At 40.9% G+C, this 60,948-nt stretch overlaps 2 protein-coding genes and 1 long non-coding RNA gene across 6 annotated transcripts; 1 reads left to right on the top strand and 2 right to left on the bottom strand.

Annotated features, from left to right (window-relative positions):
• Positions 1-415: 415 nt before the first annotated feature.
• Positions 416-2,363, bottom strand: LOC308193518. The gene is made up of 2 exons (XR_013949700.1): positions 2,223-2,363; positions 416-588 (listed from the first exon to the last, which is right to left on the bottom strand). It is a non-coding gene; the product is annotated as an uncharacterized lncRNA (long non-coding RNA).
• A 963-nt stretch (positions 2,364-3,326) lies between these two features.
• Positions 3,327-26,575, top strand: TBCE (tubulin folding cofactor E). Of its 2 annotated transcripts, none has more exons than XM_080588331.1 (16): positions 3,327-3,636; positions 5,208-5,292; positions 13,943-14,128; positions 16,267-16,355; positions 17,073-17,172; positions 18,582-18,684; positions 19,597-19,673; positions 19,973-20,068; positions 21,443-21,507; positions 21,597-21,661; positions 22,131-22,283; positions 22,733-22,886; positions 23,404-23,472; positions 24,452-24,511; positions 25,870-25,961; positions 26,205-26,575. In XM_080588331.1, the coding sequence occupies exons 1-16, from the start codon at positions 3,342-3,344 to the stop codon at positions 26,295-26,297; spliced, it is 1,782 nt and encodes a 593-aa protein (XP_080444457.1). In that variant the 5' UTR covers positions 3,327-3,341; the 3' UTR covers positions 26,298-26,575. The 2 variants fall into 2 exon arrangements, with proteins under 2 accessions (XP_080444457.1, XP_080444458.1); XM_080588332.1 differs by having other exon boundaries at positions 13,943-14,132; positions 16,271-16,355.
• B3GALNT2 (beta-1,3-N-acetylgalactosaminyltransferase 2) lies at positions 25,066-57,174 on the bottom strand. 3 transcript variants are annotated; one of them, XM_080588334.1, is made up of 12 exons: positions 56,928-57,174; positions 46,445-46,592; positions 45,046-45,146; positions 43,731-43,924; positions 42,085-42,180; positions 36,366-36,476; positions 35,703-35,781; positions 34,294-34,474; positions 32,483-32,608; positions 28,547-28,706; positions 28,104-28,160; positions 25,066-27,732 (listed from the first exon to the last, which is right to left on the bottom strand). In XM_080588334.1, the coding sequence occupies exons 1-12, from the start codon at positions 57,028-57,030 to the stop codon at positions 27,598-27,600; spliced, it is 1,491 nt and encodes a 496-aa protein (XP_080444460.1). In that variant the 5' UTR covers positions 57,031-57,174; the 3' UTR covers positions 25,066-27,597. The 3 variants fall into 3 exon arrangements, with proteins under 3 accessions (XP_080444460.1, XP_080444459.1, XP_080444461.1); XM_080588333.1 differs by having other exon boundaries at positions 34,294-34,477; positions 56,928-57,172; XM_080588335.1 differs by having other exon boundaries at positions 34,294-34,477; positions 46,445-46,538; positions 56,928-57,172.
• Positions 57,175-60,948: the final 3,774 nt, after the last annotated feature.

Genomic DNA, 60,948 nt, shown 5'->3' with positions numbered 1-60,948 from the left:
ATCCGTGATTCATGAATCCACTTCCATTCAAGTGTATGACCTGCAAAGTTTATAGTTAGGCATTTGCTGAGCAATTTAGTTTACTACACCATAGAGAGCCATGGGAGATAACTCCCAAGAAAGCCTAACATGACACTTCCAGGGATAGTGCTACATGACCTGATATGAGTAACTCTGATATGAAGAGAAATCCTAGATAATTTTCTGCTCAAAAACAATCTGTGAAAATACTCTTTACTCCCTTGGAAATGTGAATTACATGACATGGTGCCAGTTAGCACATGTATCTTCTCTGGATCACAGTGGATTATTTTCACACTTCATAAAGTTTCAGTTGTTATTTCTGGACCATATGGTAAAAGTTGCTTAATGATTAAAGTAATAACTGAAGCCCATAAAAAAGGGGAGGAAGAAAAATGGTAAACTTTTTTTTTATGCTGTTTTGAAATGCATACAAAAGATGGCCTGTTGTCTTGCTGTAGTCTAGCATATGTTAGCCTGCAGTGAACTTCTGTTAACTGAGGGAGGCACGACAACTCTGCATCGACTTCAGTTATTAAGCACTCAGGTGCATGTGGCATCAAGGTCCTGTGAACAAATCAAAGGGAGAAAAATGAAAGTGCTTGCAAGAAAGAAAAATAGTTCTTTAAAAATAGAACTTCAGATAATTGTGAAGTTAATGCACAGAGACATAGAACTAAAGCCACGGAAACCCATAGGATTTAACTGAAGAACCTATTGCTACTTACGTTCTCTTTTTGTGGGTGGGATGGGACAGTGCTACACAGCCTGATGTGAAAACACAGTAAAAAAGTAAAACACGCTAAAAACCTTTTGAAGGAATTGTCATTGCTATTCCCAGAAATGTAAAAAGTGTGCTTTAAACCCATTTTCTTGCATTTCAAGTCAACCAAAATGAATGTTAAAGAAATTGTGAAGAAAGATCTTTTACTTAGGCATGTATAAAATGCGGAGCTTTTAAGTCTAGTAAACGGTGAAAATGTTGCATTGGTCTGGTTGTTTTATTTGCATTGTCCTGTTTCTGATCAAATAAAACCAAGTATGTTGGACGAACTGTACCTGTTTGTTGATTATAGTGCTGAAACAGAAGAAACAATAAGTAGAAAGAAATAGGGTAAACAGGAAGTTATGCTATTTTCAGCATCATCATAGAAATACTAAATACAGAAATTTAGCAATACACATGTAGGTTCTCAGACTGCCTGAATTGTCTATAAATATGCTGTTAGGGTCAAAAAGATGGTGAAAAATATTGTTTTAAACACTTTTCCTGACGTGCAGGAAAGAAGTGTAAGATCACTTACTCTTCCATTCTGGCCAATTAATATTCAGCATACTGAGTGCTGTTCCAAATAAATATGTAATTTAGGAAAACAGCCTGACAATAATTCGTAAGGATTAATAAAAATATTGCAACTGGCTTTGCAGTACTATTAATAATGAAGTTAAGGATGTTCCACATTGTTGGGACTGCTGTTGGAAACACAGTAGGGGAATGTTGAGAAAGAAATTTGCAGGAGGGGGAAGGAAATAGAGCAGAGGGCACATTCCCTTTACAAGAACATATACTGCTAGTACTGCAACTGCTGCATAGAGTAGCATCCAGCTACAAAACTGAGCAGGACAGTGCAATGTATTGCTCTGTAGGCGTGTGAAAGAAAGTAGTTTTTACTAAACATTTTGACTTTTTTATTTAGTTGTTTTAAAGGTCAAAACTCTTGATGTAAGTGAAAACCCAAAGAAGCCATAAAAGCCAAAAGAAAAGTGATTGGTTACAATTACAGGTCTGGCCACCCCGATTCCTTTCTGACAGAAAATGCCTTTTCTTTGGTGATTCAGACAAGCATATCTGATAAAGAAACAAAACAAAAGTAACTCTATTTCACACTAATAACCAGGACGGAGCTCAACTCCTCACACTAATATACACTTTCAGGTTTGCACTCAGGAGCAGCGAATGAGTCAGAAATGGAGAGCAAGAGGACTTAGTGCTACTGCTTTTGCTGTCATCCTGGTACCACGGTCTGTGTGTGGGTAGCTTCGGCACCGCTGAAAACTGGATGGCCTTGCTCCGAGGGTGCCCTCTGTGGGAGATGACGGGGCACAGGAACCAGGTGAGAGGGCAACACCACCAAAGGTGTGGAAGATGGACTTAGACTCCCCCCCCAGAGATATTAGGTGGCCTAGGAAAACTCACCTACCTCTGGCAAAGAAGGCTTTTAGGTGAAGGCACAAAGATCTTCACTGGCAGGCCCCTGTGGGGAGCAGCTGCTTTCTGCCACACAGTTCAGTGCGGCTGCAATACACCGCTGTTATCAAATGCCTGTAATCAACATCGCAGAACCAGGCTTGCCGTGTGCGGAACTGCTTCATGCCAGGTCACGAAGGCCAAGCCCCCGTGCCAAGAGGTCTGCGCCAGGAGGGCCCAGCGCTGTCTCCCTGCAGAGCACCCCAGCCGGGCAGCCTGTCACAGATTCACAGATTTCTCTAGGTTGGAAGAGACCTCAAGATCATCGAGTCCAACCTCCGACCTAACACTAAGTACTCCACTAAACCATATCCCTAAGCTCTACATCTAAACGTCTTTTAAAGACCTCCAGGGATGGTGACTCCACCACCTCCCTGGGCAGCCCGTTCCAATGCTTAATAACCCTTTCGGTAAAGAAGTTCTTCCTAACATCCAACCTAAAACTCCCCTGTCGCAACTTTAGCCCATTCCCCCTCGTCCTGTCACTAGGCACGTGGGAGAACAGACCAACCCCCACCTCTCTACAGCCTCCTTTAAGGTAACTGTAGAGAGCGATGAGGTCGCCCCTGAGCCTCCTCTTCTCCAGGCTGAACAAGCCCAGCTCCCTCAGCCGCTCCTCGTAAGACTTGTTCTGTCAGACAGACAGAACAGACAGACAGAACAGACTCTTCTGTCAGACAGACTCTGTCCTGTCCTGTCCTGTCCTGTCCTCCTTCCTTTCCTCCTTCCCTTCCTCCTGTCCTGTCCTCCTCCCTCCTCTGTGCTCCGCCTGCCTCGCCCTTGTGCTGAGCAATGCCTGTCACTTCCTCCTTCCAGCCCCCGCTTTGCTCCGAAAGCCACCCGCTCAATGTCAATGGTGGGTGCCTGTCGGCCTGTGCTGCCTGGCACTGCTTTTTTGCCCTTTTCTTTTGCATTTTTTTTTTTTTTTTGCATTGCTTTCCTTGCAAACGAACTCCACGCGGAAAACCTCGCCTTGCCGAACTACACTACCCATAACGCCACACGGCGCCGGCGCCTCGCCCCTTTCACCCGCGAAGGCGACTCGGGCAGGGCCGGAGCCGGGTGCGGGCCAATGGCGGCCGCGACGGGGCGGGGCGGGGCGGGGCGGGGCGGGCGCTGCCAGTCTGCGCAGCGCGGAAGGCGCCGGGGCCCGCAGGCGCTGCGTGCGCTGCTCCTACTGCTGCTGCTGCTGCTGCCGGCGCTGCGTGCCCTGCCGGCGCTGCGTGCGCTGCCGGCGCTGCGTGCGCTGCCCCTGCCGCTGCCCGCCATGAGCGGCCGCCTGCCCGCCGAGGCGCTGGGGCGCAGGGTGCTGTGCGGCACGGAGCGGGCGACCGTGCGGTACGTCGGCGGCCTGCCTGCCGCGGCGGGTAGGTGGGCGGCTCCGGGGCGCTCCTCGGTGGCTGTTAACCAACCCCTAGCCCTCGGAAGTCTGTGGTTGTCGGTTTAGAAGTCCGAGTTGCCGCGAGGGTGGGGCGGCTGCTGGCGCCTGGGGGAGGATAGAGGAGGCAGGAGAGGTGGCCGGGGACCTGTAGGCTCATCAGCCTCACCTGAGAGCCCGCAAAGGTCATGGAGCTCGTGCCCCGGGGATACATTTCCAGGTGTGTGAGGGGCAAAATGGTAGCTGGGGGTGCTTGTCAGAAGGGACAGGTCCTTCTTGGCCAACCCGGATACCCTTGTGATGATAGGACAGGGAGTGTGGACAAACCAAATGGGGGATATGGTATCCCTTGATTTTAATACGGCTTTTTATGCTTTCTCTAATAAAAAATTAATTTGGAAGCTAGGTAAATACAAGGCAGATGGAAGGACTGTTAAGTGGGTTGAAAGTCCGCAGGTCTGTCAAGCAGAAGTGTGGTAGTCAATGACATGACATCTGGCTGATATCTGGTAACATACAGGTAACCCAGAAGTAAAGTCTGGGGTCTGTATTGTTCAACATCATTGTCAGTGTCATGGGTAATGAACGGAGATCACCCTCAACTGACTGGTGTAACAAAAACCAACCCACTTAACAGCCCTTCTTGTTACAGCCTTGTATTTATCTAGCTTCCAAGTTAAAACCCAAACCACCCTTAACTGGCTGATGTAACAAAAAGCAGAACTGCAATCCAGAGCAAGCTTTACGAACTTTAGGAGTGGGCCTAAGAAATTCAAGGGGTATGAATTTTTGCATGTAGTGTGAAATAAACCCATGTATTGCACTAATAACCTACAGGATGTGTTGTAAAGCACTTGGGAGGTAAGATGGCTGCTGTGATGGATATGAACCAACAGTGAGCTCTTGTCACAAGCGAGATGTGCATTGGACTGGGTTACCTTGGAATGCTGAACATGGCCAACAAACTAAGGGAAGCTGTTGTCTCCCCTCTGAGGACAAAGGTTTTAGATAAGGTTGCACTTGGAATAATGTGTCTGGTTCAGGTCATCCCAGTTCAAGAGGGATGCGGATAAACTGGAGAGAATCCAGTGGAGGGCTGCCAGGGGGGTCAAGGACATGGGCAACGTGTCTTGTGAAGAGAGGTTGAGGGAGCTGGGCTTGGTTAGCGTGGTAAAGAAGGGAAGTTAGGTGGCATCAAATAGTTGTCTATGGGCGTTTGAAAAATGGTTGCAAAGATGATAGAGCCAAATTCTTTTATAACAAGGAGCAACAGCCACAAACTGTGTCTTGAAAGGTTCAGATTGGACAGCAGGAAAATCTTTTTCCCTACAAAAATAACATGGCTGGAATAGGCTGCCCAGAGAGGTTGGAATCTCTTTTCTTGGAGATTTTCAAGAGCTGGCTCGGTAGAGACTTAACTGTCTAACCTGATCTAGGGCTGGTCATAATCTCCTGCTTTGAGAGGGAAGGTTAGGCTAGATGAACTTCAGAGGTTTGTTCCATAATGTTTCTATGGCTATAATGCCTTACATTTGAAAATGTATCTACCGTATTTTTCAGGAATTTGGCTTGGAGTGGAATGGGATGATCCTCAGAGAGGAAAACATGATGGTACCTACGAAGGAACACAGTATTTTAAATGCAGGTGAGTTGATTCCCATTGTTAACATGTCCCGCATATTAGCAATATGGTTATGCCCTTTGTCAATTTCTCAGGCAAATCCTGTTGTTATCAATTGGCTGATATTTAAAAAATAAATTAATTTGAATGCTGTGACCACCTGTGCCAGCTCTTGCATTGTTATTGATCCAGTTGTAGGGATTAGACTATGGTAAACAGTCGGAAAATACAAGTTGTGGTTTCAGAGGTGGGTAATGAAATGTGATTTTTTGGATGTTGTTAGTCTTACCTTAGTAGGCCTTTATCTTCTACTTCAGTAAGAAAGCCAGTATGTCCTGCTTACCTTTCTTATGTAAGTGAAGTATTGGTCTGTATTAACTGTCTCAGATATAGTTTTGTTTTGGATTTAAGATAACTTGCACACGTATTGTTAAGAGAAAATACTGAGTAACTGATAATGATTGGATGATACTTGTACCACTCAGTTACTGTTAAGTAAGTTCACTTGTGTTTAATGCATGCAAAACACAGTGTAGCTGTGTGGACTTCTATTTTTATTTAATTAGTATATGCATACATTAAATATAATATTGAAGACTCAAGCACTTAACATGTTTGAAATTGGGGAATGCAGGACTCCAGGGCAAACAGCTGCAAGCTGTTGATTGCCCTGTCAGGGGACACTGCAGCTGCTGAAAGTTTGGGTTAAAGAAAATACCTGGGTGAATTCATAGAAGAGAAGTCCATCAATGACTCTCAAATACTCACTGGACTGCTAGCTCAGTAAGTTCCAGAGCAGACAGTTGGTGAAGGATAAGAGAATACTCTGAGGCTGTATCATTAAAATACTTGCCTTGCTTTCACATTTTTCCCAACCACTTTCTATTGGCTGCTTTTGGAGAAAGGGTGCGGCATTACGTGGATGTTTGTTCTGACCAATGGATCAGAGCCGATCTTATATTAATGAGACAAAATGGAGACAAGATTTATACGTCTTTTTTGTCTTCCTCTTATGTTCCCAGGCTGGTAGTAACTGTAAAAGGTCAGTTTGATTACTATTTGTTACAAACTTTGTGAGTGCTCATTCAGGTAAAATAAATCTAATATGAATCAAATTCTGTGACAGTGAACACTTACATTTTCAAAAGCCTTCAATTCATTCTGAAGGAAAATGACAAAAGAAGGTAAGTTGTCTGTGGTCTTGCTTTAGGATGTGTGTTTGCTTTGGTTTGTTGGAAAATGTAAGACTTCTCTGAAATTAATTCCTTGTGTTAATTATATTGAGAAAATTAAAGTCATTGATGAGAAGATAAGCAAATTGTCTTTTCTCCAACTTGCATGTGAATGAAACTCATAAGACTAGCTGAATGAAGTCAGTCCAAAGATTTGTCTGACAATGGCTAATAGCAGATGACTGCAAGAGCGTGAAAGAACAAGAAAAGTATGTAGCAACAGTCTTGCTAGCTTAAGCTAGACATGGTTCAAAGACTTTTCTGAGCTTGAGGTAGTTGTATATCTATTTTGCTCTCAGTGGATGATTCAACGGAAAGAACTCTTTTATGTGAATTTCCTCCAAAAGAATAATTAAAAACATGTAGTCGTGCTGCATGTGTTTGCTAACTCTAGAGCATGTGTTTTCAGCTTGTGGAAACTGTAATTGTTTCCATTTTTATGAGCAGATGAGTCTTGGCACCTTCTCCAAACTGAATTATAGCTCTATGATATGGAAGGGACTGAGAACTGTACTGTTGCTGTATGTCACATAGAAGAAAAAGAACTGAGATCAAAATTATTATTTCTATATTGTGGAAAAAAGTCTTCTATTGGCTGAAATATCTCCAGGGGGACAAATGGAATACACTGAGGTAGCAGAAGAGGCTTCTGTACTTGTGTCAAGACCTGATAGTAGTTCCAGGCCTGTTAGAGAATATACTCTGCTATCAGTTCACATGAAAGTTGTTCTCAAGCCAGCAAGCAGAGCTGTTTGGTCTCAGACTAAATCAACAGAATTTACCTATTAAATAATTCAAAACTAAGAAGTAGCTATTTTGAAATCCTTTCTGGGAATACTCTCTGCCACCCTTAGCCAAACAGGGAAGAGGTAGATTGTGTTCAGTAGTGCAAATCAGAATTCTTAGTCTGTGTCTTCTTAACTTCCACATTTGTGCATGGTGGGAGCCCTGGAGACCTCATTATGAGAAAATGAGATGATAACATAAAATATGGTCTTTGGAAAAAAACGAAGAAATATGAGAACTGATTCACTAGGTACAAGGAAAAAAAAAAAGACAAATAAGGTGAGGCTTAAGGAGGATAAGGATATTTTTGATGGAAGAGAAGAAATTCAACATTCCTGGATTTTTCCTAGCTAAAGAATAGAAAACTATGGTCTTTAGACAACAGTGTCTTCTGAATTTGTTAGCAGAAGTTCCTTTTTAAATGCCTTGAATTCAATTGAAGCAGTTTCCAGGGTAAAGGTGGTTATTTTCTGCAGTACGGGAAATAATAGAAGTAATCATTAGTATGCTCCCAGGAAACATGAGCTCAGAGAATGCACTCAATTTGTGTTGTAAAAAATCTGCTTTCTGAATGAAACTGCACATATCCATAACAACTTTAAATGTAGTGATATTTGAATATGTTGTTCATACAATAGCTGTTCTTTGTATTCTGCTTTCTGGAGTATGTCTGAAGATTAAGAGAACAGACATAACTTTCTGTATAAATGAATGCCTTATTTTGTCAAGAAGATGGTTTAAAAAAAAAAAAAACAAAACAAAACACCAAAACCTCCAAGTATCAACTCTATTTTTTTATCAAACAATAGTAGTAAATTTTTACATTGTTTCTTTTATAATGAGTATATATACATATATAAGAATAAATAAAACTTCTATGTTTTTTATATATATATATATACATATATAATCAAACCTTATCAGTAGTATCCTTTGCTTAGAAGCCTGCTTCTCTAACTCCTTGAATTCTGATAAGCAAAAGCAGCTGATGGAGTACCTTAAACTGTAAACAAATGCAATGAAAAGACAAGTTTTTATTTTTAATTCTTCCTAAGGTAATTTTGAAAGGGGTGCTTTTTAAAAAAAATAAATCTTTCACAGTGATGTTTCAAGATGACATCACAAGAAGAAAACAAAACTGAATATGAAATTTTCCTTACCGAAGGATCTTCTTAGTAGACCTCATTTGGATAAATCAGTGGGTCTGCAGACAGCTATATGTAGCCTTTGGAGTATGTTTTGTGGAAACACCATCTAAACCCATATGTTTCTTGGCAATATGTATGTCTGAATCATATATTATGTGATATGGATTCAACTTCATAAGAATCTGAGAACCAAAGAACAACACAGCAGTGCTTCAAAAGTATGCAGACATCATGAGCATGTTCATCAAATCTGGAGTAGCTGGAAATGACAGTGCATACTCTAGTGGCATTTTTTTGATTCTTCTTCCTGATAATAAAGTCTTGTTTCCTAATAACTGAGGAAGCTATTATTTTACCTGTCAGCTGCACTAGTGTATCATGTAATAAAGTAAGCTGTGTTCTACAGCGCCTCGAGGGAAATGAGAGGTGAATAATCGAGCCTTAAAGCAGTGTTAAAATGTACACACAGTGATGAACTGCTTTCAAAATGAAGTTCTGGTCGCACACCCCCTTTCCCACAGTGACACGCATGTCCTGCCCTGGCAGGTGTGGGTTACAGGGGCAGGCACCTGCCCTGGGCCGGCGAGTCCCCTAGGTGCGCGCACCTCCTCAGGGGGACGCGGGCACTCCAGCTTTCATGTCCCTGCATTGCTTCCTGCAGTCTGCTGGTGCGTCTGCAGGTAGGAGGCACCCCCAGGTTCCCACCTCCATGTTGAGAGGTCGGGCGTACAGTTTGCTCCCCACCACGTCCATTCTCTCGCTGGGCACAGGCTCACCTCAGCACCTGACCGCGGGCAGCTCTGTCTGGCCTGGGGAGGCCTGGGGAGAGGTCGGGCTGCTGGCAGGGTGACTTGGCAGCTTCAGACTGGGTCTTGACTGCTGGTCTCATACCCTCTTCCCTCTCCCCCCAGGTACAGATGTTTAGTTTTTTTTTATGCTTCCTTTCAAGCCAAGTCTTCTCCCCCCCCCCCAGAAAAAGTCTCTGTGTAATTCCCTGGTTACTGCTTAATCTGGCAGAAAGGTCATCTTCCTCCTTAACCGTACGGGGTTTTTGGACAGACATCCTCTCAGACAGTTTCAGGTATCCCATTCACACACAGTGTTTACACGTGCATGGCTGTTTTAGCAGCTGGTTTTTATCCACACCATTTTGCTGGGGAGATGTTTGGATTCCCCTGTGCTAGCTGACATACTTCTCTGCTTACCACATGAGCTGGGAGTGGCGTCCTGTTTTACCACACAGAGTTGATTCACAATTGGAAGGGATGTGTTCTTTCCTGCTAAAGAATAGCTTTGTTCTTTACAGAGGAATCCTGATTTTATTTGATTTGATTAAGAGCAGTGTGCTGTGCCGAGTGGGCATCCGCGCTGGGCCGGCATCAATATGGTGGCCTGTACCAAAAACAAACCCACAACCTTGGCGTTATCAGCTGATGCTATTGCTAGAAGTATTGACCCCATGAAATTGTCACCTCTTTCCCCAGGGTTGCCTTTCAGAGGAGGACAGAGAAAAGGAGGAAAGTGCAGTAACTGTAAAACTTGCTTCTGTGATGCGTTCAGCCAGGCAGAATTGCAACTGCTTCTCAGCTCTTCAGGACTTGTTTTTTTCCCTTTGCTTTATTTTCTTCTGGTGGGAATTTTGACTGTATATTTTTGTAGTCCTGAAATGCCAAGCTAGCCTTGCAGAGGCATTACATGTTTTCAGTTTCTTCTTCAATGAATTTTATCAGTTTTGAGGGGCATGTTTTTAAATTTACAGACAGCACTTGTGACCATCAGCTGTTACTGTTTGCATGGCATTTATGTTCCTGCCTAAAAAAAAAAAAGATCTGTTTATATTAAATTAGACTCTCTCTCCTTCAGGAATGACAGATTCACCTCCAGGAATATCTGCTTAGAACACAAACAAATTCTTCAAATACAGGGAGATGTCAATCTCATTTTAGTGTCTATGAAGAAAAAGCAACTTAATAAGGGGAGCGTGCATTCCCAAGATTCCTTTTAGCCTCCAGAGATCTCAGATAGGAAATTTGGATTGTTTCACTGTGTGGTGCTCTACCCAGCTGAGATTTCTGCTCTCTGCTGGCAATGGAAGGGTGTTGAAACAAAACTGCTGGCCCTAACCATTATTCAAATGTGTCATGTGCACCAGCAGAGCCTTCAGATGAGCATCTGGAGCTGCAGATGTCGTGGTTTTATTTTTTTTCTTTCCTTGTTTTGTGGAAGCTGAGACAGCTTTCATGTCTGTGTGACTGAGGTAAACTTATGAGAACTTCAGTTACTTGCTGATGTTTGCAAAGCTTCAGCTGTACAGTCAGGAACTTGATACACCATAGCAGATTAGTCCTGGGTGTCGCTTACAAACCTTGTTTGATGTCACAGCTATCACAGTCTCTATTCAAAAACAAATTGGAAGGGCTTTCTTTACCAAAGTGTGTAGATTCTTCTGAAGTCTGATCTATTGAGGACCTTCCCCTTAAAGGAAAAGACCTCTTTAGAGTTCATCCAGACAAGATAGGCACGGATTCAAACAGCTCTAATTGGTGACACCCTCTGATCCGTGCGGTGTGTGTGCCTCCAGCCATGGTTATAATTGCCTTGAGGTAGTTGTTGCGAAACAGCCAGTCCTGAGCAAAGAAACCCTTCCATCTACCTTTACCATCCAGGCAGATAAAGCTGAGAGCTCTCCTTGGCTGAGAGGCATGCTCAAACGTGTACCTGTTGGCAGAGCACAGCTTACGTACAGCTGTGTTGTATGTCGGGCACTGAGAGGTGCACGTGTGTGACATCCACTGGCATGTGAAGAGCCATCATGTACCTGTGATGGTAGGCAGTACTGCTACTTTGTTCTTCATCATCAAATAAGAATGATGCCAGATATTTATTCTTTTTCCCCCCAGGGAAATGGTTAAACAGCGGAAACTGATAGCTTACCTGAATTTTAATGAGTATCCTTCAAGGGCCCTGAGCATGCTAGCAGATGGGCTGTATTGCTTCAGGCTACTGAGTTGGGAATAGAAAGTGCCCTACAAACTGTCTTCTGAGATTGGGGTCAACCTTCCTATTTTAAAAGTCAGTAAGAAGTGTCACTCACTCGCCAGAGCCAGGTGGTTGCCAGAGCCCCACTTGGGCATATTCCAGATTTTCTGTTTAAGGAGCTGGGGTGTGTCCACGCCACTTCATTTCTGTGCGGTGCATTGTCCTGGTTCTTGGACCTTTTGCACACATCAGGGCAAAATCCCTGTTCTCTGACTTCCAAACACTCGGCTTAGGTCAGGTTGATGATTAGTACTCACATCCTACCATCTAATGGTGTGCACACTGGGTGACTTCTTGGGTTAGGAATTACCTGCTTGTTTCTCACTTGTGGAGACTGACGGCTGATAGGTGTGCTTCTTCACGAGTCCAGGTGCTGTACGTCGGTTGTGGGACACATACATGTGGCTTGTACAGCTCGTACTCCCTAGCGTGAAACTTAATACAGGCAGTGTGTTTTAGGGAAAACAACTTAAAGGTAAGTGACCTCTCTCCTTGAACATGTAGTCATTTTGCCTGAAAATAGGTTCTTATTGCAGCATCTCCTTTTCTGTCCTTCTCTGTGACAGTTCTTTAAAAAGTAGATCAAATTAGTAAAATAGAACTGAAAAAGAAACTTAGTCTGTGGAATGGATTTGAGTATATATTTGAGTGCAGAGGAATAGAGATGACAAAATGGGAAGAGTCGAGGTGATAGGAAAAGGGATAGCAGATTTTGAAATAAACATACAGCAGGATCTAGGGTAAACTACAGGTAAACAGAACAAGAAACGTTATTTATGGAGACCCTAGTGGAATCTTGCAGCATCTGCCATCTACAAAGCTGTTTAACTTAAGTAAATGCAAGTGTAGGAGTGATGTACGTCACGTGTAAGTGATGTTATAATTAAGGAGTGGAAATGTGATCTTTTGTTTAAAGAAGTATTGTTAAGAACAAGTCACATAATTTTTACATTAGAGGAAATTTGACATTTGAACTAAGCAAATGTTTGCAAACTATGAAGAACTTCAAAGAAATGGAAGGAAAGGCTTAAGAGAAGTTTACTAGATCAAAAATGTCGGTAATTGAAAATGCCTGTTGAATATGAATATACACACTGGCTTTACATTCTCTGGGTAAAAATGCCTTTCTGCATGTTTTGTAACCATTGTACTCTAAATTTAGTTGCCACAAAACTAGACTGAAAATTGTTTTTAAGTAAATAATATGTTGGTTCTATCTGGTTCTTTAATTATGATATGAGAGTACTTAAATAAATACTAGAAATGTTAATGAATAAAACTGGCACAGACAATTTCCAGTACTGATCTTTTAATGAAAATGTGAATATGTGGTGCCAAAGCTATTCCATCTACTTGCAATAGGTCCATAGGATTCATGGCCTCTAGTTACTGTTTTTCTGAGAGAATTTTGGACTCTGTAGAGTTGATGATGTATATTATGGTTTGCTAATGAGCCACTTGACGTTTACATGCTGTTTTGAAAAGAGGAGTTTTATTTACGTAAGTGGTTTCATCCTCCTGAGTACTTTCCAACCAAAGTCAGTGCTCTTCTCAGCTGGAAGGCAGGCAGGTAATCATAACTACCAATTTTCTTCCTGCTGTTTTCTGGCTGATCCCCCTATCAGATGCTCCATCTGTTCTGTGATACCATTCCCACAACTTGTCTTTGCCAGTTCATCCTACTGTTTCCTTTCTAGTTTTGATAGAAATTGTCAAAGCAATTGCATGGCAAGAAATTGCCATGTGTTTTTGAGCTCAAGGGAAAACTAAGAAACTTCACAGAACTCTGTAGAATGTGCATTAGCCAGGTAATTTTGTTGAATATTCATTTTCAAAATTCTACCAAGTTAGTATTAGATTTTTTTTTTTTTTTTTAAGTTTGAGTTAGTATAACAAGAGGTACAATTTGCATCTGATGTCATTTGACAAAGCTGCATTCTCTTAGAATTATGAGTGAATTATTCAAGTGAAATATAGTGAGGGAATGCTGACTATTCTGATTCCTCTCTTCTTCCTACTATTCTGAGTATTCCTCAGCCTTAAGCTGAGCTAAGGCTCCAGACAAGTTTGTCATATGATTTAGGTATGTTTGTGTTTGTCCATAGGTAGAAACTTATTTTCTGGGAAAACTTAGTTCACAGTGAGTTTGGAAACAATGGAACGGTTATTCCTGATAATGGCACTGACATGGTAATCTCGATGTGTAAGCACGTTTGGAGATGTGGTACTTCAGTTCTCATAGCATCTCACAGCGCCAACTCGCTGGGTCAAACGCTGTCAATGATACTTTGCAAGTCTTGCCTGGTTTTGCTGAGTGGGAGTGGTGCTCTAAAATTAGCCTGTAAAATTTCCCTTTGACTGCTTTGGTTCGTGGTATTTTTAATAAAGTAATAATCAGTACTTTTTATACTTTCTTAGTTTATCATTCCTTTGATAACTTTTCACTGTTTCCTGGCTGTTCTTTTCGAGGCATCCCAGAGGAGGATCATTTATCCGGCCAAACAAGGCAAATTTTGGAGTAGATTTTCTCACTGCAGTAAAGGACCGATATGGGTTGAAGGAGCAAGATGTTCAAAATGGGACAAAGAATACATTAGTATTGGGAAAGAAGACCGTGGAACTTATTGGCATGGATTCTATTGCAGAACAACAAAGGCAAGTGTGTTATATCAAAATCTAGGATACATTGCTGTTCAACCATAAGGAAAGAAAGATTATATGTTCCTCAAAGACTAGGGTAATTATTCCATAGTTCTTGGAGTACTGTTTCCTCTAAGAACATTCAAGAAAGTTGGTGATGAATTATAAGGTTATTTGAAATTTCTGATACTGATTGTATAATTTTACATGATATACTTTATCTGATGTGATTGTAAGCTACTGCCAAAAGAGATAACCTTACTTGTTCCCTTTCTCTGTGTCTGCTGTTTACTTGAACATGAGATCTGGTGTTACGGAACCAAAAGGTGAACTGGTTCAGCTCATTGATCTAGTATGAAACCATTCTTTGTTTTCTGGGTTAGTTTTCCATTGGATCAGTGAATTGGCTCAAATTGTACAGCAACCACATAGTTGCCAAATCGGAAAACTCTAGGAGAATGCATAGAGGGAAACAGGTACATTTCTCTTTTGGCAGCAACTGGTAATTAGACTGGATTAGGTGAAATGGCAGGCTTTCTTTAGGCCCCTAAACTTACTCTGAAATTTCTTGTTAAATTAGTCAAGATCTTGCACACAAACCACGTTCAAGTAACTTGGGTCTACAAATACTGCCATTCTTTATCATGTTGGTACATTTTTATTTTAGTGTGGCATTACGGCAGGACAGAGAACAGGTTCCTGCTGATGATAAATGATAAATATCATGTTATTGAGATGGAGAACAAATTTAATACAATAGACAATTGCAATACAGTGTTTTTGCTTGAGATTTCAATGAATGGATGGTAAACTGAAGATTTGGATAGCACACAGTTAAGATGATCTGCATATCATCAGTAATGTCTTTTATAACCTTATGTTTACCTATACACTTTGGTGGTCCTTTTAAAAATGATGGATTTTTATATTTTCTGAGTATTGTACAGTATTTCTTGTTTCATCTTTGTTTAATCATATCAGCACTGACTATGTAACTAAGAGAAGGAAAGCAGAAAGTCACTGTACTGCTAGTAAAGATGTCTTTCAGTCAGTTCATGTCAATGCTCATTTATCTAGGAGGCTAAGAAAAAATAAATAACATAATGATGTGTAGTAGACTGCAGTTCTAATGACCTCCACCACCAGAGAGGTAACAGCTCAGTAGGTGGCAGTCTCCTCTCTGGGACCACTGATGTACTCCCTTTGCCTCCCATAACATACTTACCAGTAAAAAAAATCCCTCTTTTTTTTTGTTTTTAAAGTTATATAAAGAATGCTCAAATAACTTAGAACCCCTTGCAGAAAGTATTACCAAAAACAAGTTTAACTTGGAAACTCTAACTAAATTCCATTTTGCATAGCTACAGTTTGTTTTATGACTCTTTTTTTACAGTTGGGTAAGTATCAGTTGTTGTTGTTGTTTTTTTTGTGAGGAGGCAGAGGAGAGGGGAGTGAAGGGGAAGAGGAAGGTGGGGGAAAAGTAAGAAATCGTGATTCAACCAGACCTACTTTGCAGTATGAGAATCCAAGGAAGTATAAATATCCAAGAAAGATACCACAATGTTCAGTGCTAATTCATAGCATCATCTAGGTTGGAAAAGAACTCTAAATCATCAAGTCCAACCGTTAACCTAGCGCTGCCAAGTCTACCACCAAACCATGTCCCTAAGCACCACGTGTACGTGTCCTTTGAAGACCTTCAGGGATGGTGACTCAACCACTTCCCTTGGCAGCCTGTTCCAGTGCCTCACAACCTTTTCAGTGAATAATTTTTTCCTAATATCCAACCTAAACCTCCCCTGGTTAACTTGAGGTTGTTTCCTTTTGTCCTATTGCTTGTCACCTGGGAGAAGAGACCTACCCCCACCCCACTACAGCCTCCTTTGAGGTAGCTGTAGAGAGCACTAAGGTCTCCCCTGAGCCTCCCTTTCTCAAGGCTAAACCACCCCAGCTCCCTCAGCTGCTCCCCATAAGACTTGCTCTCTAGACCCTTCACCAACTTCGTTGCCTGTCTTTGGACACACTCCAGCAATTCCAAGTTCTAAAGGAGGTATTTATGAAAATAATATTATTTGGTTGTAATAGCCAGGTGTTTATATAATGTGCTTATTTCTGTTCAAAGATAACTTAACAGAATGTTCTTTCTCATTTAGCCAGCTGAACCTACTGGTAGATATCTCGGTGCGTGAGTGTGCAGTGAGCCATGCTGGTCAGAAAGAGGAAATCAGCAGAACATGTGGTAGTATCCTTTTTTGAAGGTGCTATATAATATGATACCACAAAAAGTATATATTTTAGCATTCCAAGTGTTCACTTCAAAGAATGAGGAACTGTATTTGTATCCTTTTATTAAAAAAAAAAAAAGTTTTAAACCATAGTTTATGTTTGGAAGCTTATTTCAGTGCTTGCAGAGTTAAAATGTAGAAGCCTACAACTTTTGAGAAGGAATGCAGACTGGATGAAAATAGCAATGTTGTCATAGGTTGCTACTGTGACTGCAGTTCCAGACGTTTCCAGCAACGCGATTTTTTAAATTTTACTCTAGAATAGATAACCACATAAAAATACAATCGATAGGTTCTGTAGGTACCCCAGGTGTCAAATACGTAAGAAATAATGTATTAAGTATACTGCATGTTGTAGCTATATTAGAGAAACAGAAAGCATATTTGTTCATTTGTAAGGATTGGTAAGAATTCCTGTCAGCACAAAAATTAATCCATTTTTAGATTTATAAAGTTAAGCTCTCTTAAGTCATTTTCGTACCACAGAGCAATGTACCACAGAGCAATTTGCTGTAACTGAGTGGTAGTACCTCTTAGGGCAAACAAACGTATTCTATTTCTGCTTATTTGATTAAAAACAAAACAAAAACAAAAAACAAAACCCACCCTAATTCTACTGTCTGAAAAAGGAAGTTCAGATTTGAGATGATTCTTTTCTTAATATGAAATTTCAGATATCAGACATATAAATCTATCAAAAAATCTGTTGTCATCTTGGGATACAGTCACAGATATTGCTTCTCAAGTTCCAAATCTGGAAACACTTAATATCAGGTATATTCATATTTGGGTTTCTGTACCTTTGGGGGTAGGGACAAAAAAGAAGAGGCTCTTTTAGATACGAGGTCAGCTTTCGTAAGATAATTGAATGCCTCAGTACTGGTTTTAATTGGAGCTAAGTTTTTAAATACTTTTTTTTTATCATAATGTCCTTAAACAACAAATACATATGGTCGTGTATGTGATCTCTGTTGTCCTATTACCAGCTTCGAAAGCCTTCATTGTGCAGTACACACAATGCAGCTAAAATAATTTTAAAGTGATGTAAGCTAAATTGAAATAAATGCCATGTTAGTATAATAACGATGCGAGCACAATTTTTGTATTTATTTTTATAGATAAAGTGACAAAAACAATTTTTAAATAGTTGTAGGTGTTCCATTTTCTTCAATATTTTGCACTGAACAGGTGTTGCAACCTGGGTGCTATTTGTAAAATTAGGATCTAACTTTGCATGAAGCATACGTAGTCATTTGTTATTATCAGCATACGTGAGAATACGGGAAATTTATTTTAATTCATTAGAATAATTATTTCATTTTAGCATTGCTGAGAAGTGTGGCCTAGGCTAACGGGTTTTCAGAAGTTATTTGTGATTTATTTGTGATAAAAGTGGAATGTAAAATGGAAATGATGGTGGAACTTGAAGCTTATGACTACAAACTGAAATAGTTTGAATTTGTTTTTTTATTGTTTTGGCCTTCTGTTAAGAGTTTATTTTAAAAAAGAAAGACATTACCAAGTAAGTCTGTTAATGAATTTTTTGTGCAAGGAATGTTGGAAGAATAAAATTGATTACCTTTCCACCAGCTCTCTCAGAGCTTGTTTAAACGGGAAAAAATTACTTACAAATATGTAAGTATAACTGCATCGAGAGATTTTTTTGTCTTAATATACAGGTAGATCATACTTCAAGAAAGAAACAAAAATGTCTTTGGGGGGCAGGTTAAGAAAGCTAGTTTGAAGTCTCCAGTTTTGAATCTTTTAACTATTTGATAGTGATATTTTTGTTATCGACAGTGGGTATCACATCCTTTTGTTTTACATACATTTTGTTTCAATCTAAATAGCTTCAATCAACACTAAGGAGTTTAAGCCCCAAATCAGAGTTTGTTTCATTTAATATTAATGAAAGTCATTCTTTTCACATTCAAAATTTAAGGAAAGAAAAGGGGAGGGAAGCCATAGATGAATAAATATGCATTTGTGAATTGGGAAAGTAAATAAGGAAAAAAGTTTGAATATAAATAATATTTTGTAATATTTTTAAATATGTGAAACAATGTCAGTGATTTTAAAAAAAATGCTTACATTATTTTTGTACTTCCTACATAATTCCAAATTAGTGACTTAAATAATTGTGTTTATTTAAGTTTATGGTGATAATTATTCTTTTTACACAGTGAAAACAAAATGAAATTTCCATCTACATCAATTTCTGTATGTAATGTATTTTCAAAACTGAAGATTCTGGCACTTAATCAGACTGAGATAACATGGACAGAGGTAATGACCTTCTTGATTTTGTTTTTATTTATATTGGTAGGTTTTAAAACATGTAAAGCACATTAAATATTTATACATTATATTCTTCTTCTGAAGTGTAATCATCCTCAGAAAAGGTGCTGTGACTTAACTGTATTTGTTGGAAATGTAAATTATATTGGCACTGGAGTCTAATGAAAAAATGTTTAACTTCATTTACATTTTTAAATTAACGAGTCAAGATTAAGCAGTTTGAAGTAAAATTTAATTTCACGTTCCAAAGGTTGAAAACTATTTGTTTCCTTGTACTTAGTAAAAGTTTAACTATATTTTAATGCATATATATGCATACAAATGCATATATACAAATGCAAAGAGAAAGAACATAGGTCAGTATGACATGAAATACTTGTTTTGGCATCACTTTGCATCAACATGAGATTGGCTTAGTATCTTTGCATCTACAGAAAATGCTTGAAATACATGATACCTAGTTACATGCAACACAGGCACAGCACAGAATAAACAAAGCTTTGACTTGTTTTCAGGGACTGAAACGTGCAAACATTTAAATGATTCTATTCTAACATCTTGTTTCATTAAGGATGAAGTCCTGTTGTTAAATACGTTAGCAGCGGGCTGTTTTGGGGCTATAGGGCCCATGAAGCCCATCTCAGTAGTGCTGTCTTCCAAGTTTGGAACCACAAATTGTGTGGCTGTGCAGAACCCCTTTGATTTCATCTGTGCTAGTAGACCTAGACACAGGAAAGCACCAGCTGGAAGAAAAGGAGGGGTAGGCAATCTCCAGTAGTTATTTCTGGTTTCGAAACCTACGATTTGTTTTGAACATGTTCTGAGGAAATCTGCATAAAGTGTAATCTCTGGAATAATTTTTCTCAACTTCTGTTATATTAAATTAAGTTTTGCTCTTAGGTCCTTGTTTGTGCTCGAGGATGGCCAGCAGTTGAAGAGTTGTACCTTACTTCCAATAATATTACAGTTTTGGAAAGGTAAGATAAGTAACGTACATGAGCTTTTTGTGACTGATGTTCTGCGAAGTTATATAGTAGATAGAGCTACGTTCCTGTAATGTTCGCATTACCATGACATAATTGTAAAATAAATGGTGCAAGCTTCATGTGGTGTACTTCAAAACATTTAAATAAGTAGGCAATTATTTGCATGCAGTCATATGCCTAGAAAACTAGTGTTTTCATTAAAAATAACTTTAAATATTCTTATTTATTTATTTATTTTATGTTTGTTTGGTGCGGGTTTGTTGATTTTGTTTGTTTTTTCAATGTGGCAGGCCTGATAATGTCCTGCAGACCCTGAAATTGTTAGACCTCTCAGACAACCAGTTACTGGATGGAAATCAGCTGCATCAGATAGCACATCTCCCCAGGTAGCTGTTAAACAAATTTGCTGGAAATTCTTTGTTTTGTTCTTATTCATCTTCATAGTTTTTGTTAATGGAAATATGATCATTTTTATGTTGCATGGAAGGTTTATGGAATCTTGAAATGGAAGCATTTTGCCCTCTTGAGGAGAGTAACTGCATTATTTAATTGAGCTATACTAATATAATCTTTTTTTTTATTATTTTTTTTATAAGGAAGACATTCTTAAGCTGTTTGTTATTAGATTTTTATTATATACTTATGAAACTAAAGTGATTTATCACATTACTAAGTTCTGTATATATTCGTATGTACACCTTTGTATCCAAGATAAAAGGACTGTGGAGTTTTTCTAGTCTGGCAAAGTAAAAGAGATGCAGAAGTGGCTTTTTAGGAAAAATTTTCTGACCACGACAGTGTCATAGAGGTTCATTAGTAGCTGCACAGCCATCTCGTGGTTGTTTGAGTCTGCAGAACGCTGGTGGACAGGTTGTTGGCAGGTGTTACTCCTGAGACTGGCACATTAAAGATCATCGGTGATGGGCAGTTTCCAAGAGCAGTTTACACCCATGCTCTCTACCCATTTGTCTTTTGTAAAGAAAGCAAAATACAGTGAGTTTGGAGGGAGTTGGCAATAATTCTCCTGCTTCTCTGTCATCTGCTTGCGATTGTTAACTATGGTGAAGGTTACAGCTGTTACTCTACTGGTAGTGTGTCACTATGTTTATATTGGTGTGTCCCCTGCACAAGGACTCTGTTTGGAATTTTCAGTGCTTTTTGAGGGTAGGTTAAAAACTTTGAAAGATGTGTACTTCAAATTTTATTTTTAAAAAAAGAAAAAAGTATAATTTTCATACTGCATAACATAAATGTATTTTCACTTTATTAAATGAATGTGGTGGTACCCTTTACACAGATTCTTCTGCTTTACTGTACACTCAGTAGCAATGTCTTTATGGTATTTATGGGCTTGAACTATGATTTGCTGCTCTGGGGGTTATCCAGGGAAAGTAGTGTTCCTTCGTTTTAAGAGCACCTCAGTTCCAGTGAATGGAATATTGGGGGACAAATGAAATAGAGTTGTTAATTTGCAGAATTATTATCTTGAGGTGTACGCCAAAATAGCAGCCATGAGGAATTAACAGCCTATTTTTAAAAAATTATATGGCAAATCACACCATTTAAATCCAGGAGTTATTTTGAAAGCTTGAAACTATTGTACTTATTCCTTGAAAAAAAGTATTCTCTGAAGTGTGGGTACTATCTATAAAATTGCTATTCATGATGCCAAAAGTTTATTAGATCTTTGTTTAAAATTTTTTTTTTACAAAAAATGTTCTGTACCAATTACAGTAATCATTGTATCTATTAAATTTCAGATTAGAACAGCTAATACTTAGAAACACTGGAATATCTTCCATACACTTTCCTGATAGTGAATTTGGTATGTAAAAGAAGCAATTTATTTATAGTTTTATAATTCTGTTTATTTAAAGTTTTCATTATTGTCTGTAAACTTATTCTTTTTCCTAGGACACAAGACTAAAATGTTTCCTTCATTAAAACGCCTTGCAATAAATGACAATAAAATATCGCAGGTAGGTTAGATTGTGATGGTTTTGCATTTTGTATATACATCTATCTTTGTTTAAGAGTAATTCACAGTTTGCTATTTTAATTTTTTTTGATTGCTTGCATAAGATCTTGAGACATCTACTGAATTCTTTGATCACCACAGAGGGATGATTTAGAATTTTAAAAGATTCTTGGCGTCTCGGTTAAACAGGTTTGTGGTAGTTAGTCCTATCCCTCCTCTACCTCATAATTCTTCTTGTGGAATTCTAATGATCTAAAATGCTGAGTAGTCCCTGGTCTGTTTAGTTTTTTAATTAATTAAATTTAATGCAATTCATAGCTAAATGAACAGGATGAAAGTACTTGGTTCTGCTGACCAAAAGAACAGTTTCTTTCATGGTCATTGTACAGGAAAAGTCGATGTTACTGTTTATTGTTCTGAAATGAAGTATGCTTTATGTTTTCTCAAAAGACTGTTCCCCTCCATTTCAGTGGTCATCAATCAATGAGCTTGAGAAACTGCCAAGTTTGCGGTCACTGCAGTGTCACAATAACCCTTTGATGGACACAGAGAAGAACCCAGAGACCCTTAGACAGCTAATTATTGCCAAGATAAGTCAACTGGAGGTTTTGAACAAGTCTGAGGTACGTGATGCATCAACAAATTGCATGAGTCTACGGAAAAATTGTTTTTAAATCATTGCCGTAGGAATTTATTTCTCATCTTCTTTTAAGATTGTGTTCAGAAAAGTAAAGTACTGATTATTCCATCGCCTTTAGCATAAAAGAGGGCAGAAACAGCATCTGTTCTGTAGCTACAAAAAATATCTGCATCATAATACAAGTTAACGTCTTGGCTTAGATACTCATCTATGGATCAGACAGTACATAGAGGTACAGAGCTCATAAGATTCTTAATAGCTTTAAAATGTACTGAATTTATGGATCAGTTAGTACTTAGAAATGGGGTTTGTAAGATTATTGGTAGTGCTAACATGTACTGAAGTGATTGTAAAGGGTCAGTGTCATGAAATAGATTTTCTTTTCTGGAAAGTCGTATCATTTTATTGTGCTCCGTTCCCGTGTCAGTACAGATCCTTCCTGCTGAAAGAAAAGGAGCAGAGCTTGATTATCGCAAAATATTTGGAAAAGAGTGGCTAGCAGCTGGCGGGAATTGGAACCCAGAGAGAAACAAACCGAGTGAAGAATTTCGTGCTGCCCATCCCCGATACGCAGCACTTTGCCTTAGTGAGTACAAGTAAAACGAGCATTTCCTCACTTCTGGCATTGCAGTAGCACTAGTTTTTTCTCTCTTCAGTTTGCTTCCCTTCCTCCTGATGCTTTTCCCTGTGCTCCTCCTGCCTTAGAAAGCCCCCCTGTAGGCAGGCCTGCACACGACTGGCTTTTGCTGCTGTGGGGCAACTGCACAGTGCTGCTGCTTCGTAACCTGTGCTCACTGCTTCAGCTGACATCTGCGAGCACCTGCCCCAGAACCCTACTGGTGCAGCACCGGGGGCTCTTGGAAGTGGGAGTGTTAGGCAGCACCTCCACCTGCCTGCCGCCTGCTCCGCTCCCTCCTAAATTGCACATTTCAGTGTTTTTATACAGTGTTTCTGCTGCTTTGTGCGCAGCATCCCAGCTGCTGTGGGAGCTGAGGCAGCAGGCTTGTGCCCGATCCAGCACCGTCACTACTGCTTATCTTAGGGCTACTGTTGGGTTTTAGTCTCAGAACTGATCACGTCAATGCGCGCTTTCCTTCACACAGAATATGGTGCACCTGAAGAAGGAGAACTGAAGGGACAACAGCCTTTGACTCTGAAAAATCAGCTTCTGAGTAAGAGCCCAGAAATGGTCAAAATTATTCTTTCTGCATTTGAAATATTTTATAAATTTTGTGGTTAGGGAGAACAAAGGGTTCAGAAGCCTCTGAGAGGTCACAGGGTTGCAGCATGTCATTCTGTTTTCTAAAAAATAAAGCGTTATCAGTGAGTTTGACTAGATACCTGCTTCTCTGTACTCCATCTCCTTTCCTCCCTATACCCAACCTGAATTATTTTCTTAAATAAGACTTAATGAGGAATAGATATATTTAGTGCTCTATTCTCACAGTCTCAATGACTTTTCCACAGAAAAGATTTGAGATTTTAACCTTAACAGCTGAATTGTTTTCTGATTTTTTTTTGTTAGCTTCTTAATTTTAGGACAGTCAAGAAAATTACAGCTAGCTTTGGTATTTGGGGCTGTTTACATATTTAAGCTAGATTAACATCCCAGATGTACAAAGTCACTTAGCTTTGTTTCCCATTTGATAGAATTGATCATTTTTTACTCCCTGTCCAAAATAGTATTTTAAGGCACTTAAATTTTAAGGTTTAGATGGAAGACTAAATAGAACAAGGAATGTAGTTGGCTAGACATACTAGAAACTTTTCTTAAGGGGTCTTAATTTCTAGTTATTTTTTTTAAAGTTAATAATTTCCTCAAAGTATGTTTGTATTATATTTTTAAGACAGTTTAAAGCAGGTTTTTGACCTGGATTAGGCAGTTTTAAATTTTACTGCAGGTTACTTTTATAAGTTAACTAGAACTGAAGCATTTTTAGGTAAACTTACAAAGGACAAAAATGAAAAATTAATTTTAATTTTTTAGAGAACAACTAAATGCTATCATAGCTGCTCAGACACAGGCTTTGTTGTAATTTTTTGAGAAGATCAGGTTGGGGGGGAATTGTATAAAAACAGACTAGAAAGTCTTTGTGCTTCTGACAGAATAGGGCTTACCTTATTCACTAATGCTTCACTGTTCTCCTTAAGCTTTGACAATTAAATGTCCTGACAAACCTGAACAGAAGCCAGTAGAAAAAAAGCTACCAGGTAAGACGTCTTCTCTCTTGTTTCAGCAGGTGATTTGTAGCTCCTTTTGAAATAACTGTAATAGAGAATGACAGCTGCCTCTCGCTTTGTCAGCTTCTGAAGATTCTGTCATATAAAGGAATGACAAAGGTAGAACGCATTTGAGAAAGTCATTATTTTTCTGACCTTCACCCAGTTACTTACTTTCAGTCCAGTTTGAAAATTGAAAGTTGATGCTTGTGTTACCATGTGTGCTGCTGGTTTCACAGTTAATGTGTATGAGGCAATCAAAGGCTAATTAATGGGTATGAACTGGTGGATGTATTTGCGCAGTAACAAGAACACGAAGTGGTAAGAGCCAACTATGTAGTCTGCAGTTCTAGATATTTAGGTCTAATATCTTACAAATTACTATAAATTACGTTAGAAATCTGATTCTGACCTATATCAAATTTGTCTTTTGTGAAATTTTAGTGCCTGTAGTGTCTACTAAAATGAACAAATGTTGTTCTAAATCAAACTGAAGTCTCAGAGATGTATCAGAATGTTGTCTGAAAGAACAGACTTACACAAACTTTATTCTAAAATAAAAATCACATTTATTATCACAAGTTGCATAAAATCAGATAGATACAGCTTTTACAAAAACGTTTGATAGAAAAATATTTGTCTAAGTACAATGTGTGGTATTACAGGAATAACTCACTATTGCTGTGCCTTTAGGTAAAGCTTCAAAAGAAGTAAAAGTTCAACCAAAATATTAAGTATATCTATTGCAAACACAGGTATCACCTCTGGAACAAACTACATTTACTCATTCAAGATCCATTACAAAAAATATCCTGCCATGTAACTGACTTCATAATAGAAACTGCTATACAACTCTGCTGGCAATTTGGTTGGGATAAGTTAATGTAGCAATATTTCTAAGAATGGCACTAGTTCCACAGTGACATTCATTTATTTGTGCTGGGAAAGCCAATTCCTGGTATGAAAACTTCAAGGAACAGTTACCAGATGCAGGTAGACAGAACTTGACTGGTACATGTCCCAAAGGTCACTTAGTTTAGCGTGTAGCAAATTCAAACTCAAAAAAGGCAAATTATGAAGCCGTAACACTTTAATTTGGCATGTGGGATCAAAACGCTTCAAATGTAGTAGCTTATTCTTGTCTGACCCACCAGAGATTGAACCGTTTTCAATTTGACATTAGCAGTTATCATTTCAGGTACAAAATACATTATTGCAGTGTTAGAACTGAAGCAGCAATACAGCCTTTCACTGTTGCTATGAGCAAGTATAGCTGAATAACTGGTACTTCGCTACAGCTCAGTGGTAGCAGCATTTTTCTAACCACTTGGTTTCTTTCCCTTTTCCAGAGTCCATGACTATTCAAAGGGTCAAAGGATTGCTCTATCGCCTACTTAAAATTCCTGGTTCGGAACTGAAACTGTCCTACGAAAGTTCTAAAGTGAGTTAAAATTAGGTAATTCAGCAACAAAATACTTCATGCTGCTAAAGGTCACTAGCATGTTCTAAAATACTACCTAATGAAATTGATTTCACTTAAGGAGGGCAGTCTTCCTGCTGTTAATTTAGGACCTGATTCAATGCCTGATCCTCCCTGACTGCAACTGCCTGATCTAAATTTGGTTTGCAATAACAGAGGTCTGGTAAGACTTAAACTGAAATCTTTTTTCCTTTCTTATTCTAGCTGGCAGGAAAAGAAGTTGAACTAGACAATGACTTAAAGCCTTTGCAATTTTACTCAATTGAAAATGGAGACTGTGTGCTAGTACGGTGGTAACAAGGAGCTCCCTTGATAGACTGAAGGCAAAACCAAGACGGGAACTGCAGAAGAGTTACGGACTGCCTGCAGACAGCGTGTACAACATGTGCCTGAACACCTATGGGAGAACACGAATTTCATACATGGCACCAGAGCACTATACAATAATACTTCCAGCTCCTAAACTTAGTAATTAATCTTTATGAAGGCCTTTGCTTTTGATTGAAGTGTCTTATGTGGGAGATACCAAATAGTGCTTAAAGTCTTCAATTAAATAAAACTCGAGGTAACCCTTTTGCCAATATTTTATACTACCTTCCCACTGCAGTGGTGAGAATTTGTTTGTATGGAACTGATACATGATCTGGTTGTGATGTCCTCACTTGTAATAGCTCTAGGACAAAATTAGTGCGGCACTGAAATAGGCTACTTGCGCTGTTTTCACCTACTTCCAAAGATCCTAAAGCAAAGAAGTGAAAAACAGCAGTAATTGTAGAAGTATCTACACAGCCTTATTTAAGTATTTAAGTATTTAAGGTCAAAATCTGACAAACCTTAATTCTACCTGCAGAGTTAACATACCACGGTGTAAGTCAGTTCTCAGTATACTGCAAGGCATTGATATTTCGTTTACATTCTTTAGTGTGCAGTTCCTCAATCTTATTTTACTTTCACTTGTGTACCACCAACTTCATACATGACAACACACTGAGCTACCAGAAAAACCTCTTAGTCAGGCTAAGTTTGCAGTACTTCAAGATTTGGTATAAGCAAACTTTGATTTATTTTTTTTAAAATATATATATATCTAAAGTGATAATGGTATAAACAAACTAAACCTAACAAATCCCAAACCCTAGCTGTCCCAGCCCCTGCACAGATGAGAGCAACCCCTCAAACTGCATAGAACCTGCTGCAGCAAGACTTACCAGACGCCCTGGTACTAAGCACAGCTCTCCAGTGGATCCTGGAACGGCTCTATACAGAGTTAAATCAGTAGTACTTTAATTTACAAAAAACAGGCTAGTTGGCATTCGTATGTGCATTTATTAATTACAAGTAGGTCTTTGACTTTATATAAAAAGGAAACTGTTTATTTTAAACATTTTGGTTTTTGTCAGATCAACATCTATACTATAGAAAATGAATAGTATCAGTCCACTTGTAATTATCAAAAGGGATGTGCAAATATTGTTACGCTTTAGTTGAAACCCAACATTAAAAGATACCTTAATATTCTGTATTATTCCAAGAAGGAATCCCGATGTACACTTTTCCATCCTTATTATACGCTACCCTGTTTTCCAAGGCAAGTTCCTCATCTTTCCTCACATCTACAAGGATCTCCGCACAGCTCCTTTACTCTCCAGAGCTCTCTCAGTTCCTGGGGAGAATACTGAGGGGAAGACAGCATACCACTCTCACATGCCTTCTCACACAACCAGAGACTATCCTGTTAGAGAGACAACAATTTCAGTAGTTCTTAGAAAGAATTCAGCGCTCAACAAACTTTACTTCCAAGAATCAGGTCTTCATTGTTTATAGCAATACATTTTGCACACAAAGGTCACCAACTAGAGGCATACTTCCCTTTCTGAGCTGCTAGAGCTATTCAAAGAACTTGCAGTTAGGGGATGGAGGGTGGTTTTGCGTTTTTTTGTTTGTTTGTTTTAAATACATTTTAACAAGTGTTTTCTGGATTTTGATCCAATGGCTGTTTCAATTTTTGTAAAAAGAAAACATGATCCCCCTATTTTATTTTTGCTACTTAGAGCAACAGTCATGATCTCTTCCCATAAGATTTGAAAATTTCTGCAGACTTACTTGGTATCGCTTGGGTCCTATAGCTGCCATCCAGATGCCCATGCTCACATCTTCACCCTGAGACAACACGTGGAAAAAAAAAAGATTATCACCAGGAGAGCATGAAGCACGTACCTGCACTAAAAAGGCAACTACAAAAAGCTATGCCTGAGTAGCTTACAGGTGTCCAATTAATCCTCCCCACCTTTTCTGTGATAAAATTGTTTTCACAGGGAAGACAGTACTAAAACAAGATTATCACACCAGATTCTCAGTCCAAAACAGCTGTGATTTGAGCTGGAGCAGACACTAAGCATAGTGACCAAAAGCACTGCCAAAAGCTGAAGCATCAGCTGGGAGACCCCGACACTAACACTCGAGCTGCGTTCTTTCCCACTCATCCAGTGGGCACGCTGCTCCCCAAACCAGTTTAAGATAAAAGAACCGAATCAAAGCTGTAATACCTGGTAAGTCTTTAATCTTTCAGAGTTGCTTGCCAGCCACTGAACGATGTCTTTGGAGATGACATAGCCGGACCCACAAGCAAAGGCTGGATACGCAGGACTTGGGTACTCCAGCTCTTGCCACTTCCCAGTTCGATCAACTGCCCAATTTAGTCTGAAACTGAAGAGCACGTTAGACCTGTGAGATGTTTGTACAAAGCCCTCCGAGAAACCTATAAACACAGCTACCCACTGAAGTAACAATAATAATAAGCAATACTAAGGGGAAGAAGTAGGAGTTCAGATAGCCTCATTTCTCTAGAGCACATATCTAATTCAGCACAACACCTGAAAGTGCAATTATTGTCTGGTTTTGATCTTGAGGAGGGTCTCAGAATCAAACACAACACTGACAGTTGGGTCTTTAACGTGTCTGCACCACTGCTATGTTTCGGTCCAGACAAGCGTGAACATCACTGTGTAGGTTCTCTGACAACCACGTCTGTGCCCAATCCCCTTTGGTTACAGCACCACACGAAGTCAGTGCCCCCAGAAGGCATGCAGTTACAGCAGTGTGACACAGCCCATCTTCCTCAGAAAACCTGGGGCTGCTTAAAAAACAGGAAGCAAGACAAAGTACTGGATTTTTATACACTACCAAAAATAGCCATGCTAGACCAAATTTCTACCAAGAAAACTTAGTCATGATTACAGCAGATGAGACCATCTTATCTTTCGGAAAGGGATGCCAGATCTGGCTTTATTTCCTCACCGCTGATTTGCTTTTGAAGCTTTCAGGGAGCCACCACCTTCTCTAGCTTTTTTCCAAATGAAACTCAACCAAGCGGATGTTCAACAAAGGCTGCCATCGCTGAACTACAAACACCATCCTGGCAGTTTACTTCCCTAGGGAACGTTTTATTTACTACTAGATGCACGCAGAAAGCCAGAAGCGCAGCCTGCACAGTCCCATTCCCAGCCCGCATGGCAGAAGTTTGGCACGCTGTCACAGCACGCAGCCCTGCTGCCCCTGTTAGGCTGCTGTGCCTGCTTGTGCTGTTCAGGAACAGGCTGGGATCACGCTCCTCTCACCTTACAATCTAACTGGCATAACTGTGTCGATGCAGCAGGTTCTCCCTGCTTTTTGCAAACGGGTTCAAGCATTGCTGAATTTAGTCATCAGCATAAGAAGCTAAAACCTTTAGTGAGCTACGAAGAACTGCCACCTCAGAACCAGCCCCTCGCAGCGAGGAGTTAGAGCGGAGTGGCAGACCTGCTGTCAGACCTTCCATCACAGCTGAAGCTGACGCGTTAAAGCACCCAGCAGGTAAGCCACAGCCGATGACTCTGTATCCTCCGCTCTAGCGAGTCACAGCAGGAAGGGTGTAGCCCCCTACAAACCGAGGGGTACCTGCCTTGCCAATCACTTCATCTTCCTGAGCGATTTCAGCTTTATTCATTATATCTCACGCTTGTCTTACCAGAAGACTACAACCATTAGAGAATTTATGCTGAAGACATTACCTGTACAGAAAAGGTTTTGTCCAACTCTTTCCCTCACAGCATGACTTGTCTCTTCCTTTTAAGTGACCTAATAAAGTGACTTCATAATTTAACACGCTTTCTACAGCAAGACTCAGCAACGTTCATTTTTCAGTCTGCAGAAGAAAGCATTGTGAATCCTCCTGATTTCATATAATGGCTATTTGAAGGCAAACCTAGAAGTCTGGTATTAGAATATGAAGCATGTTACACTCAACAGTGTATCTTACACCGCAGAGAAAGCGAGGACTGTATTACAAATGAAACAGATCTTCATGGAAATCTTCAGATACCTGGAATATTTTGGTCTAACTAAGGTCAAGAAAAAGCACCATTCTGAACTCCCATTGCTTTTTACAACATGGTGGATGAGCCAACTTCAGTGAATCGCCTTTTCGTTTACAGCATTCACATCGGACTCAGTCCCTTCAGAAACAGCTTGGTATTTTCTACCCGTATCATAAAATCTGGTCATTTGCAGACATGACAGGCAGAATTATCTGTGAATGACTAGTCTTTTGACTGCAGCTTTAAAAGAACAGAAGAGCAGTAACCAAGAAAAGCATCTTCTCTCTAAGATGACATGCAGTTCTGGAGTAGGATCCCTAAATTATTTGCTTTTCTAACCATGCAGTCCTGAAACACTCTAAATTAGCTAAAAAAGCTTTTTAAATGGTGACTTAAAAATAGCGAATAAAACCACCATGCAATACAAAGTGTCGGACAAAAAAGGACCATTAACTGATAGCACACTTAAGTACTGCTCCATCCAAAGTGCCCCAGTTCCCAGCTTCATTGAGATCTCATTGTTTCTACAAAATGCCAGAGTAAACTGGCAATTTCAGAATTCATGAGAACTCTGATCAGTCTCTCTAAGAATGATAGAATTTATCAAGTATTAACAGATTAAAGAAGCACTGGGCAACAAACGAGACACTCGTCTAAACTAGAGAGAGCTTAATAAGGAAGTCTAGGTGAAGAATGCAAAGTTTGATTTCTCAGAGGAGCAGAAGGAAGGGAGACCGCCAATAAAGCCGCGTCAAGAGCCAGATACATAAACTGCTTTATCATCTGCTCAGGAAGTCAAGGGCTCCACACACCAGAAACAGCTCCCTGAAAAGCCTAACTGCATTTAATTTGCACTTTGACCGATGTTCAAATCTGAAGATACAAGATGTCACAGAGCTGAAAGGTAGGAGAGCATGGGGGATTCCCTGAAGCCACTCAGAAGGCTCCTGTACACTCAGCCGGTACCCAGAAAGCTGAACAACCATCCAGAAACCTCTGGCCAAGAAACAGGCCCATGGCAGGCAGCAATGCAAAGGGATGCACAGGTGGGAGACCAAGGAGAAGGACAATCTCTTCGGTATCAGAACCTCGGGTCTTACAGCCAAAAACACACTCCAGAAGAAATTTCCCTACAGCAGCTGGAACAGCTGCCCAGGCAGCTTACCTCTAGCTCAATTTTTCCTTTTGCAAGTTGGTTTCCACCAAGTGGATTCAAGTTCTCGACCTCCTACCTTGCTAGAACGAACCCAACTTCAATATCCAATATTAGTTTTACCTTGTGGTAAAGGTAGTCTCAAGAAAATCTAACAGGCAATTTGCCCTTTGGTTGTACACAGGCTAGCGACCACATGCCCACCACTCAGATCACTGAGACCATCACGACAGCCAGCTATACCCCCCACATTTACACTTCACTCAGTCACCTTACAAGTCATCAACAGTCAGTACCAGATGTGTGAAGCGAGACACCTTGAGCAGCAAAGGACAGCTCTTCCGTAAGCTGATGGCAACAGAAAGACGCGTTGTGCCTCTGCACTACATTGGGTGCAGCGTAGCAACGCGTTCCATGGATTGAAGGGGAAAGATGGGCTATGTTGATCCTCCGAGTTACTTGCAGACTAGTGAACTTCACTCAGGAATTCATTAATCAGACAGCAGGAGAAGAGACAGCAATGCCTGACATTCAGACTTCAAACTAATGTGCAGGCTATAAAGTCAGTTTTGTTTCTTCTGTTTACCCCATTTCCCCAGGCATCCAGCCACGTCACAGTGGCTTGAGAGAAAGTAATGTTGACAGTTTTAGCATTTACTCACATTTTAACTTTCTTGTACTACTGTAATACTTTTATTTACTTAAGTACCAAAACAAAGACATATACATACAACATATTTTAAAAACTAGGTAAGGTACACAGCAAGTTGTAGAAGAACATTCTGGAACATCTATGTAAACTATTGATTTCTATATTCTAAGATTCAAAGTGCTACATGTACAAAAGTCCTGCTTTTTATAACTACATTACAAGTGCGGAAGAGGGGAACCCACATAAAAAAAAAGTCTTAGCGCAGTAAACCATTCACTAAAGACAGTTTCTCTTAAAAACAAAAAGAAAATATATAACTCACTTTCCCCACCAAATGTTTGGCCTGTCCAATTTCTTCTGCATTATCCTATTAAAAACAGCCTCCAAATCAATGTAACAGTCGTCATCCGTCTTCAGCAACAAATCAAAACTCGTTGTTTCAACTGTCCTGTAGCCAAAAAGAAAAGCGATGAGATGCTGAGCTGTGTAGCCCATGGACTACAATTTTGTAACAAAACACTCCACAAGGGTTTTTAGCAAAGCAGAGTGGGAAGGTAGAGGTAAGGAAAAATATTCCCTCCCTCAACTTTTAAATGGTTTCCCTATCGACTAAGGTATAGATGCAGCTGCATCCTATTTTGATGGATTTATATATCCATCCTTATAGCATGGATTTGTGTAAAAGCTGAAGAAACTTGCAGTTTTGTTCTCCAGGACAGATGGTGGATTTACTAATTAATCTGTCTTAAACAGTATTGACCTCAGAAGGATGTGAATGCCTGCTGATGACGGCAGCACAGCTGTTAAAAGCCAATGGCTACATGTTAGGAGTCTATTCTTCAGGAAGAGACAGATCAAGGGCAGTACAGCTGCAGGGGCTTGTATGGAACATCTGTGGAAAGAAACTTGGTACGTAGGCTTCCTCAGGAAAGCTCACTTCTAATATATAAAAAAGAAAAATTTATCTGTCTGAAATACTTTAATATCTGTCACTTGTAAAATAATCAAAGAAGCTCAAGATTCTAGGAATTATTCCTTGGTTTATTCAAACATTGTTTTAAAGGGTAATTTCACTTAGCCAGAAAGGCATTTTGCTTAAGCTTTTTATTACTAAATCCTGAAGATTTTGCTAACCTGTAAGAAATGATCACTGAGATCTAAGTCTTGACATTTAAACTGCCTTTTTAGAATTCAAAGCATGTTTCAGTTTTCAATTACATTCTTACCCATGAAATTTGTTAAATAAATGTGTAATCTTACAAGCAACTAAAACTGTCAGCTGTATTTCTTACTCTGTACCAATTAATTGAAGTGATTGTCTCAGAATAATGAGAATACTTGCAACTTAGAGGTAATAACTTACTAGATTTACTGCAGATAATATAATGCAGTATGGAAATTCTTTCTCTCACCCTTCCTTCCCCCCTTTACACAAAAGCTCCCTCTACCCTTCCCCTCTATCCAGCACTGCTGAGGCCATAGCTGAAGGACTGCCTCCAGTTCTGGGCTCCTCAGTACAGAAAGAGACAAGGGTGTACTGGATGGAGAGAGTCTGGTGCAGGGCCACTAAGATGACTTGGGGCTGGAGCACCTCTCCTGTGAGGAAAGACAGAGCTGGGACTGTTCAGCCTGGAGAAGAGGAGGCTCAGGGAGGATCACATCAACATCTACAAATACCTGAAGGTAAGGTGTAAAATCGACTGAGCCTGGCTACTTTCAGTGGTTCCCAGTGACGCAACAAGAGGCAATGGCCACAAACCAAAACACAAAGTTTACAAGCTGGCCAAAAACCATCCTTTCGAAGACTAAAGCTGCTAGTTTTCAGTTAGAAACAACTTAAAAGAAATTCAAGGACACATGACAATTTTGACACCTAGAATCTGAGAGCAGAAGTCTGTTTTGCCAGGTCACACTTATTTGAGACACCAAGGGTGAGCATCCAAGAAATACAGATCTCATTATTTTATTCATAAGATACACTATGTGCCCCAAAATTGAGAGAAACACAACTTAATGAAAGAAATCACATTACATATGCATTTTGTGGAAGCTGTTGGATGATGTAACATGCTGGATTATCTTACACTACAAACGACACCAATCACAAGAGAAAATGCTGTCTTTTCAACTTACCATCGGTAGAAGTTCAGTAGTTTGGCTGGAACATTTCTGTAAGTGTCAATAACATCTACAAAAACAATATCATCGTAGGTACTGCTTTCTTCCTTCAGTAAAGTATCTTCTCTTTCAAGACTTTTTAAGTGACTTGTAAACCTTTCTGGGCGAGTATGGAGGCTTTTTAAAAGAGCATCACCTTCTGAAAGAAACAGCACCCATCATTAAACAAAGATGCGTATCTACGTAAGAGTTTACACATTTCTCTTGGATCATACGCAATATACTGAAAAAGCAAATCTGAAAAGGCGTGTTCAATGAAATTATGAAAATCCTACAATTAATTCACGAATTTATATGAGCTCAAAAGTTGCAGAATAACAAAAAAGTAAGTTTACATAAGGTCTGATACAGATTATATAGTCTTTAAAGTAAAAAAAAAAAGTACTCCTTTTCAGTAACAGAATGATTCAACTTTATAAAATTGTTTAGTATAAAGAGCTGTCCACTCTTACCAGCAGATTAGAAAAGCTATTGTTATATAAAACCCAAAACAAACAAAAATATCCTGTTCTAAATATAACCAAACTGGCATTGCTTTGATATAAGCAGTCCCTGCTGAACTTCATCACATAACTGACCATGGGTAAAAGCTAAAAAGATCTTGAAGGAATAGCGAACTTCTTGGTAAGATGATAGTTTGCAGTACTGAAGAACTTTTCACAGACAGGATGGATGGGCCTTAGCACCCCTCAGTTTATGTTCCTACACAAATGACAAGATGACAGGACTGCTCAATTTTATCTGCTACACCTAGCTACAAAAACAGGAATAACACTCTCAAACTCATTGCTTGTGTTAGCTACGGCAGGGAGATGAGAATACATGACAGGGCTGTGTGTCCAAAATCCTATACCTTGGAAAGGGCTCCTACAGGGTCTCTGAACGTTCCACTGAAATAGGTATAAAACAGCAGCAAAAGTGGTGAAAAAGCAAGCTATTTTAGGTAATGGCTGTTTGTCAGTTGTTAATAATAAATATTATAACACAAATTCTGGAAGTAGCAGGACTGGAACAAATATGAATGTTACCCAGGAAAAATGTTCTGAGGGCCACATTTCAGAGCATTTTTAAACTTGGGTTTGGGTAACAGAAAACAAGGGCAGAGAAGACATTGCAGTTGAAAATGCTACTCCTGTTAATAAAAAAACAATGGGATTAAAGTCAATTGGAGTGGCTGACAAAGGGTAAGCAAAGAAACCATATCAGGACACTGACACTGGACATTAAAAAAAAAGATTATTTTTAGCAGAAACAATTAAGCTGATGGGGTTCATAGAGAACATGAATTTTACACTCAAAAAAGTATTTTAAAGTTCCTTTTTTAATGTCATAATGTCAAATGTGATACTGTTTTGCAGACTTACCTTGAATAGTGTAGATAAAACCACCTGCTATACCCTCCACACCTTCTGTGAGTTCATGTGGCAATGACCCTTCCCCTGCCTGTTAAAGACAGATTAACGGAAAGAAATAAATTAGTTCGTCTGTCGTTAGTGACCCATTTTCCTCTGATTTTAAGGTGTGAAGTTTTCTGGAAACTGAGAATAAAGTAAGTTGAAAGCAATTCTGAACACCTGAGACTACATCATCTGTTTTTCCCCATATGAATTCCAACCTGCATAATGAAAGACTAAGATTTTTAACTGTAATGTTTTGGGTCATTTTTAAAAGTTTCACTTAAAACTAGTGGCACCACGAACACAAAGCCACAGCAGCACTCCATACCTCAATTACACTTATTTCATCACCTACTAAAACTTTAAGAAAAAGTAGTTTTGGAGATGAGAGTAAAATTTAAAGTTTTTCTGGCTAAACTACAACAGCACAGCGTGTTTAAGTATGCAAACTTTTGACAGAAAAAAAAACACAGTCCTTTTCCCAGGCAGAGCAAAACTGTGCTATGAGACAAGAGGAGAAGCCCAACTGAATTCATGTTTCATGGAGAAACACAGGAAAGCAACGTGCTAAATACATGAGACTTCTGGGAAAAATGGAAACATGGTGGAAGGGAAGGTGAGCTGACTCACCGTAATGATCCTGAAAACACCCCCTCCATCATTCACCGTCACTTTGTGAAGGTTTCTTGAAACAAGACCCTGAAGATCCTGGCTTTCCCACACAATGGTACCTTCAAAACTCTGTTAAGAGAGCATAACATTGTTACACAGGTATTTAAAAGACTTTAAAGGATGAAAATCAAACAGTTGTTGGTTTTTTAATTTTAAAATAATCAACTTCACAAAATGGATAGCTTCAACACGCAACAAGAATGTTTTACTTACACTTCAAAAAAGTCAGATAAAAGAAATACATCTGTGAAACTCAGTAACACTATCGTGCTTTTAGGACTAATCATGAATCTGCATTAAGAACATTAAACTTTTAACAGGAATCTACTGTAAAAGCCTTTGGCTTTTTAATATCATTAAGATGGCATTCAAATGTGAACTGACTTTTTTTATTTTAAATCAAATACAGAATACTACATTACAAGTAGAATATGTTAAAATAGATTTGGAAATAAGTGCTGCTTTTTAGTTATCTGTCAGAACCAGAGATCAGAGACACGGTCCTGACATCAGCAAAACTCAAAGGAAAACAGTTCCACCTTTATCCTAGCAAAGCTGCCACAAGCTCCTGTAGGAGAGTCACAGAACTCTGGCCTCACATCTTGGCAGGTAGGGAAAGGAGGAGAAAAACAAGTAAATCTCTTTAAAACTTTCTATTTTTAACTCTCAATTTAAGTTATATTACTGCATTTTTTAATATATTTTTTCTTGCATTTAAAAGCATTTCATTTCAACTTGAAACTAATCCCCCTAACAGTCCAACCTATTTCAGGTAAGACTTTCCTGAAGACCCCTGAGAACATGCAAAAGGACAAATGGTATGTTGAACAGCTAAGAATAGTGGCAGTATTATTATATTTTTCTATTTTCTCAAAGCAATCTCACCCTTATCAAGGGTGTATGGAGCAGCTGTGGGGCTATTACACTCCTGGCTGCTAAATGAGTGCATTCAGTTTTGTTTCTCCCAGTTTCATAGGAAAAACACTGGTAAATGGTGTGGACCTCAGAACAGAGAAATAACTTATAGAATCATTAGGGTTGGAAAAGACCTCCAAGATCACCTGGTCCAACCACCACCCTACCACCAATGTCACCGGCTAAACCATGTCCCTAAGCACCACGTCCAACCTTTCCTTGAACACCCCCAGGGACGGTGACGCCACCACCTCCCTGGGCAACCTGTTCCAGTGCCTGACTGCTCTTTCTGAGAAGAAATGTCTCCTCATTTCCAACCTGAACCTCCCCTGACACAACTTGAGGCCATTCCCTCTAGTCCTATCACTAGTTATCTGTGAGAAGAGGCTGAACCCTAGCTCCCCACACCTCCCTTTCAGGTAGCTGTAGAGAGCAATAAGGTCTGCCCTGAGCCTCCTCTTCTCCAGACTAAACACCCCCAGTTCCCTCAGCCGCTCCTCACAGGACTTGTGTCCCAGGCCCTTCACCAGCTTTGTAGCCCTCCTCTGGACATGCTCCAGGACCTCGATGTCCTTCTTGTAGTGAGGGCACAAATTCTTGTTTCAAGTACTTGTAGTTACATCTCTCTGTTGCTGTTCAAAGTCTGTTTACTTGTACTAGCCTCTCAGCTTTTTCCCATTTCAGCTTCCTTGTACTTCAGAAAACTTCTCCAGAAGCTCTTCAGTTACTAACCATGACGTCCAGCTTACAGTACAGCTTAACTCGTTGCTTGTCTCCAGAAGTACGTCTTAACACATCTGCAGCAGTCTTGGTATTTAATTAGAGCAGCATATTTCAGAAGGTTCTCATCTATTATTTATAATGCCAGCTTTATAATAATGGAGTCAGTGTTTATTCAAGCCTGATTTGCATGTTCAGTGTCTGCCCCTTGCTTCTTTAATTACATCATAGAATGACAGAATGGCTCGGCTTGGAAGGGACTTTAAAGTTCACCCAGTTCCAACCCCTTTGCCCTGATCAGGGACACCACCCACTAGATCAGGTTGCCCAGGGCCTCATCCAACCTGGCCTCGAACCTGGCCAGGGATGGGGCACCCACAGCTTCTCTGGGCAGCCTGTGCCAGTGCCTCACCACCCTCTGAGTGAAGAATTTCCACCTAACATCTAATCTAAATCTCCTCTCTTTCAGTTTAAAACCATCCCCCCTTGTCCTATCACTATCTGCCCAAGCTCTTCATCTCTTTTTATAAGCCCCATTTAAGTACTGAAAAGCTGCCATGAGGTCTCCCCAGAGCCTTCTGTTCTTCAGGCTGAACACCCCCAAATCTCCAGGACTCTGTAAATTTGTTAGATCTGTGTCAGAATTGCTGAAGTTTTATCTTCCAAATGATAAGATCTTATCTTCCAAATGAATAAGAGGTCTGTGTGTACTGTACATTAACAAGTGATGAAGAGGACCTCACCAAATGCCTGCTGTGTATTTGTGTTTCTGTAAGCAACAGCTGTAAATTATGGATTGAAAACTTTGTGCAATATCAAGCCCTAAGTCCAAGAGGTATTGAACTGTACTGAAGCAGGCTAGGAAGCAGTTGTTAGCTTTAAATTATGTAATGGAATAAGCTGCATTTTCAAGAAGAAAACCCCAAACAGAAAGACAGGCTTCTACATATTTCTTCAAAAATATCTCTGTGAAGGGATAAAACACCAGATTTAGAATAAAATCTAAGGTAGGACTTCAAGGTACAGTAAAATGCAGTTCTGGCACTTGTTCCAGGAATACCAACAATTGGCTACAGTCACTGTATCAAAGTGTTGTGATTAACAAGACAGAAAGCTTCACAGTGGTCAAGTAAGATGACATGCTAGCGATTTGCCAGAGCGTGGGTTCAGGAAGATGTCATTTGTCACGATCAGCATTGCTATTGCAAATGGACCACCACTGAGACATTTTTTAGTGTCAGGACCCCTAAACACCCCGCACACTAAAACCCATACATACAATTTCTTCATCTGTAGTGGCTTTCATCTACCATTCTTTTTTTTTTTCTTGCAGTAGAGACTGGGCTTTATTTAATCCCACTTATGTGGTTTCTATACAGACACAACCTTTGTTAAGTTGTTTTAAGTAAGGCTGTAAGTCCTTTCACTTTTCAGCAACCAGAAACATTAAAGTTCTTACCACTGAGTATTACTGACACTCACTTCAAACATGTACCAAGAGTTTTAAACAGTTATTACCCGTGAACCCTGAATGCAAGGTGTTCTAAAGCTGCAAACTATCATTACTTTCCAGGTTGAGAGACTTGTAAGCAAATTTTCTAATTACTTTAGCCTTCAGCTATTCTTACTCTAAGCTGTTTAATGGAAGCCGCGGCCTAAAAATGCTGAAAGCAAAGCACTAGTGGCACACCTGAGACTACATCATCTGTTTTTCCCCATTTAAATTCCAACCTTGTTGCTGCCAGAATGCAGCAGCAATTACAGTGAATACCGAACAGGTGTACTGACATAATGTAGCCCTGCCAAACTCCCTTCCTGATGTTAAACAGTGCTGTCCTTTTTGTTTCTCCAACTACGCCCCATTAGTAGCACTGAACACATAAGGCACAGAGCCCCATTTTCACACAAGTGGCCTGTGGCTTTTTGTCAACAGAAGTGCATCGCTAAGACTTGGCTGCAAGAGCCCCACGTACAAGGTTTAGTTATCTGCCAGTAGTTCTGTTCTTCTGCGCTTTCAGTCCTTGCAAAGCTGAATGATCAGTTCTGTCTTTGGCAATCTGGCCTGCCAGATGCTTATTCTAACGCTGTGTTTCCCTCTCTTTCCCCCCGATGAGGAAAAAGAGCAGCACGTCAGCTGGAAGATGAATGAAGTTCTTCAGCAGTCTGTACAAGCCATTACTTCGTGAAGGTGCAAGGACAGAGAATAGATATTGTCTCAGAAACCATCTTTTGACAATTAAACTGTTCACTAAATTTACTGCTCTCAAACAAGTAGGCAGGAACGTGTGGGCGTTCTATCTCTTCTGAATCATCGTGTATGCTTCAGCATCTTAAGTATCAGAGAAGACTACATGCTGTGCATAAACCCTATTAATCTACATTAGAAACATCATGTTATCCTGTAAGCATTCAGCGGATGACATATATCAGATTAAGGTTGCCCACACAAAGAAATATATGAATACTAATATCCCCTTTCTAAATGAAATACTTCCCATCTGCCTTTCATGAAAAATGCCATCAGTTATAGCTAAATTACAACTGCCTAGAATTTTAGTAACTCGGAACAAAGTCTTACAGGAAAAGACTTACATGTTATATTAGCAAGTTACTGGAGGAGCAAAATGTTTAGAAATTGTTTAAGATGACAAACCAATTAATCAGCTGCAGAGTTTCCTTAAGAAGAACAGGTTTCCAAATGCAGTCATTTGTATAGAGCCAGAGGAATTAACTGGGGAGTAAACTGGCCCCAAATGTCTTCCCCTCCCCTTCAGTCTTCTCTCTCACTCCGTTCTTTCATAAAACATTTAATATCTTCCACAATAAAACAACCCAGACCACAGACAACTTACAGAAATAGCAGCAAAGGCCCAGTAATTTGAATAATATTTAAATGAAGAGAAACAGCCTAAAATGGAAGCTTATTTAAAGAGGTATTGGGAGTCCACCAGGAGAAACTCCTTGTACCTGAGAGCATCTACTGAACTGGAATTCTCATTCTGAGTCAACTTGTATTCATTAAACCTTCACTGTAACAATATCAGAATTTTTTTCCTACTTATATTCTGTTTCTTCCTGTTTAATAATTTTCCTTCCTAAGCAGCCACAACTATAGCTCTATACCAAATCCCAGCCCTAGGACTCCACCTCCTAAATGCAAAAAGGATCAACCAACCAAAAAAAAACAAAACTTTATAGTCTGCCTTGATAGCTTAGCTAAGGGTTTCTAGGCAGGTTTCTCAGGACAATTGAAAATGCTAAAGCTGTCATTACTGCCCAGAAAGCAGTATTTCCCCAAAGTTCTGAGCAGCTGTTGACAAGTTTTGAAACCCCAAATATCAGCCTCTGTGACACATACTCCATCTGCTATTTCACATGTAGATCCTACCAAAAACCTCCTTGAAGCCTTCTTGCATGGCTCAATGAAGGAACAATATCCCCACCGCTGCTGTCAAACATGGAACAACCAAAATTTCAGAAGCCCTAAGTATCTCAACTATGTGCATCTCAGCTATGACTATTCAACTCATACTGTCATTGCAATCATAACACACAATATGTTGCTGTTGTGTCCAAGGCATCAGAACCAGAAACCTCTTTTCCACCTGTTCTGTAGAAATCTGTGCCAGCCTATCCTCTATATCTCTTGTACTAATGTCAGAAAAAGCAGGAGGCAGAAAGAATTGTCCCATTCTCCGGTAAACTTTCCCACACAACCTAAGCAGGTACAATTTTCACTCAGAAAGCAAAAAAAGTTTCCACAATACTGAAATTGCTACTGATTGCCAAGTTGTGGGTTTGGTTTTTTGTTTGTTTTTGTTTGTTTTGTTTTTTAAAATCACTTTGTATTTTCATTTTTCTTTATAACTACTGGTGATGATGAGATGATAAAAAAAATCTGGACTTCAGCATATCCCCCCAAATACCACTCTAGAGGTTTTTGTTTCGCCTTTTTTCACTGCCTCAAGCAAAGGCCAGTTTTACCTGTCAGTCTCTCTGACAGATTTGAAAGATCTGCAAGCACTTCTGATACTGCACATACCTCTGGCAAAATGAACTGCTCTACTGGCTTGTACCACAACCTGTTCACTTGCACTCCACAGCTTGGCGGGCTAAAGCGGGCACTGAAGAGAGCTTCCTGTGAATAACAACAACAACAAAAACACATTGCAAGGACTGTGAGATTATACAAATCTTGATCATCTCAGTTACAATGGAAACAGACTTATTGATTGTATACAACTTATACAATTTTCTTCTCAAGACAGTCTCACAGAGTGCACAGAATTCAAGTGTTGGGCTGAGATGGCGGAAGCAAGCAACAATGGAACAAGAGTGCAAGTTCAGCTACAACCCAGCCAACACAGCACGTCATCTGGAAGACTCAGCATCCTAGATAACAGATTAAAAAAAATCTTCTGTTTATATAGCTGACTACTATTAAATGCAACAGAGGACGCTGACCCCTAAAACTTAATTGTGACTACATTAAATAGGCCACCAAACAGTTCTTAGATGGTAACATGCGAAATAAAGATGCTGCATTGCCTGATTCCCAATCTGCAGAAAACAGTCTCCAAGCTTTCCTAAGATCATAATTCTTCACCTTCACTGTAAGCAAAAAGCTAATGCAGATCAAGTTATTAGGTTGTCAACATTTACTATTCTACCATTTTGCAAACAAAAACATGATTATAGTATACTTTTTTTTTTTGCATTGTAAAACTAACTCTTTGGATGTCCATCATAAAAGCCATACCTCAGTATATTTTCTGTACTTAATTATTAACTTAAATTTAAAATTCTTTCTGTATTATTGTCAGAAGTCTTTACATTTGCCCATCAAGTTATTAGAAGAGATAAATACAATATACTAAATGCAATGAACACCACAGGATCACAGAATGGCTGACGTGGGAAGGGACCTCTAGAGCCCACCTGGTCCAAGATCACTGCTCAAGCAGGGCCATCCAGAGCAGGCTGCCCAGGATCATGCCCAGGGGGCTTTTGAATTTTTCCAAGGAGGGAGACTCCACAACCTCTCCGGGCATCCTATCCCAGTGCTCCATCACCTGCACAGTAAAGAAGTGCTTCCTAATGATGCTCAATCATTTTTTTCCCTCCATGTTTTCATTCCACAAGCACTAATCTAGCCTATTACACCCTAACTGAGATTGGGACTGGGAGGAATTATCACTGAAGTTTGATTACTACCTGTAAAAAACCAACAATTTCTAGAAAAGTCAAAATGTCTTGCCAGAGGACAGGCAAGAAGAAATTACAGCTATACTGCATCTCTTTGTCTCAAAGGCAATGTGCCTTTCTGTGAATGCGTTTTAAATATATTTAATAGTTTATTTTTTATTCCTTAATACCTATCAATATTTCAGAATCTCATATGTAATCAAAATTGTATATTTGAATTAGATATTAGTGTTCTTTCAGAAAGCATTTCAATTAATTCATAGTACTTTGTGAATTTATTTTTTTCTACCCATCTGGGATATATATAGCTGTGAAATAAGAATTTATGATGCAGCAGAAGAAAAATATAATTCATATGCTTGCCAGTTAAGTACTTCTCTTCTAAATCATCAACACAGCATGTTGCTTTCTGTAAGAATTTAATCCACAATAAAGAGACAATACGCCTTAATTCACTCTCAAAAGATAACTACAATACTCCACCTCATGTTCTGCCTGGTACAGTTTGACAGTGATGTTCCTCTGGAATCCCACCCCATCGGCCTCATAAAATACCCCAAGACTGGTAATGACAATGGGGTAAAGTACACGAAAGTTCACACTGACAATTCTGTCCTCAGATAGCACAGAAGGTACGTCCTCAGGGAGACTGAATGCTTCAATTTCCTGATTCAAAGCTGTATGAAAAAAGAAAAGACAGAGATAATGTGAGAAGATTCCATAGTCCTGGAACTGAATAAACAGAAATCACACTAAATACACACAACGCATGCTGATTAATTAGCACGGCTGGCAAGTGCACAAGGATAACTAAATACTGGAGGAGAAGAAAAGACAACTGACTGCAGACTGCAGTAAGGAGAAACTCAAAGCAATGCAGCAGTTTGCAGGTTACCAGCAATTGCAAGGCAATGCCTATATATCCACAGAGAGAAGACTAGAAACACAATAAATCCACAGAGGGAAGACAAAAATTCTATTTGATTGCATGAATTTCTGTATATTAATATATTAAAATAACTACATACCAAAACGGCATACACCTCCACCTTATTTGGCTGCCTGTTTTTTGGCATTATGCCCTCCCCTAAGCCCTGAGGTACGGTTTATTCTCAGGAGGTTGGCTAAGCAGTGGCTGTTGCCATTCAAAGACAAAGTAGCGGATGTTTCATGTTACTGTAAATCCTGGCTTAAGGGCTAGACAGTCCCTAGTTAACTCTTAATTAAAGAGCAAAAATAAATTTGGGAAAAAAAAAAGGTGACAGGAATAAATTTATAGTTTTAGTTCAGGTGTTTTCGTAAGGCAGCATTTCATTTTTCCCCATTGTACTTTACCTAATTGTTCCCGTTCTACGGCAAGATCTGGAAAATCTGTCAGCCAGACTTGATGAAAACTCAATTCACCAACACAAAAGTTCGCCTGATACGCAGGACCCCTTTCCCAGCCGTGCTACTCTGTTCATATATGTTACTGGACTGGGTAATTCCAGCTCTCCCCAGCTTCTTTTAACACAGGGATAACAGTAGAAACATATACTGCATGGGAGACCATTCCTTGACACAAGGAGAATGCAAATTCATTAGAATTCAATGGCCTCCCCTTCAGACCCTGAAAGGTCTCTCCTTTTCACACCCATACTTGGCTCTTTCAGGAACGTTACACAACTGTCATGACAGCAAGTTCTAGGTGAAGTTCATTTTCAAGACTAGCTCTCTCATTTAAGCACACCAAATTACTCTCATAGAAGGTTACTAGTTGTAGTTCAGACCACAGGATTTTAAAAGTTAGCTTCTGTACCTGGGTTACTGATGTTCAGAAGTTTGCAGGAATAGGGGTCTTCTCTGTCCTCCACTGGCACAGCACAACCATGCGCACCTATTATAAACTTCACAAGGACACTAAAATAATTTGGTTTTATTAACACCAGTTCTCTTCCCTCCTCCCTCCACCCGCAGTAAACTTATTTCATCACAATGGCCTGTCTTTCACAGGGTTAAGATTTTGAACTCCTTAAAATCAGCAGTGAGGGTCTCTATGCAGAGCAACCACACGCATCCCTGCATGGGGACTCAATTCCAAACCCACATGAGCCTTTCACACCTTTTACATGAGGGCACAGGAATACCAGCAACGGGATTCAAGACAGACAATACAGTAAGAAGAGAAAGTCCTGTCTTTCCCTGCCTCGTTCTGTTACTTAATTCAAATCTGGTTAAATATTCTGCATTCAAAAGGCAATAAATGAGGTAATACTAAAAAAGACACGATAGCGCCAAGGGAGGGACAGGGACTCCAGAGTACTCGCTACAATGAAATGTCTCAGCTTTGGGTTGTAGTTGAACAACAGGTTGCTCCTTACAGCCCCGGTGCTGCAGTCAGGAGACACCTTATGCCTCCACCTTAGCATCCACCTTAGCCTAGTCTTTCAATTAGCAGCTAAATATCAAATTCCTCAAATTCCACATAGGCTATGAAAGATCACGTTTTTAGATGACTGAAGCAGCCGTGCTTCACTCCAAACCGCACATTGACACTGAATTTGTGAACAGTAAATGGCTTTCAGTGCAAGGCAGGTACCGAGAGGTGAGGCCTATAGAGATGACAATGTTTACAGGAACGAACTGCAGCAGAACTTCCTCAGCAGAAAGAGACTGACTGGTCTGCAGACTGCCAGGTCTACGCAAGCAACGAGGAAGGGTTCAGCTGGTCACTCACACTGCAGCTATTTGGGATACCTGGTTCAGTGGGAAATAAGCTGAAACTCTACAGCTGAAGCTGTTGCAAAAGATTTTGTGGTTCTCTCACCAAATACGACCCTGCTTGCTTCAAGTATCCTGAATTACTAAGTATTTTGAAGCGTACACTGCAACACAAAATAGGGAGTCCTACACATCACTAATGAATAATGGCAATTCATTGCAAGAACAAATAGCAGCGAGCAGTTGAACAGTTAGAAGTTTCTGAATACAGTTGAACAATTAAAATTACTTTTATAAAAATATTTCCAGCCCAGAATAAGGAGTATTTTTATTTAGAACTAAGCAGATTTAAAAAAACGATCAGAGCATAAAATGTTCACAAATGAAGCAAAAAAAAAAAAAAGAAATACTTTCCAAAAAATTATTAAATCAAGATATTTGTGCATTATATTCTTTTCTCCTCAAAGCCCCCAAAAATACAAAACACTAGAGATTACCGTTGGCTTAGTGCAGGATGTCGTTTCAAGTGCTTGAACCAAGTGTTCCTTATAACACTGCGCAGTTCATGATTGTGTCGGGCTGACAAAACACCTACAACAACATCATAATGTTTCAACTTCCACTGAGGAAAGAAGGCCAGTGGACCTAGAAGTATAAAGTGACAACAGATTTATTACATGCACACATTACCACAAGTCTGAGTTGCAAGCAAGAATTAAAATACACATCAAAAGTAAGAGGACCGGGTACCTGGAACACCGAAAAACAAGAGGTAGAATTACTATTGCATTCTTGGTTCAGAATCAGGAAAACATTTTCAACACATCAAAACCTTCCCGAGCAATCTGAGAAAACCCTACTGCAATGAACTAAACGAGTCACTGCAGGAAAACAAAACCTAGAAAGCGTCACACACAAAGCAGGCAAGAATGTAAGCCTTGGTTTTCATTGACACCATTCTTTAAGCACTTGCCTGCCTCTTGTCTGAGCAAACTGCCCCCTGAGAACGTGCTCTTGCTCTTTTTCCTCAAGCCATCGGAAACCTTATAGGCAAGACACAAGGTCCTGCTGTCCGCTCTGCAAAAAAGAGATTTCAGACCTTCTGCTTGTTTGTTGATACCTCCTGCAGCACCATTCGTCCTAAAGTCTGGGGGCTTGGCATTGCTGGTACCAGGCCCTCACTGTTACAACTCACCATTATTCTATCTTGAAAAAAATATTTAAATAAAGCCCATCAGACTCAGAAATACACCAATTTTCCCTCCATTTCTTCTTAAAGCTGCTGGACCCCCCTGCTTCACCATTTCACTCTTGTATGTTAAGGTCAATCGCTCCTAGCCTTCTGAAGCTGCACACCACTCTGCCTTCACGCAGGGTATTACATCCCTACACAGAGGAATGCTCTGGCTTTAGTCATAGCTGGGTGTCACAGCCAATTCTTGTAATCCATGATTTAGCCTGTGCTGTTTTAATTTAGAGATCACGAAAGCTGGACTTGCTTTAAAGCAAGACTGTCACTAGATAGAAACCTGAGGAGCTGTGACTTGGCGCCTGCGAACAGCCTGGCGAGTAGCTGAAGTGAATCTGCATAGTTCAATTTGTCCGACACTCTGGAGTTAAGAGGAGGATTTATATTTAGCTCTAGCAAAACATTGCTTTCATCTCATCTCACTAAACTTATTTTTCATTAGGCAGCAGATAAAGAAAACAAATGTAAATGCGAAGGTCCTCTAAACTACCGCATACAGCACAGACGAGATTTTTTTTTCTAATCTAATTTTAAAGAGACCAAAAATATTTCCAAGTCTGTATTGTGTACTCCCACTAGAAAGTGAGTTATTATCCAGATTCCACTTTCTGTGCCAGCTTCCACTTTCTCCACTTTGAAAGGGGGAAGATGGATGGGTCTCGTTACAGGGCCCCGCAGCTCCGTCAGGAGATCCACGCCGCAGCTCGTCCGGCCTCAGAGCCTGCCTCCAGCCTGCACTGCAGCCCCAAGAGGCCTCGTCCTGCGCTGAATCCACATCAAGAGACCTCGGAGGAACATCTTTTAGCTCTAGGGCTTATTGAGAATGGCTTGCACCCAACTCCCCAGACCCAAGGCCAAGTAAAACAGTGCTCTGCCACCGGTTCTCAGGAGGGAACAAGAGCAGGGCAAGCAGGGAGTGATGTTTCCAGAGGCAAACCTTTCCCAGTCTATTTCCCACTAAGTACTTAGTTCTAAGCATGTAGACACTGATTTTCAGGAAAAAAAGGTTTAAGTTCCATAATTATTTAAAGGAATCTGTACTGACATGTACAAGCTTATTGATAACTTAAGCTGCACATTAACCTATAAAGCGAACTATACATCGGCTTATGCTCAAAAGGAATTAAAACCCAGGCAGTAGGCCACTATTTCCATTCTTCAGTACCAGTTTTCACTGAAGTCAATTGTTATCTCTCTTATAAAAAGAACGGATTGAATTGGTGGCAAGGTTCGGGAATATGATTTGTTTGCTGATATTGCTCTATAAAACATCTGAAGAAACTTGTGAATTGAACACATCATTCAATCCGAACACAATTTAGCCTTCCAGTGTGCTGGTAAGTACCGACTACCCAGAGCCTCTGCATGTCTTCAGAGGCCACTATATATTGAAGATCTGCCAGGACTCCACAGCAGAGGTATATGATACAGCCACACATTTGTAAGACTACAACATTATAACAAATTCTCCTATAGTCTCATAGCTCTTTCTCACACACCCCATTTCTTTCTAGGCTCTCCTTCCGTCCTTTGATTATTCTTCAAACTGCCTCTGCAGCCTTAGCTGCAAGCCCTCCGATATAAACCTGAGGAGGACTAACATGTTTGTAGACTGCATATTAGGCATGGTTTACACAGATTCGTTCTTTAAAATATCACTTATAATTCAAAGCAGAGCAATTTCATTAAACTAAAATTTAAGAAAAACAAAACTATGAGCAGAGGTCTGTAGGTTGACTGGACTCTGAATACCATAAGTTGGCTTAAATCAATTTAAAAAAAAAATAGCTACTTGAATAAAAAAATTGTACTTTCACTCAGTTTATTTTTTAAAATGAGTGAAGCTTTTTCTGAGGAACCATTCATGTGGAAACAGCATTAATGTAACAGATGCTTCAGAATTAATACCCTAGTGCTATTAGAACAGACAGCTTTCTCTTGTTTTAGGCCATCTTCAGCCTTAGTAAGGTAGCATTACAGCAATCTATACTCAGAAGATTGTCTTTTCTGTCCCACAGGTTATGCCATTTTACTTTTAATACCTTTGAAAATGGAAAAAAGAAAAACAAGAAAGAAAGCAAGACAGATTACTTTTGCAAAAATCTGACGAATAAGCTCCCAACTTGTTAGCAGAGGTTTCTACTTCTGACTGAAAAGCAGTAATAACACTTGTTAAACTTTCAGGAAAACAGATTGAGATGTCTCTCTCTTGAACTAGTACTATCAAAAAAGAGGGAGACAGTCGGAGACAAAGGAATAAAAGGAGGAGGCTATTATTCGTTTATAAAGACAATTCAGATATGTGCATGTACATGATCTGATGTAGCAGAAGTTTAGAGAACATGCTGACCTCCAAGTCAATAGTAACAAAGTATTTATACAAGCAATCAATACTTGCCACTGGGGACCAAGGTGAATTATCACATATTATATTCTCATGCATTCTTAGACCAACATTTTAAATGATAATAATAGGCTTAATATATATATACAAAATACATTGCTCTTAACCTGGCACTGATTGTGCAAAATTACAAGGGGTAATGACTTTAAACTAAAAGAGGGGAGATTTACATCAGATGTTAGTAGGAAATTCCTCATTCAGAGGGTGGTGAGGCACTGGCACAGGCTGCCCAGAGAAGCTGTGGGTGCCCCATCCCTGGAAGTGCTCAAGACCAGGTTGGATGAGGCCCTGTGCAACCTGATCTAGTGGGTGGCATCCCTGCTCATGGCAGGGCAGCTGGAACTGGATGATCTTTAAGGTCCCTTCCAACCCAAGCCATTCTGAGATTCTATGATAATTAAGCCTTTAATATTTCCAGTTCCAAAAGCAAAGGAAAACCTGCGAATTTTGTGGTTTGTGAAGATGTGGGAAGCAGGTCACCAGAAGCCTAATCCCAGCTATGCTATTAGCTTTCTGCATGATCCAGTGTATGTCTCTTCCCCCTTCTGTTGTTCACACTTTCCATTTGCTTAACAGAGAAAGTACCTTACAGGGATGTGGCCACTAGCTTACTAACTGTGAAAAGCTATATAGGAAAAAACAAAACAACAACAACAAAAATTGGGTATCACCTTCCTCGAGAAATCCTAGATGTGTCTTTAACTGAAGGGATGCAGAAGGAGGAGAAACATTTCCGATTAAAAGGCCATGCTACCATTAGTTGCCTTGCTTTTGAATTCTTATTGTCTTAAAGCTGCATCTCAGATGCATCAAGCAGCCCAAGACTTCTCTGTGGAGTGTATGTAGCCAAATGGCAATGCCTACCCCACACTGGGTGCTGCATCTGGCACAAACAGCTTTCACTTTGCTGTTTTGCTTAAGCTGGTTACCCCACAGCAAAGACTACAAAAACAGGAATGGAGGCAGCCCCCTCTCAGCTGCTGAGATCCACTTACAAATGGATCTTGACAAATTAGAGAGCTGGGCAATCACCAACCACAAGACATTTAACAAGAGCAAGTGCTGGATTCTGCACCTGGGATGGGGCAACCCGGGCTGTATGTACAGACTGGAGGAGAAGAGGCTGGAGAGCAGCCCCGCAGAAAGGGAGATGGGGGTTCTGGTGGACAGCAAGGCAGGGAGGCGGGTAGGGGAGGCCTCATGGCGGCCTGCAGCTCCCTCACGAGGGGAGCGGAGGGGCAGGCGCTGAGCTCTGCTCTCTGGGGACAGCGACAGGACCCGAGGGAACGGCATGGAGCTGGGACAGGGGAGGGTCAGGCTGGGTGTTAGGGAAAGGGTCTGCACCCAGAGGGGGGTCGGGCACTGGGACAGGCTCCCCAGGGCAGTGGTCATGGCACTGAGCCTGACAGAGTTCAAGAAGCCTTTGGACAAGGCTCTCAGACATCTGACTTTTGGGTGGTCCTTTGGGGACCCAGGAGTTGGACTCAATGACCCTTGTGGGTCCCTTCCAGCTTGGGATATTCTCTGCTCCTATGATTTAATTCTGCACAGCAACCATAATGAGTATTTCTGTCAGCACCAGGACTGGCAGAAGTCCCATCTGCCAGCCTTGTATCAGATGGTTAATCAGCTCTTACTGAAGCTTTCCTTAGGCTGGGGTATTTGTAAGGACACGCTCCCGTACAATTCTCTGATGTCTGACCACACACGTATTTCTATTAGCGCAGTTGTTCACCTCAGCATGACCTACCATAAGCTTTCACAGGATTTTCAGTCAACAATTTTCACGAAACCAGGGGAAAACGCGTCTTTGGGACCTCCACCTGTCTGTCAAGCTTGACAAAGAACTACCAACTAATTAAAGTCAGGGAGAGACACAGGAAGGGGTAAATAAATGCATACAGAGAGCACAAAGCTGTGCCCTTGGAGGACAAGACTAAAGACACAGAAGTGTGTCTCCTGCGGAGTTGACCACGGTAAGAGATCCCTCCTGGCAAGCAGTCTGCTGGCCCTAGTCAGATTTTAACCACCTCAACCGCTGTCAAAGGCTCCAGAAGTTTTTCAAAATCCCAAACTACAAATATTAGCATGCATCTCTCCTTCCTGTGAGACTGACTCTCAAGTAAAATGTCAAGTCAAGCTGTTAATTATATTTACTGCCATTAGAAGGAGATGAAAAGATTGAGAGATCATTTAGCTTGATTTTGTCAATAAACAAAGTAAATGTGATCTTGCTGCACATATCTCCATTGATGAGTCCCCTAACAACTACTAAATCTGCCAGGTGTTTTCAGTCAAGTCTGACAAATAGCACAGGCCCCGAAGTGTTTCAGTTCCTATGTGTTTCATGGAACCAGACTGGATAGCAAAGGGACTCCTTGTTGGTGCTTCCACTGAAAGACACGGCCGTGTAGGCTTCCTTGTACTATCAGGCACCAGAAAACCTCCAGCAGCAACTGCTAGAATAAGAGAGCTCCACAAAAAGCTGGGCTTTGTATCTTCTGCTAAGCATGCAGCTATTCTCTTTTTAAAAAAACAATTAATGGAATTAAGTAGGCCAGTCAGAAGTTATTAAGAATATTCTAAACTAAGCCACTTCACAAAATAAGACTAAAAAGGACCCCACACACCAAACCCACATATTCCAGGTGTTATCTCTGCCTATTCTTATGACTTTGCAACCATATCCCTGTTTTTAAATGCCTCTCTCTTCTGTGCTGCTTTGTAAAAGGTCCAAACAAACACGGAGGAAGGAATTAACTGAATATAAAGAAGGTTTGTATTCACAGAGTGCTGACACATGCAGAAAAAAACAAACCAAAGAGCAAAAGCAGCTCTCCCCCCAACTCTAATCTTCTTCACTTGAAGTAATCTGCTATAGCCCATCTGCATTACAGGTTCCTGTGCAAGCAGAGCTACATGACCTCACTGCAGGACCTACTTTATACCACAGCTAAAAATCAACAAGATGTGCACCCCGGTTGCTGCAGGAGCACAGTGCTCCTTGACACAGACAAGCCTTTAGACAAGCTTTTAAGCAAGCTTTACAGAAACCTCTGTAGGCAGAAGATTTATTTTTTTTTACATCAACAGCATTCCCTTAAGGAAATAGAACAGCGGGGTCCTTCAAAGTTGGAAAGCAGCAGTAGTAATACTGGCTGGATGACGGTGCTCTAAACAACACTAATGATATAGCACTTGCACACTTCCAGACAAATCTGGGAACAATGTGCCAAGCATCAGAAGTGTAGATGCAAAAGGAACAAAGCAAATCCTTTTTGCAACACCTAAACTGATGTGCATCCTCTGGAAGCACAACACCTTTATCTTTGAAAAGTAAATTAGCAATCTTTGGTGACGTGGAACAAAAGCCTGCTCCCAGAGAAAGCTGCTTGCCCCCTTCTGGCTGTTCTAGTCAGTGGGCAATTTAGAAGAGAATGGGTAAAGACCTTCCTTCAGTCACAAGCCTCGCTGCCCAGCTCTGGCAGAACCTGGACTCTTTGGCCCTTGCTTCAATGCCAAAATGCATTAAAAAATACAGCTCCAATGTTGTTCATCAGTAGTTTGCAATGCATCAGGCAGAATAACTGCAAGTTGAAAAAAATCCCAAGTCAGTTGCCAAATATTGGATTTTTGTCAACTATTTCAGGCCCATCAAAGGTGAGGGACTTGTTTCTGTTTGGGATGGTCCATCCCTGCAGCACAACGTTCTAGTAAGATCTTATTGATCAAGGCTGGGGAACAACTTGCATTTTAGGCAGAACTGCACAGCTACTGCCACTGCCAAACGTGACCTGTTGCCAGCAGGTTTCAGTTTCCAAGGCCATCACACTAATTAGTCTTAGCATGCCTACAAACGATGAAATACCTTAATGACCAAGCAATGTACAAACTGTATATTGGCAGACAGGGTCATAACAGATCTCAAGAACACCTTAAGAAAGTATCACTTTTTGGCAGAAATTCTCCTTGTGGAGCAAAGTATTTATTCATAGCCTCAGGGGTTGTTTCTACATTTTGTTGTCTTAGTACTGAAAAGCCAAAAGCAGGTTAAGCTCTCCCTCCTCTCTCACGTACGCAGGTTAGTCCATGCAGGACACAGCCCTAATTCTGCAAGGTAAATCACTAAATGCCAGCCTGACCAACCCTGTATGCGGTTCCATTAGGCCAGCGCTGGAGAAAGTACATGCTGAACCGCAGGACAACAGATGGCACACAAGCAGTTTCTAGAAAATGGCGTTTCTTAATCTGTTCCACAATTATCCAGACTGACTCTTAACATAACCAAAAGGGTCAAGTTTTAGCTGCCACACACCCTCAGAAATATAACAGGAATTATGTTTGAAAGGGCATTACCCTCAGCAGAGAAGTAGCACATTATATTGAGTGTGTGGGGCTTTTGATTAGGTACAGTAACTGAAGCCCTACAATTCATAATTTCCTACTCAGTACGACTCACACCATCAATTAAAACCTACAATTAGCAATGAAGCAATAAATCCACATGGAGTGCGAAAAGCAGGTCTGTCTGTTCTTTCTCAAGTTTCTGAGGTCATTTTATAATTAGCTTTTATCTAAGATTTTTACAAAAATTAACTAAAGCTTCCTACCCACAAACTTCCTTTGGATAGCACCTGTTTGTAACCAGTTAGACTTCAATTAAACCTAAAAGCATGTTCTTGCACATGGTCTTGCTCAGAAGTGTGAATTACAGTCCCATTAACTGATAAATAAAAAGAGAGCAAAGAGCCACCGAAGTCAGGACACCAAGGCAACGGTCAGTGCCTTTGGTCTCAGAACCGATCCTATTTATTTTCCCAGTTAATGAGCACGGCGTACACGAAGTATACTGTCTTCTGTGACACCGAGGTGAAAGTCATCATGAACACAGAGGAAGTCTGAACACCACACAGTGAGAGATAGATGGATGACTCCAAGGGCCAAAGCATGCAGGCAGACCACAGGCCTTTCAGATGGGGCAGTCAGGAAAAGGGTTTTATTAAAGGAGGCACTTCCAGGAGGAGGAGAAGCAGTAGAAGGAATGAGCAGAGACTGGAATATGAATTATTGTCTATAGATCAGGTGACTTTAGATGTAAACAACAAGAATTCACTGCTACGACAACTAGAAGCAGAAAGCCTATTTTACCAGTAGAAATTATAAGTACCTGGCTTGTCCAGCTTAGGAAAACAAAGACTTAAAACAGGTACCTTTGCTCTCTGTGGTTGCATGATAGACGTGTGGTTGAAGGAGGAGAAAGACCCTTGCAGCTGAAAGGCTTAAGCACAGAAGGGCATAAACCAATTACAAGCAAGTTTAGGCCAGAAATGAGGAAACATTTCTAAGTAGGACCATAAGCTTCTGGAACAGCCCCTTCCAAAGAACACTAGAATCCGAGTGAACAAATAAAAAGCAACTTCGACACTTCACTAAATAAATATAGGCTGCCTAGCTGCCATTTTAAGGCAAAGATCGAGAGTTGCTTATTAGAAAGGGTGAGCTGAATTGACAATTTTGATGTCTATTCCAATCTTGTGTTAATAAGTTGAACGTGTCGAGGTAAATAATCATTAAACGGGTTGTCAGCTTCTTAATAGCAATTTCCATTCTGTGCGTGTGTGCAATAATTACTGAGAGTGGAATTATACTTCTTAAAAAAAAAAAGAGATGTACTATTGCTTTTGACCTATGCTGGTAGCTGTTTTTGCAACTGTTGAGACACAGGCAAATGACATATGAGGTGTACACAAATAATGCATTTTTATGCCACTGCTACTGTGAAACACTGTCCTGTGATCAAATTGAATTCTTATTCATACCAGTGACTGCAGGCAGTATGTAATAAAGAACAACTGCAGTAGGAAAAAAGAAAAAGAAAGATCAAGAAAGTCAATAATGAAACATGCCTGGCTTTATCAGGTAATTCCCGATCTTCTTAAATAGTCTCAAATTCAAGAAGTATTTTAATAAATAGGGACATCTCACTCTTGTGTACTCATTTATTAATGTTCCTAAAACACTCTGAATAATAAAAAATATAGTACAGAAGACATCAGAGATAAAAGAGGTCCCTTAGCTCATCCTCCTTTCTTCTGCCAAGGCAGCCATACCTGCAGCTTGTACACTTCGCAGTGTTTTGTGAGGACTCAGGGCAGACTCTTCCTTAAATTATAATGCGAAGATCGAGTCTATGGAGAGACAGCTCATGTATCATCTTGAGCATTTTCCTATGGATGATGGAAGTTCTATTTTTATACAAAGCATCACTTTTTCTCTTCTCGGTGTCAATACATTGCTCAATAGGCTACAACTCAATAACCCTTGCACAACCAAAATGTACGTTTACTTTTACTCTATTAAAAATGTACTTTTAAAAAAAATAATAAACTAGTTGTCATTATTGAGTGCAACATAGTTTCACAGTAACAAGCAAAAACTCCAATAACAAGTGCAGGTAACAGTGAATCCCTGAGGAGTAAAGCTTCTTCCCCGCTTCCCCAACCGAGAAACTTCTGGATTTTCTTATAAATCTCAGCAAAAAATGTCATCGTGAGACTCGGTGTTGCCGATTCCAACTCCAGAGCAACGCACCGAAGTTACAAAGGCAGCACCACGGAGGAAGGACAAGAGGGCAGTCCACACAACCCAAAGGCACTCGCTCGGGGCTCCGAACAACTGCGGCTCTTTCAGGATCCGAGTGCCACGCCACTCATCTGCTAGATGGCCACAACACAGAGCGACACCTGCGCAGCCCCGCAGCCCTTGGGCTCCCCACATCCCCCGGCCTTGCCCCTTTGCCGATCACCACTGGAAACCAGCAGACAGGCTCCTGCTCGCTCGCAGCTGACGCTGTGCCGGGAGCAGAAGTGGCCCTGGTGCGTGGCTTTGTTACTGAACGGGCTGCCGGGTCCCTGCACAGAGCCCTAGGCAGACCTCAAAAAAAAAAAAAAAAAAAAGAAAAAAAAGAACCCAGTATTCCCCCACCGGGTTCCAGGCACCCTGTAAAAAGAGCCCCTAGGTGTCCCCAGACGGCATCCCCGGGCGCCTGACCGAAGTTTCTCTCCCAGCTCGTTTCCCACACTCGCGCGGACTCGCGGCCCGAAGCGCAGGAGCCGCGCCACGCAGCGCCCAGCCCCGGCCTCGGGGCTCTGCTCCCGCTGGGGCCGGACCGCGCCCGCCTTGGGGCCGGGGTCCCCCCCGCCGCTCCCCCTTTGAGATCAGCCCAATTTCAGCCCCCGGGCGCCCCGCTCGCTGCCTACCCCCCCTCCCCCCCCCCCGCAGCCCGTTAACCGGCCGCAGCCCCGTCCCCTCGCCGCCCCTTCCCTACCTGCCGCCTGCCTCCCGGGGCCGCCGGGGCAGCCGAGCAGCAGCCAGAGGTGCAGCGCGACCCCGACCGCACAGGGGCACAGCAGCACCAGCCAGTTTCGCATTGGCCGCCGCCGCCTCCTCCTCCGCCGCCGCCGGCCCCTTCCCCTCCGCGCCGGCCTCTCCCGGCGCCGCCGGGGCTCCGGGCAGGCTCGGCCGAGCGCGGCTCCTCCCTGCTCGGCCGGGCCGGGCCGGGCCGGGCGGCGCTGCCCCGCGGCCGCCGGGAGCTGCAGTCCCGCCCCGGCCCCAGCGGGCGGCGGCGGCGGGGGAGGCGGCGGCGGCCGCCTACAGCCCCCACAATGCCGCGGGGCGGCCCCGGGAGGCCGAGGGGAGCGGGGCCGGGGCCGCCGCGCACGGCGGGGCCGCTCCGGGGGAGAGGCGCCGGGGGAGGTGCCCTCAGCGCCCCGCTCCTCGCCGCGGCTCTGAGCGTGGCACCGGGACGCAAAAGGAGCGGCGATGCGAGATAGTTGTGTGACGGCGCCGAGGAGGGGCAGCCTGAGGGTGCTTGGACCCTTCCAGGCTGATCCCGTCCTGTCACCGTCCGCTGGGCACCCTCACGCTCCCCTGCCGGCCCCCGCGGCCATCCCAGCGGGGACACCCTCTGCTTCTGGGGAGGAGAGAGTGGGGATGGACACTGTAGGTGTGCCAAGCTCCCAGAGTGACTGACTCCGTTTTAGCTCAGCATCTGGTCATCCCTTGGTGGCAGCTGGGTCCTGCCATGCTGTTGATTGTGTGGCCGAGCAGCCTCGAGGTCCTGCAGGACGGTCACAGCTCTACGAATGACTTCTGGCTGTGCTTGGACCATAAGGGGCTCAGCAGAGGCTTAAAGCTCTTCATGATTTTCATTCCTGCACCCAGCATAGCTCAGAAAAACTAGGAAAACAACCTTCCCGGTTATTTTTTGTTTGTGCGACACAGTTATCTGCAGCATGTCCCTCATTGTCTGCAGCATGTCCCTCTCAAGAAGTTATGCTGTAATAACAAAATAGCTTTCCAGAACAATCCTTTAATAATCCAATAATGGCAAGAGAGTGCTTCACTTTGGCGAAGAACAGCATCGACATTAACAGCACTCAAGCACAGTTGTGCTTCTGAGTGGAATATTTTATTCCAGCAAGGAATATGTTAGTTGGCTAAAGTCTCCTGGGAGATTTTAGACCATCAAGGTGTCATTACTGCGACAGGACGATGGCCAAGAAGTGATGGTAACATTCATATTCCTGAGAAAGTGTGTTAGGAGATGTTAACAGTCCAAGATCAGTCTTGCCTCTTACCTTCAACCACCACTTTCTGAAGTTGGATAGCTGGACTAAACAGCCAAGAGGGTAACCGTCTGCAGAACATCACTCTGGTTAAATAGATTTCGATAATATGAGATGAAGGACAGAGAAAGAACACAAGTTTATTGGCGCTTTAAAAAAGTATTTGTCTCTCTGGCCCTTTTGAACACAAATAGCAAAGACAAATGTTTCCTTGTCCTTGTGCAGAGTGAATCTACCTGAAAAAGTGATGTGGATAAATAAGCTTCTCAGAAGTTAAAGCATAAACTGGAAGTTATTGTGTAACAGCTGAAAGGCTTAAATTAACGCTTGCTGATGGTATTCTATCAGAAACACATAATCTAGTAATAGAACTGTATGAAGTATAATTAAAAGAAAGGATTGAGTTTTTAGGAAAAGAAGACTAATTCTGTTTTTGAAAATCCTCAAGCTGTGGAAATGATTGGAAATGCTTAAAGTCCTTTTGCGCAGCTTAATTAAAATTCATTCTTCAACTGGAGTGAGATATTGGAAGGAAAATCAATGACTTCAACCGACATACATTGGGTTTAAACTGAAAAAAAAGTAATAAAAAGTGTTGGAAATACATCAGCTTTATTTTGTTTGCATACGTGAGCGTGTTTAATATGCATTTGAGTGTATATTTGTCAGGAAATAATAGTACTAGGAAAAGTATATTACACAAATTTGCCATTTGGTATTAATCACTATTTACACTTCACTTGCCTGTCAGCAGGGTCAGCTGCAGAAATAAAAACCGATGCAACTGCTAATATTCCTATACCTTTGCCTGTTTTCCTTGTACTTAATGTTAGGTTCCCTCACATCAGTTCACTCCAGACCAGGCAAACTGATGTGGAGCTAATTTATAAACCTGTCCAGGAGTGATACTTACCTGCAGACAAAACAGAGGACTCAATTCCTTAATACCTTGCTTTATATACAAGAATATACCAACAATGTGTCATTTACTCAAAAATATACCACTTTCATTCTGCGCCTTCTGGGCAGACTTACTCTTCTAATGTTACAGACTCGGGTTGTCCCTCTGGCACACAAAGGCATGACATGTTGGGCGCAAGAGCTGGAGAGTGGAGACAGAAATTTCTTTCATGAATACTGGAACCAAAGTTATGTAGCAGAGTTAGCCAGTCTGTAGCATTCAGTTTTTTAATGATTGTGGTCCTAATTATTGCCCTGAGCAGGCAATAATTCTCCTAACCTAAGCAGATTCACCATGTGTATTGAGGAATTATAAATCTTTTTCTTTCCTTCCTTAGGATCTCTAAAATAAACAGATTTTGCTTATTTTCCCAGATGGAAGAGATGTTTCCCTGCCTCCCCTTTCACTTTCTGATCAGGATAAAGAACAGACACAGGCAAGTCCTTAGACTCCTCAGCTTGTGCTATTAATGCAGTCAGTATCTTTGGGGTCTCCTGAGGACAGACAAAGGAACTCCTGTGACAACTGAGCTCTGGAAAGCAGGCTGTCTTTCTGCAGGGCCTGCCAGCTCATATAATTAGCAGCAGCAAAGCAAAGTCAACAGTATGTGACCAGGCAACTCTAAGTACCATGATGGACAGGTATGAAAAGCGACATGATTAGAAAGCTTTGGACAGCACACAGTGTGCAACTGATGTGGTATCAGGCCTGTACTTATTTGTACACTGGATAGAAGCAAGAATCTAACAGGGTTTTGCCCAGGGCTATTTTCCTTAATAGTCTCCTAAGGGAGACTTACTAGACACTTAAAAAAAAAATCCAGGTACGTTTCTGACTACTGATTCTACTCTGTGCTCCTTTATTAAGAGATTCAAAGAGCTAAAAAGGTAAAAAAAAGTCAGGATTTCCTTTACAGAAACCATATTGACCAGACTCTTTCCACAGTGGTGGCGAAATGCTTCAGGGCCTGGTTGTAATAGAACTAAATCTTGCAATCCCTTCATGCCGGTTGATAATAGCCTGTAGTTAGGATCTGTAAGAATCACCAGAACTAGAGCAGTGTGGAGTGTCATGAGTTGCACTGTTTTTGTTTTGTTGTTTTTTTAAGGCTGCCCAGTGATTCCCAATTGAAGAATGAACTTTCTTGAAGCTATTCCACACTGTAGCTGTTTGGGTTGAAGGTTGTGGTGACAATGACCTGTTTCACATGGAAGTGTTTGGTAAGTTTCAGCTAAAATAATTTAATAATTTCTAAAAAATTAAGGATGTTACCTAAGAACATCAATAAAATAAAAAAGTACTCGTTTCCTATGAAATTGTCTATTATTTTGCGTGCCCCCTTTTTTAGTGGTTAGCATCCTTGTGTCCATTTATAGCAGTCCCTTTAAGCTTTGCTGATTTATGTCAGCAGAAGAGTGTTGTAACTTGCTCTTCTTTCCTGATGTTTTCTATGCAGAACTTTTAACCATTTTGGCAAATGGATCTGATTTGTGGCAGGAGCCACAGTTTAGACCGACTTCTCTGAGGTCCAAGAATATTCTGTAGGGTCTTCCTTTCACTGGCATTGCAAGAACCTGGCAACCAAAACAGCTCTCGCATTATATTCAAAGACGTTCCAGCTATCCTCATCTCACTTCACTTTATGGAAAGGTGCAGCTTTACATTTCATTTCCTCTCACAAAGTGGTCTCATGAGCATCCTAGTGGATGACCAAGTCACCATGCGTTATTATAGAGAGGGATAAATTAGAATATCCTTGT

Source organism: Anser brachyrhynchus (assembly GCF_964034855.1).
Source record: "Anser brachyrhynchus genome assembly, chromosome: 3".
NCBI lineage: Eukaryota > Metazoa > Chordata > Aves > Anseriformes > Anatidae > Anser > Anser brachyrhynchus.
The sequence above is the reverse complement of the archived record's forward strand: the minus strand, read 5'-3'. Positions and strand labels throughout refer to the sequence as shown.

Bases quoted from the DNA above. Each gene is read 5' to 3' on its own strand.
- TBCE (XM_080588331.1), top strand. From the start codon at position 3,342: ATGGCGGCCGCGACGGGGCGGGGCGGGGCGGGGCGGGGCGGGCGCTGC. The intron at 3,637-5,207 runs GTAGGTGGGCGG...CGTATTTTTCAG, and splicing joins CGGCCTGCCTGCCGCGGCGG to GAATTTGGCTTGGAGTGGAA. The intron at 18,685-19,596 runs GTAATGACCTTC...TTTTGCTCTTAG, and splicing joins CTGAGATAACATGGACAGAG to GTCCTTGTTTGTGCTCGAGG.
- B3GALNT2 (XM_080588333.1), bottom strand. From the start codon at position 57,030: ATGCGAAACTGGCTGGTGCTGCTGTGCCCCTGTGCGGTCGGGGTCGCG. The intron at 46,593-56,927 runs GTAGGGAAGGGG...TTATACTTCTAG, and splicing joins CCCCGGGAGGCAGGCGGCAG to GTCCACTGGCCTTCTTTCCT. The intron at 32,609-34,293 runs GTAAGTTGAAAA...TTTTGGCTACAG, and splicing joins CTACTGAACTTCTACCGATG to GACAGTTGAAACAACGAGTT.